Source organism: Ammospiza nelsoni, chromosome 12 (genome assembly GCF_027579445.1).
Source record: "Ammospiza nelsoni isolate bAmmNel1 chromosome 12, bAmmNel1.pri, whole genome shotgun sequence".
Classification (NCBI taxonomy): Eukaryota; Metazoa; Chordata; class Aves; order Passeriformes; family Passerellidae; genus Ammospiza; species Ammospiza nelsoni.
In genome coordinates, this window is record NC_080644.1 from 3,146,714 (window position 1) to 3,207,661 (window position 60,948).

At 39.4% G+C, this 60,948-nt stretch overlaps 1 protein-coding gene and 1 long non-coding RNA gene across 3 annotated transcripts; one reads left to right on the forward strand and one right to left on the reverse strand.

Moving 5' to 3' along the window:
- Nucleotides 1–23,217: 23,217 nt before the first annotated feature.
- On the reverse strand, nucleotides 23,218–50,029 carry LOC132078645 (uncharacterized). The gene is made up of 5 exons (XR_009419282.1): nucleotides 49,965–50,029; nucleotides 42,791–42,883; nucleotides 26,020–26,058; nucleotides 25,816–25,900; nucleotides 23,218–24,783 (listed from the first exon to the last, which is right to left on the reverse strand). It is a non-coding gene; the product is annotated as an uncharacterized LOC132078645 (long non-coding RNA).
- Nucleotides 50,030–54,226: 4,197 nt separating this feature from the next.
- CIMIP1 (ciliary microtubule inner protein 1) lies at nucleotides 54,227–59,635 on the forward strand. 2 transcript variants are annotated; one of them, XM_059480854.1, is made up of 4 exons: nucleotides 54,227–54,364; nucleotides 55,148–55,229; nucleotides 55,950–56,048; nucleotides 57,835–59,635. In XM_059480854.1, exons 1-4 carry the CDS (start codon nucleotides 54,306–54,308, stop codon nucleotides 57,964–57,966), a joined length of 372 nt encoding a protein of 123 aa, XP_059336837.1. In that variant the 5' UTR covers nucleotides 54,227–54,305; the 3' UTR covers nucleotides 57,967–59,635. The 2 variants fall into 2 exon arrangements, with proteins under 2 accessions (XP_059336837.1, XP_059336836.1); XM_059480853.1 differs by lacking the exon at nucleotides 54,227–54,364 and adding an exon at nucleotides 54,453–54,584.
- The last annotated feature ends 1,313 nt before the right edge of the window (nucleotides 59,636–60,948 follow it).

Genomic DNA, 60,948 nt, shown 5'->3' on the forward strand with positions numbered 1-60,948 from the left:
CAAAATTCAGACAAGAATTGGAGATGTGAGCTCCACAACTTTCTTTCCAATCTGCTTTGCTTGTGGTCTTGGGGACTAACCCACATAAATATGAATATAATTATATATTTAGAAATAGCAAAGAGAGTTCATTTGTTACAGAAATCTACAAAGAACAAGAAAGGGTTTTATAATCCAGTTTTGGATTTTAAATTGGATTCTTCATTGTCTGAAGTCTGTTAGTCATTATTCCCTGGGTGCAGTGCTTGAATTGACGTCTGCAAGGGTTTGTGTATGTATATGCCTCTAAGAAAACATTCTGAATTGTGAGATTCCCCAGGGAGTGCTGACACAAATAAAGGACACAACATATTTTATCTATTAGAAACACTTCAGGCTTTTAAGTAGTGCCAAAACCCACAATTAAATCAATATTAGACCCATAAGAAGAGATGATTCAGAAAAGTTCTTCCCAGTAATGCACAGGTGGGTATTTGCATTGTGGGAACAAGCTAAATGGAAATTATTTTAACTCTGAACATGCAGAATGTTTCCTGGGACTGACAACGTTCCAAAGCTATCTTATTCCAAAATTACAGCCCCGTTCCAGAAACTGTTAGGTGAAAGTAACTCTTTCCCAAAACAAAGATTTATAATAGAGAAAAATGCAGTGAAATCACGTTCTGATCATGTGTGTTCTAGGTGTTATTCAGAAGACAGATGTACAAGCACCTTAGCTCCAGAGAAATCAGGAATCTACAAAATGTGTAGATGTAGCTTGTTGAGAAATCCACCTTTCTTTTAACATAATGAATTATTTCTGCCTAATTTCCACATTTCACCTCTCAGCTTTTCACTTTGACTTGAGTCTTGATCACTTTTGCAACAATTTTCTTCTTCATTCTGGCCATGAAGGTGCTTAGAAGATGGGGTTTAGCATTGTAGGAAAAGCACCTGAGTGCTCTCTGTGCCCATGGTAAAACACCTTTGGGACAGCATTTGGCATTCTATGGAAAAATTATGCAATCTCAGTGATTTCTGAGAAAGGGAAAATGAAGAAATTATCAGGTCATTATTATCTGAAATGTAGCACCTACTTCATTAGCCAACACTGTCCCAACTCCCCTTCCCAGCCTGAGCTGTTGCAAATGTTATTCTGCAGCTCTGCAGCCAGGCTTGTCAGTGCTAAAAGGCAACTGTGCTCATTCTTTTGTTCAAAGAACAACAGATGCCACCAATAATCTCATATCTCTGCATCAGCTCCTGAAAGCAGGTGCATTTATTTTTTCCTGCACTTGCAATGATACATGCTAGCATGCAGGGACTGGAAAAAAGCATTTTGCAAATTTTATAGATTTAGAAAAACCCTGCTCCTTGAAAATTCCTGTTTCTAACCAGGACAAGGCACAGATCAGTCTTGGCTTTGTTCTGAGAACAATTTGCATCATTGCTTGCCCTGAAATCGCATGTATCCCTTGGTGCAAACATCTGCACAGTCCCTTATCTCTAACTTGTTCTTCCACTCATCTGACACAGAAATTTCCAACATGCTTGAAAACTTCTGCAGTGCCAACGAGCTCACTTCTGATCCACATTTTCCCATCTGCCTAGCTGCAACTTTGGCTTATCCATTTTCTCCCACTCATGGAAAAAACACCCAACTGTTTGTTTGTTTTGCAGTGGAAGTGCAGAGTCCCAGGTATGGCCTGCTGCTATAAAAGCACAGCCAGCAGAGACCACACCAGGCAAGGCAGAGCAGCTGACGTGAGGACAAGTCCCACTGTGGGCCTTGATCCTTCCCCTTCCACAGAACAGAGGAGACACACAAAAATTAAACAAGTCTTGTTTTGACCTCCGCAATGGTATTTAATGTGCCTGTTCACTGAATCTGTTTGTGTTTGGTCCTCAAACTGTTTTTAATCAGTATTTAGTTTGGAAATGTTTGCACAGAAGACATCTGTAAGAAGGAGAAGGGCCAGTCCAGGGGTCTGTGCATGTCACGGCACTTGTCTATGGATTGGTCTATCAAATAAAGTTGTGAAATGGTAGTTTATGTTCCATTTAAAAGAGATAATTAAAAGCAAAGCAACAGAAGAACAAACAGTGGAGACAGATGTTTTCCAGATTTCCTTGACAAATTAATGAAATATTAAAAGCCCTATAGTCTCCTTCACATCACTGGTTATTTGCAAATATTTCACAAAGACCAAGTTTCCTAGCATCCTGAGCAAACCTGGTTCTGTAAATATGAAAGCACTATTAGAGAGGGAGAAATATCTACAGACAACTCACAGGCAGCCCCAAGGAGACTGAGAGGAAGCAAAAAAAACCTACCAGAAACCCCATCTTTACTACATTTACTTTTCATCTTGTCCCAGCATTCCTTAAGCACCAAACTCCAAAATTAAACGGATATTATGGGCACACAAATATTTTGCCAACTTAAAAATAAATTTGAAAGCAATCCTTTCATTTCTGTATCCTTCAAATGTAAAACAGCTTCTTGTTTCTGTGCATCTGAATTATTAATAAGATTGGGGGTTAGACTCCATGGGTTTCATTAATTAAATCAACTTTAAATATACATATACAAATAATAACATTCTTGTCATCAGTTTGGCATCCTCAAAAGAGAGACAGACAAGATTGCCTTGGAAAATTTACCTTCACTCTTGCTTTAATTTAAAGTATTTCTTTGTATAGCAAATGGAGATTACAGTGGAAGAGAAGTTTGGAGGCTGCAGGTAGAAGTCTAAATTGCCAGATTTAGCTGAACAAGTTTATTTTAACATTCCTCTTCCTGTTCTGTATTTTCAGCTGGGTATGCTGGAAAATCTGGTGCTCAGACTCCTCTGGCATCCACATCCCACTTTGACTCAGTTGTGATCTTTACAATTCCTTCCTGTCTTGCTACAAATGTTTCTGAACAGTAATAAAAATGCAGACAGATTGCAGGACAAAAGGACTGCAAAGGATACTTGCACAGAAGAAAGTTCAGAAGGAAAGAGATGTCACCATAGTCTAAAATACCTCAGAATATGTAAAGGAATTTTGCCATCAGTCTTCATAACATTTGATTCCAATAGAGATGCAAAAGTGTGCCATGAAAACACAGCTTTGGGAATCACTCCCAGCCTTGGAACACAATACACAGCACAAAGCAGTTTCAAATTAAGGCATCAAATTAGGAAAATGTTCTTAATAAAAAAGAGAGAGAGAGAGAAAGACAGCAAAGACAGCAAATTCCCCAAGGGACAAGGCATCATCACTGCACAAACCAGAGAAGGGATAGACACAGAAATTATGTCAATAATCCATCAGTACAGGGTTCCAGACCAACCTGGTCCAGATCTACCAGCTGCCTTTCACTCCTGGATATTAAATTCTAATGTATAGGTACGTACATGAACCATAGCAAACAACCCATCCAAAATAGTTCTGGGGGATTTGTGTTAAAATGACAGAGATCTTTGAAAACCAAATTGAATCATACAGACATGTAAGGCCAAGCAGCAGTAAAGGCAAGCTGGGTGCCTCTCAAGAATCAGTGGTGTGGGACATGTGAAAAGTTGATGAAAGGCAGGATGAACAATTAAGGCTGATTTATAACATGTGACAACCATAAATGGCTCTGCATTGGGCTAATCTAAAGCAGCAATGAAAAGATGACACAGAAGACAGACAGGAATGTGAGCAGTGCATGAAAAGGCATGGATCACATGGAGTCTGGCCTGTGCTGGGATGAAGACTCATTTGAAATGCAGGGAAATAGGATACATAACCTAGAAATGCATTTGTGTTTTGTTTGGGGGTCCTGTTTATTTGTTTATTTGTTTTGCATTTGAGAACAAATTGGGCTGCAAAAAGAGATTATGTGACTGTGGTTTGGACCTCATTCTAAATACAAATCAGCCACAAAATGGGAATAAACAAAACCTGCACGTTCATGGATCAGATTCTAGGATGATTCGTTGTCAACAGCAGGAGGAGCTTTTATTTAATTGACCTTCTCCTTCTCAGCATCTCCTTCTCCTCCTCAGCATCTTGGGGCACCTTTTCTCTCCAACACTGCCAAAAAGCAGGGAACCCTGTATCACCAGATACAGGGAATCCTGGAGTCCCTCTAGGGAACCCTGCAGTGCTATTTTTCATTTGCAGGGCTTGCTGCCTCACAGTCCTACAAGATTTGCCAGGTCAAGTTCATTCACCATTCTGTCACATGAAAATCTAAACCACCTCATCAATGTATCACACAGGTAATGCTTCAGGAATGTGCTGCCACAAGGGCACTGTGAGTATCAAGGTACTGCATATATAATTTCCCATAAGTACCAATTTTGGAGTATGAAACAGCCTCTAAATATCCCTGTGTTGCAGGAGCACATGTGCACATACAGGTAGATGAGATGTTTATTAGCAAGGAGATTTCTGCACAAAGCCAGTGTATTTTCCCTGCATGTCATCCATGCTTGGCACTGCCAGCAGTGTCACTGGAAATTCTAGACAAAGACCAGACTCTGGTCTACTGTTTATAGGCACTAGAAAAGAAGGATTAATCTTCTGATTGTGACTGGCAGAGAAATTTTGCTTCATTCTTCGTTAGGCTTCTTTTGCACTTGGAAACGATCTGGAAAAGTGCAGTGGATTTAGCCAAGGGAATGCCTGTGTTTACATTTGTAGCTGTTCTTGGGCACATACAGCAATAAATTACTCTAATTTAAAGAGCGGCCTTCTGACAACTTCAGAGTTATGATTTAGCTCTACAAAGGAAACATATGAACATGATGCTTCCCATGGTAAATCAGCCAAAACTTCATCTCTTTTTGCATGAGGATCCTGCCTGACATAGCTATGCACAGATCCTTATATGGCTTGAGAATGAAGAGGAATTTCAGTCTCTATTTTTAGCTGCGCCATAGTTACACCTTTTAGCCTTTTATTTTAATTTTGAAGTCATGGCACCAGAGCTCAGCTCCTTGCAGTGACGACCTTTCCTCAAGGATCTCAAACATCATCTGACTAAATCTTCCAAAGAAGCATTTTTCTGGGAGAGAAGGGAAATATTAGACAAGGTCTACTGAAGAGTAAAGGAAGGTCATAGAGAACCAGTGCTCATGGACACACACAGCCTTTAGGTTTGTTTGGAGCCAGGGAGCATTTGTTCTAAACCCAGCATTAGTATAGGCTGAAACCCAGGACTTATATGTTCCCAAAAGACACACAGCTCATTTGCTAATACAAATAATTTTATAACTCTTCCTCATAATATTTTGAATTTACACTATGTACACTGATGAGGACAAAATTATCCAAGGAAAGGTGAAGAAGCAGCAGAAAATGCAGAGGAAAGAGGCATTTCTGTTGTGTCCTGTTTCCTTTTTTCAACCCTATTTAGTAACTTTAAAAATAACCCCAAACAGGCCACAAGCTATTGCAGCACCTTATTATACCACCTTAGAAACCAACACTAGAAACAAATTTCTGGAACAAAATCTACCTTGCAAGTAATTTCGTATTTTGGCATTAAAAGAAGGAAAAGATCTGTTAGATATTAAACCTTCAGGCATGGAATCATTCAAGAGGAAACAGAGAACCCTGTATTCCACCTCACCATAGATGCTTAATTCTTACTGGTGAATAGTCTGCCTTGGATGCTTTCTCACAGCTTTCTCACTACAATGAAAAACAGACGCTCATGAATTTACAGTGAGACCCAAGATGTCTCTATACTAATCAGTGAGAAATACTTCCAAATACACATTTGGTATAAGTTTAATAATACAAATATTGTTAGATTTTTTAAAAAAGCCTCCTATAAAAATACTGAATTACATTTTTAAGTGAGTCACAGTTTATATTTGAGTATACAGTCTGGGGTGACTCGAGGGTCCCTTCTTTTCACAAATGCTCAGCTTCAATTTTCTGAAAACCAGGCCTGGATGCGCTGTGGGAAAATGAGCATTCACAAATGGAGGCATCTCAAAGCAACAGAAACTTCTGAACATGCTGGGCACTACATATCCATAGAGTGACCTGGGCAGACTGATTGCTGGAACAGGGCTCCCAAAAGTTAAAGGAAAAACTAATGCTGCTCTTCAGAACATGTTGGGGTGCAAGCAGAGAGAGTTGAGAGTTCACAAGCAGAAGTTTTGTGTGTAAAGTAGTCCCTGGCCAAGTCATTTTGTTCCTTTTTCTACACTAGGAGACGGTGACTCTTCCAATGCTTTTCTCTTCCAATGCTGAGCTCCATTTCCCAACCAAGACCTTTCTGTGCCCCAGTCTTGGCCTTGTTTTCTTCATTTCTTGCCTGGACCCAGTGTCAGAGACCACCACTGAAACACACCCACCACTTGAAATCTGGTGTTCCATCAGACTGAATGGAAGTTATCCAGCAAATAACAGCAGCGTCTGTTAACCACAGAAAAGTGTGGCTTTCTGCACTATTCCTCCTTATTTCTGTTCCTCCTAATGTGGGATTGGTGGCTTATTCAGCCTTTTATGTAATCCAGCATTCAGTTTCTGTGTAGCCTCAGTTTTGTGTGCATTCAGCACAGCTCATTTTTCATCATTTCCTCACTGGAGATTAGGATGCTGAAGAATACATGTCAATCAAATGACCTACTTTTTTTTAAGATAGAAATTCCTAAGGGTGAAGTGCAAAACTCCAGTTTAATTAGCAGGCTTGCATGGCTCTGTGATGAGGCTTCAAGGGGATGAGGGGAAAGGCAGCCCTTGTTTCTTGCCTCTGTCTAGACAGTGGCATTGAATCTTTTCCAAAAGCCTGATCCTCAGCAGCCTCTTCACCAACACTTAGTTGAATGAGCAGTTTGCCATGGCCCTGTCAGTGTTTCCCCTGAGATATAAGAATTATAAAAAAAGGTGTTTGCTCAACATGCTGCACAAGGCATATGGCTGAGATACAGTTAAAGCTACAACAAACATAGAAAGCTGCTCCACAGATCTGAACTTTCTGTTCTGCAGTTCTACCTGCACATTTACTGCACCTAGACACACACACAGAGCCCCAAAACATGGAAGTAAACACCAGGTAACTTTAGCAAGATGTTCTTTCACCTTTAAATATTCATAAGGCCATTGGGAAACGCCAATTTCTTTCATATGCTTGTCTGAAAGACTCAGGCATTGCCAGTGCTTGTGTGAGATGCAGACAGCCATGGGACATCCAAACAGTCCCAGTGTGGAGCTGGGCTGAAGAATGCACTGCTGTTCTCTGCCATAATTAGCACAGCTGCAGCTCCTGTCACCCACATAGGTGTACCATCAGCTAATATGAAGCTAAAAAACCCTACTGAATAATAGAAGCAGCCAAGGATAGAAGACCCAAAGCTGTTCTTGCTGATAGCAGTGAGTTCAGAATTCCAGATTCAAACTCCTCACATCTTTGTCAGGCTTTAATTTGTATCACATAGTCACTCTTTGATTTGATATTCTCCTCATCTTTAAAGTCTTCATTCTCATAACTCATGCAGGCAAAATACTTATCAATACTAACTGAAGCTTCATTTGCACACAAAGAATGAGCTGGAGTTTGAAATACATGATCCCTCTAGCAGTAGTGTCAATGAATGGGTTAATTTAAATCAATCACATCATTTTATATGTTTATTAGTTCCTGTTACCTCCTGGCTGTTGCTGGGTAGTGGAGAGGATCAAACAGAGATGCTGAGCTAGGATTTAAGATTTCTTCATGTTGCATTTATATGAACTTCCCTCATGTCAGCTGAGGGTTTTAGCAGACTTCAGAGCCATACTCAAAATATGCTCCAAAGACTATAAATTAGGTAAAGAAAAATTGTAATGTTATTGTTATCTTTCTATTACAGTGATATCCAGGGATGTGGGCCTCACTTCAGGCACAAAGCCCTAAAATACTTGGGGAGATTTACTATGTGAAATATAATCAAGATGCGACATGAAAGAAAATTATCAGAGTTTTTCATTGATACAAGCATGCAACATTTAAATTGTGTAATTCAGTGGTTATTGTGTCTCTCAGGGTGGGCACCAGGTCTGACACTCAAGTGACAAAATTAGCCTTTTGTAAGTCCCTACAGGCCTGTCCTTTGAGAGAAAACATTTATAAGCCAAATCAGTTATTGCAGCGGCATTAGAAAATAGTTTTCCATCTTACTAATTACAAAAAGTATTGTATCCACACCAGAGCAAACAAAAACCTCATCTGAACAGGCTGAGAATACTTATGTTGGTGCCTGTTCAGTTCCAGTGCTCTCAGCAGATGTAAAGCAGCTGTGCTTTTCTGCCTGTGTGCCAGGAACGTGACTGGAATGGTTTAACCAGAGAAACCTTGCTTCCCTCCTCCATATTTTCTCTTCCTCTTGGCACCGCCTTCTCATTCTTCTGCTCAATTGTTCCTTTAATCCATGAAAGCAGTGCAATGATGAGGCTCTTTCATGTAGATCTCATTCACATTGGCAATGCCCTTCATCTCCTCGGTGCCTTCCTGAGGCACATCAGTTTGTGGCTTTTGCTCTTTCACTATTGATCTTCAGTGGCTCAGGCTGGTGGTGCAGGGTTCGTGTCCTGTGGTGTGGTACACACAAAAAAGGCAGTCTGAGGACTTTTCCAGGCTCATTGAGACTGAGGGAACCAAAGGGATGTACCCAGACTGCTGCCTTTCTGTAACCACAGCTGTAGGAAATCTGCTTGGGGGTGTTTATTGAGTAGAGCCTGAAGCTGCAAAGACGACTTTAACATGACCATGAATCTGTGACTGTGGTCACTCTGATCCATACCTGGCCTCTTCCTTGTAGAATAATTCACAGAATCATGGAATGGTTTGGGCTGCAAAAGGACCATAAACCTCATCTCATCCCACCCCCTGCCAAGGGCAGGAACACCTTCCACTTCAAGCCCCATCCAACCTGGCCTTGGGCACTTCCAGGGATGGGGCAGCCACAGCTTCTCTGGGCACCCTGTGCCAATGTCTCACCACCTTCTGAGTAAAGAATTTCATCCTAACATCTAATCTAAATCTCCCCTATTTTAGTTTAAAACAGTTATCTCCTGTCCTACCATCATCTGCCCATGTAAATTCAAGCTGAACTGCCCAGAGAGCAGTGTACTCAAGATCCTCCCAGACTCTGGGACTGTGTTCCACATGAATTTCTCTCCACAATTCTCAGCCTTCGTCTCCAGGTCTTCAGGGCAGAGAAGGGGGGAAGCAAGTAGGGGCATTTGTTTTAACCCTCTAAGAGGTAAAAGATGATCCTGACCTGCAATATTACTTAATGGAAAGACATATGGAGCTCAGATTTTCATTTAGGCATATCTGTGCTCTCCCTAGTCTTTCTGCCCTGAGAGTCCATTTCCTATCATCTGTCTCTGATGTCTCACGTCTTGTGCTTCCACTGTCTGCCTAAAACACAGCAAACAGGCCAGGTTCATTCAGCAGATCAAAGCCTCCTTCACAAAGACATTCTATGCACAGCCTGCACACTGCTAAGAGAGCTTAGGGAGCAGCTCCTGTGGTGTGGGGCAGCCAATATCAGTGCTCGTATCCACTGCTCCTACTATCCTCTGCTCTCCTCTTTCCTGTTCTCATTAATGTCATAACTTGCTTTGATTTTAGCAAATGTAAAATAATTAATTCTTTGAATCAGCATAATCAGCAGGGCTTTTGTACAATACTTTGATGCTAAGCCAGGCCATCAGTTCAGTGTCAGCTCTCTCCTCTCCCAGATAAAACTACGTGAGGGATGGACTGGGTCCCATGGAACAGGAGATGAGGATTTTATGACTGACCACACTGAAAACAGATATCTAAAATAATGTTTTTGATTCTGTGAGAGTATTTGCACATTTGCCATAATTATCCCCTCATTCTTCTCTTCACCAGCTACTGGTTTGATTCTATGTGTTTGTTCTTTGGACCACTGTGGGTATTGTACCTTGTGTACTGTTTTCAAAGCACAAGACACTCTAATGTACTATTAGCATATGCAAATGTTATGTTTCCATGTGCAAATGACAACAAATCCAAGAACTATGAGCATAAATGATAGTGCAAGAAAAGTGATTCTCCTGTTAATCAGAGGCTAGATTTGCTTCTTCATTGAAAACAAAGCTCTGTGATGTTTGCCAGAAATTTGCCATTTAATCTCCAGCACCACACTTGAAGACTTTTGGCAGCTTGAAGAAGAAAGTAACATGAGAATCAGAGGCAAATACAAATACAATTTGAAATGGGGGGGGAAGGAAAAAAAGAGGATAAAAAAGAAAAAAAGACCAAGCGTAATCACTTCTCTGCACTTTGAAGTTTTCCCTATGTTATGCTATAAGCAGTTGTAAAAAATCCACTATTTGCTTCCTTTTCTTGGTAGGGGCATTGGTAAAGGAAACTGAGAAATAAAAAGTATTTTGAAGACAAAGTCAAGATCTCAGCTATAATCCAGGAGATCCTTCTGTGAAAGATTAAGTTCATAACAAAGGGGCTTGACAAGTTCTGAATTTCAGAATTGTTGAAATCAAACCCACACTGAGGAAAAAACTGTGAATATAGCACATGTACCTGTAGTGAACTGAGGCAACAGTCAAGCCACTGTTTTGGTAAATCTGAAGTCAAGAGAAATCTTGATTCTGTTATGAATCAAATTCAGCTTTGTTACTGTTTTGTTATTATGTGAGAATTGCTGAACAGAAGAGGCCAAACCTTAAGTGTAAACAAAGTCAGTTCTACTGTTGCTCACCAGAGGAACAGCACTAAAGGATCTTGACCACTGTATTTAGAATAAACCTCTCGGTACAGAAACCTCCAAACACCATTTATTCTTCTTAATTAATATTGATGCAATCCTAATGAATGCTCTGATGTTACCTCATTTTTTCAGCTTTAGGCACTTTTTCCTTATAGGCCAAAGTAACAATAATTCTGATATTTGGATGCTGTGAAACACCTTATAAAAGGAGAGAGGTATTAAAAACAAATCTGTGCAGACCATGAAGTCCTTTTCCCAGGGTATTTACCCAGTTATGGTGTAGAACCATCTATTTGCAACACAAACATGCAAATGTTTTGAATATTGACAATCTCATTTTAAACTCTCCACCTGCACAAGTCAAGCATGATTAGGCTCTTCATAGTATAAACCAGCACTGGCTTTCCTTCAAAATGAACTTTTGCGCCCGAGTTTGTTTCTATCTGCTTAGAAGTGGCTCCATGGAAACACATAGAGCCTCTAAGCTTTAAAGGAAAGTAGGGGGAGTTTTAAAAGTAAAGCTGTTTGAGACTATTGATTTTACAAGTAAGTACTGTGAAAAAGAAGGTGGAAAATGTACTGGGAAAAATGTGGAATTTAAATGAATCCTATAAATAACTTTTACAGCATACACATCTGTACAAAGGCAGAAGGAACAGGGAAAAGTAGATCTTTCAAATTCACTCTAGTTATGGCATTAGTAAGTACAGACCTCATTCAAGTGCAGTGTAAAGGCTTAGATTTTTCTATTCCTATTTCCAAATTATTATAGATTTTCTAGATTACACAGAAGACCAGTGCAACCAAGTCCCTGTAAATTTAAATGAAACCTAAACCTTTTAAAGGGCTTTCTTCTCAGTTCTGCATTTCATGTAGTTTAGAAGCCCTGAAGAAATATCATTCAAGGTCCCTGCAGCAAAGGTATACATAGCCAAAAAACTTATTTACAACCAGATGAAAAGGATGACACAAGCTCTGCTGAGTGAAGACCACACAGATGAGAAAAGCAACTGGAACAAACATCCTAAAGAGGAAATGAACTGTAACAGACTAATCCACAGCATTAAACCCCAACCCACAGCTCCTGTCCCTGGAGCAGATTCCTCCATTTTTGCATATTCATTTTGTTGCCATCGCTTTTCATCTTCTTCCCTCTTTCACTGTGGCACAAAGGCAGAGCCCAACCACCCCTGCACACAAACAGAGTCCACATGGATGCAGTTGTTTACAAATGGGATGGCAAGCTCCAGACTTCCCAGTGGAGTTTCTCATCGGCAAATCTGCCTTTTGCTCCAGGATTTGATTTTTCCACACTCATTTGTTGTCATGTTGATGACAACAGTTTCAGAAGTACAGTATGTTTATCAGAAAGATGCATATTCAATTAATATTGCTTTAGGCAATCTTCACTAAAAAGCAAAGCTTACAAATCTCTCCACAATTCTCACAGATCAGCCCCCTCCAGAAGGATGTTTCAGCAGGATTCCCAAGATAATGCTACCCTACCCTGTAAGACCCTGCCTTGCTCATTTGGAACTTGACTAGAACTTTATTTACAGTCAATCTAAACTAGATACACCAGGAATGGAAACCTAAAATGCTGATCCTTTGATCTGTCATCACAGTTTCCCAGACATTCATTATCAAGCAGTTTGGTACCAATAACTGTTTGAGCCACCTTAAAATAGTCTGTCACTGCAAAAGCAGATATATATTTATAATTGATACATACACACAAGAGCAACACAGAGCTCCTGCAACAGAAATACAAACCCAAAGCATTTACAAGTTCAGCTTCTCTCCATTATGTCTCTTTACATTTTCAATTAGGAGAAGAGATGAGGATTTGGTTGTGGTTTTTTTTCATTAAAATCTTTCATTCTCTACATTTTTAATTTTAGTTCTAAAGAGCAACCTGATGGGTCATGCCAGGAAAGCAAATACAAGCAGATGTGTACTCATCTCTTCCCAGACCTTCACTAATATCTCATTTTTCTTGTCATTATGTAGCAGAATGGCTTTGCTGGAACCAAATGCCATTGGGTTAATTATGTGAAAACAAATGCCTTTATGGGGTGCCCTTTTATTGGAGGCATCCTATCTGTGGCTGATAATGTATCCAACTCACTACGTATCCAACAATTACCCTTTCAGAGGGGTGAACATTTCCAAATATTTATGTTGCAGTGCATAAGAATTCAAATGCATCAAAATTATTTTCATTGGTATTTCAAAAAAGTATAAATTTCTACTTAAATAATCTGGAGAAGAACCTCACCACAGACTTACAGTCATCATTAAATACAGATGGGGGAAATTAAATTTTATTTCATGTTTTATGAGTTTCTTTTCAAGGTATTAGACTGGAATTCTGCCATTTGTTCAATTCAGAATCAATTCATCTCTCTCTTTTGCTTCTGATTTTAAGAGAACGTGCCAGCACTCACACCTCAGACTGGATCAGTCCAAAACTACACCTGCCCTTACCACAACAGAAACATCTTAAAACCAAGTTTCCCTTCACCTGTTTTAAGTTATGCATTGTATTGTAGCCCTATTTCTTAATCTTTAAAATGGAGAATAAGTAAAAGTTACTATAAAGACTGATCTTGTACTATAGGTTAAATGCCAGTTTTGAACTAATGATCTACTGGGTTTGCCAAGGACGTGATTAAAATCCAGGACCTGAGGTGGCAGGTAGGGAACCAATCCCTCAAGGCAAACAGCAAACTGGTTTCATCAGTGCAGACATAGCCTGATAAGCATTCTTAATTTAATGGAGCTCCTGCAAATAAACAAGCTTAATGAAGATTACTCGCTTCCTGGAATTCATTGTGCTGCTCCAATTTAATGCCATCACTTCCATAAGAGGCTGTGACAAAGTCTCTGGAAAAAAATAAAATATGCAAATTCAGACACTTCAAAGGCTTTTATTTTAATTGTGCAGAAGGCAGAACAGAACAAGAGCAACTCTACTAAAAATGGAAAAAGCGTAAGAGAAGAAACTGATACATTTCCATCATTGCTTTCAGCTCTTTAAGAACTACTCTCAAGCACACAAGTTCTCTGAACTACCAGTTCCCCTGAACCAGTGCAGTTCTCAGGATGGGTCTGCTGAACTGCAAGAAATGTCCACAAAAAGAAATTAAGACCTCAGGATACTCTCTCAATTTTGGTTTTATTGCAACCACTGAGTTCTGCCTCAGTTTGCTGAAGTTTCTAAATACTATGATTCAATTTTGGATCATGTTCAACAGAATCTGTGACCAGTTTTTAGTCATTTTCAAACAAACCTGGGCTAAGCTGTGGCTTGGCACTACAGCCAGGGGAGTTTAGTGGTTTTGATAGAATTTTGCCCACAATTTGGGGGTTCTTTTGAATCAGAAATGAACTCAACATGAATAATTTAGATCTGGGCCAGGATTTGTGGGTATTTGGATCCACAGCTGTGGTTCTGGCCCAGTTCTAAACAGAGTCAAAACCACAACCCAAATCAAAACTGAAAAAAGTACATGCAAAGCCAGCCAAGTACAACAACCAAATTTTACACAATTCCCTTAGTTTAACAGTTTCACAGTGGATGTTTTAGGCCATTTTGCATGTACTCATTTCTCTCAGTCTGCCACAGGACTGTGCAATGACTTTGTATCAAGTGAAAATTCCTTTATGAGTACAAAATAAGTTTTTAGAACTTCACTTTATTTTTCCTGCACTACACTTGAATTGGGTGGGGATACTTCTTCTGAATGTGCTTTATTTAGCAAGTCATTTTATCTCTGCAAACAAGTTCAGTTTCAGAAACAGGACTAAGAATAAGCTCCTCAATAATGCTGAAATAGCCAGGTGAGGAACTGTAATGTTAGATTTAGGGGGGTTGATAAAATCTAGTGCAACAGCATTAAAGCCAAATAAACTATTCCTTAGTTTCTAACCTCAGTTTCCTGTATCACTTTGGACAAGTTATCTTGTCCAAAACTGACATTGAAATACCAGTTTGCTGTGTAATCCACTCCAGTTTCAGCTGGAGGCATAACTTCTGACTTTTGAAACTACTCCTCTTTGTCCTGGAATATCTGGCCCCTGCACCAAACACAATAAATCCCTGTAAAAGCAGGTACTGAAGGCACGTGTGTTGTTTGGGAAAATGTAGATTGGAATATAGCAGTAATTGTCACTGGATTATGAATTGGTCCCTTAATGGAGTCCCATCATTAAAAGGTATAAAACCAAATCAGACACAGTGATTTCTTCCTGACACAGGCCAGTTTCTAGGACAGCAGAGTTCCTCCCTCATCTTCAGATCCATTCCTTGATTTCTAAAGAGTACTTACAAATGTAAGGGGGTGTGGAGAAGGTATGTTTTTCTAAAAGTAAGACTTTTCTGGCAGCCAATTTTTAAGCAGAATTTTTCTAATATCCTTTTAGCACCAGGGCACCAGAAACTTCTGAAACACCTGAAGGGAGTCCAGGGGTGAAACTTTCCCTGCCTACAACATCTCAGAAATGCAGCTGTTCCACGGTGAATTTCTCAATGCACACTTTGTTTTTACTTAAGGCTGTAGTTTGCACTGAGTAACATCATGTCTAAGGAAAGGAAACTGATCTCCTTCCACTATTCAAAAATATTTTCTTTTTAGGTTCTTAACTCCCTCAGTGGTTAATACTTATAAAACAGCTCAGGAAAAAAAAAATCATCACAGAAAATGAGAGATTCTTTGCTGAAGGGCCTCAGACCCTGGTCTTTCTTGGTTTACAGTGCATGCTTGTATAAATATTTATCTAAAAGAAATCAAGTGCTGGTATTACTGAGCACCAAAAAAAAATAATTCTCAAACACATGTTTTCCCCAAACATTAGTTTGTAAGATGATGATACAGTTTTGTTTGGTGTGTAAATTCAGCCATTGGATGTAAGATAATGAAAAACAGCTCAAACTCCTTTGCTTTTAATTTATAGGTGCATTCATGAGGAAGAGGCCCCAGTTCTTCAAGCTATCCTGCACAGCTTGTCAGGCTGAATTAGAAACAAGAAGATGAAAGGCAATATCAGGATTCCTTAATTTTGTATAGTTAGTTCCTATATAGCATTTTTAAAACTCATTTAAAGAGAATCATTACAGAGTGGAAGAAATTTCAAGAAAAAAAATTAGGAGCAGGTATGAAAAGGATTCAGGAGAATCTATAATTAAAGCCACATGCAGAACTAGAGCACAGTGTTCTTGTGCTTCCTTTCAATAATACTTCATAACCCTAAGGATATTATCCCAGTCAGGGGTCTGCTGAGCAGGACAAAAGAACATCCACATCCCAAACCTCTTTAAAGTTTGTATTTGGCAGGATAAGACAAGGGAGTGATCTTCAACACTATTTTGTGTTCAGGGTGTGGGCTTATAAAGACATATGGAACTAAGAGCCAAGCCTTGTGCTTTCATGAAGGGAGGATTAAGATCTGAAAATAAGAACTCTGGAAAAAAAAAATTAAACCCCAACAGCCTACATCATAACATGAAGAATTTGAAGCACCTTTTAACCAATACAAAGTTCTAGGAAGCTTGGCTGTATTTCTGGTTTGTGGGTTTGCCTGAACAATACACCTGCAAACCATGTAAGATCCAGCTTATACCCATCAGCTTTTACTATGCCTGCCCTGTTTTTAAACTTCACATGAAATACTTTGATAAATTCTGTGGCACTACCTGTACATCCATTGAAATCAGCAAAACAAAGGGATACTCTCACCAGAGAGGATGGAAAAAACATATAGGAAGAAGGATGGGAGAGAGGAAGCTTTCTGGCTATGAGATTCTGAGTGCAAATAGGAGTTGCTGAGTGCAAAACAGGCACAAACACTGTGATTCTGCTGAAAGATGTTTGGTGAGCCAAAAGAGATGCAAAAAGGGGAAGAAAACAATCCTACGACTAGCAAATACGAGTAGACATAATAAAGAGACAGAGGGCTGAAAAAATAGATGAGGACTCAGGCTGCTTGGATATCAAAGATGGATATGTCTCAGGAAAGATTCGATATTTACAAAGCCTTTTGTAAACTGCCAGTTCACGGAGAGAGTTGAAGCCCTCAGAGCTGAGTCAAAGACCCCAAAGGCCGATGCAGCAGCTCTGACAGGGTAAGGGAGCTGCCATCCAGCCCAAATGTCCCTGCTCCAGGGACCCTCCCACACCACGGAGCTCCCTCCTGAGCTGGGATTTTGGGAACAGCACAGTGTGGGGCTCAGTGCCCCGGCATGGGCAGCAAGGGGTGGAGGGAGCAGATCCCTTCTCAAGGCTTCAAACAAAAATCAAACCTTGGTGTTATAGTATACATTTGATCAGTCACGTGGGCCAAAGGCTTTTCCTGAGGAATGTCTGTGTACACATCTTTCAAAAGGGATCAGTTCCCTTTCAGAGACCTGTGGGAGAGCCAAATTTCCAAAAATGCTTCATGTTATCTGATAAAGCCAGCATTTACTGACGTACTCTATTAAAAAACTGAACATTTATGTGGGTTCCTAAATGGAACACAAGTTCTTTATCTGAATTTTGGCCCTGGAAATTCCATATTTCCATGATTCAGATACAGTGGGAGCAGCACAGTTACTCACTTCTGCATTCTAATCCTTGCCTACAAGCAGTGTATGATTGAGATCTCAGATATGTATTAAAATCAATGGAATGTGACTGTCTTGAATTTCCTTTTGGAAGAGGATCATGTCACTGGAACTCCTAACACCATGTGCTTGTGTTAGCCCAGCCCTTTTTCTGTTATCAGCAGAGGGACATGTGGACATGGAGCAGCATTAGCTTTCTATGCCTGCTCTTTCTACACCTTATCAAGATATTTACTGGACAAGGACAAAAGATTCTTATTCACTAAACTGGCAAGCTCGAGAGTTTGAACTATAAATAAAGAGAAATACAGATCTGTACAAATGGAAAACTTCCCTGGCTTTCATTCCATTTCTGATACTCCTTTTGTCTCCTTATCTCTGCCCTTTTAGTGTCAGAAGTTTATGACCTATCAATCAATGAAGTATTAAGAGTAACTATTAAGGACATATTTATGTGAGAACCATGTGTAGCTCTTGGCATCGTGTATGGCCTCAGCCTCCTTTGAGCCCACTCATTTTTCTGGGAGCATTTTACTCTTGGAAGAATGGCCTACTGTCAAATTAGTCATTTAACCATTGACAGAATGCCTGCTTCTCCCATTTTCAATTTGCGATCTGTGTAGGAATAACTGTTTGATCCAGGCACTTCTGTGGGCAGACAGCTTTATCAAATGAATCATTAATGGAGAATGAAATTTAAGCACAAAAATCAGCAGAGACACACCAGAATTTGGTCTGGTATTTCTTCCTAAAATGAGGGATAGACCCTTTGGTTCTACAGTGGGTCTTGCCCATGAGATGAGGGGATCTTGCGGCTCATGGCTTCATTCAGTAACATTTTTCTCATAACTAAATTCTGAGAATACTGCTTTTCCCATAAAAAAAAAAAAGGCAGATTTAATTCCTGGAGCTAAGGCAAGTATGGCCATAAATTTCAAGGAGAATAAATTCTCAAGACTGTCATCAGATTATTTGATTCTTTAGCTCAGAAGAGAGCAGAAGCAGAGAAGGTTGACACAAAATCTGAGATGTAAATATGAGAGAAAAGGGGGATTGAGATACCAGATTGAGATTCAAAAGATCTAGATTCAGATTTCCTAGCTGATCTAAAGAATTAGAAATTATCTTCATAATCTCTAATCTCTCCATTTTACCTATTTTGTCTGTTTTACTTCTGAAGGTTGATTAAATCCAAAAGGCAAGAACTAGTTTTACCCCACAGGAGCACAGCACACCCATAGGCACTTCTTGCTGTAATACTAACAAAATAACAAAGATATAAAATCAGATCACACTGTCCTCACATGTTTGAATATTCTGAACTTTAGCACATTTTAATTTTGTATTTACATTTCAGAATTCCAACACTGATTTTAAATACTGAAAGTCTGGGGACAGCTTCAGGGTTGCAAAATTTTCTGAGAAGAGCAGACAAGAAACGCAACACTGACTGAAACAAATTATGCCAATCACAATGAAAGTAATTAATATTTAACTTTGCTTTCTTAGTCTTTTCTCCCTGTGTTTTACCTCCATAACATCCCTCCTATCTCATACTCTGCAATTAGCTCATGCTGGAGCAATCTGTTTAAAGGGCCTGAGGAGAGACAGGAGAGGAGGATATGGGGAACATGAAAGCAGCAACAAAGCCACAGCTCCTCCTGTGATTACAAGAGGCAGAAGATCAAATATGAACTTTAATAGTAGCAAACTCAGGACTAGAGTTAATAGTTGCAAATTGTTCCAAGTGCTCAGCACACCAATGTGCAGCAACACTCAGAAATTAATCTAAGGAAAAGCTCATAAAGGTGGGGGAACCCACCAGAGTGATAATGCATCATGGAGAGCTGTCACAAGAAATGAAAGTACAGCAGCAATTAGCAGACACAGTACTAAGCACTGTGCCATTTTCCCCATTTTAATTGCACTTCATCTTAGTCAGAAGCTAAACTCAAACTGAACTCTGTTGGAGATGGCAGAATTGACTCGTTTTGAAGAACACAATGGCCTAACAGTTAACTTCTACTTTTCTAACAAAATAAAGAGTAGGAGTTGGAGAAAAAAAATGCAGGAAGAACTGGGAGTAGCAATGGCTCAGAATGATTTGCTGAGAACAGTGCTCATGTTCTAAAGGAAGTCCTCAGAAAACTCTAATATACTTCCCATTGCTGTCTATTAAATTTTCTCTACATTTCTACCTTAAACACTGTCAAGAACCCAGCTGTTCCTGAGGAACAGGTACTTTTTATTTGGGTCCTTTCCTTGTTGGCTGGAGAGCCTCCATCCTCGTGTCCCTCCTGGAGAGTGAGGCCATGGCAACACCCCTGGGGCCAGACTGGCGAGTCCCTGAGTGCAAAGGGCACTTTGGGAAGGCAGCAGCACAAATAAATCCATTGGAGCTTGATGGGCAAAGCACTGGAGCTCCTACAGCAGGGGTGAGACTCAGCCCTCCCCCCTCTCTACCCTCATTGTACTTGGCCTAACTTCATAACTCAAAAGGGCTTTTTTTTTTTGGTGGTGAAACACACAGTTCTCTTTTTCCAGCCTGTTTTTCTCTTTGCAAATGTTGGGAGACAGAGGTGCTTCCTGCATGGCACCTGCCACTGGGTATCCCAGCATTTTGTTCTGCCTGTGGGTTTCTTTGGATGAGTGGATGTGAAGTGGAAACTACATGGGACAGCTTTGAGGAGCAAGATTGAGTTCCATATATTTACAGGAGTTCCTCTGCAAAGTGTTCTTCCCAACAGATATCATTTTGATGAAGAGATAGCTTTTCCTTTGCAACGTGACACTGATCTGCTGAAGTTTTTAAATCCAAGATTAACAATCATTCTTCTTGACACGACATTCTACTTTTTTTAGCTTTCAATGAGCTTTAATAACATGAGAAGAAAAGAGAAGAGAAAGAATTTTTGGCACACTCTGATTCCTCACACAAAACAATAACTGTTTTGGCATCCAGAGATGTCGGCTCCATACTGAAATATAATTTCACTTATTTTTACACATTGCTGGAGGAATTACCATTAGCTCTAACAAGCTCAATAAAAAATAGTGCCAATATGAGACCTACCACTGAGTAGAGGGAAGGTATGTAAATGATGTTCAATGTTGACATACACATCACCACATTGCTCAGGAACACATCAAACGAGTGACCAAGAATGACGAGTGAGACCCTGGCATGTCTGCTGTAACAATGAGCCTCCATCTACATATTAAACCCTCCTTGCTATGTTTTTCTTCTTATTTCTTTGTCATTAACAGACCTTAGGGTCTCCACATATTCTCTAGCAGAAGCATTAATAGCATGTAGCTTCTAAACCAAATCTGTTTTAGTCTAGTGATGTACTTCCAGGATTTATAAATCTGACCAGTTTGATCAAAGAGCCTTCTCTATGTGAAGTCCTGTGGATTTTAAATTTAACACCTTGCCACTCCTATAACCACACACACTGTAAGTTCATGAATTCCTAAATACAAACACTAAGCACACAAATAACAGAATTCATTATTGATGCCAAAACCTATTTAAAACATGTCTTGAAATTTGAATAATTTCTTCATTACGATTTCTGCTACCCAGAGAATGCAGAATAAGACAACATAGATCAGCCATCCCAAGTCCATCATTCTCTCAGTATTTAATAGCCCAGGACAGCACCACAAAGAAGTGCTAATTCTTCCTACTAACCATTCAGAACCTAATTTGTCCAACACAATGTTTCGACCCTGAATCGTATGATTTTTATCACCATTATTTTCATACAAGAACAGAATACCAGGTATCAGCAAAGCAAAGAAGGAACATTTCCAAGAACAGAATAAAGAATGATTCAGAGTAGAGGGTGTTTGAGACTGGCCCTGTTCAGAGCCTTGTGAGCAACCATTTAATGGCAATAACATGAAGAAGCAGTAAAGGTCAGACTGACCGTCAAATGTCAGTCCCAGTCATTCCACTGGACCAGCTCCCAAGGCTCCTGACTCATTTTTTTATTTAGGCAAAACCAAAGTCCTGTGAAGGGGGGAACTGTGTCTCCAGCATAAATATCAGAGTGAGACTGAAGTACTGGTTTCAACTCACTCCTCCCCAAAGAGAATTCCTTTCTTGTTTCAGGAGAATTACATGAGACAACAACTAGAATCAGGTCCTAATGATTATGAATGAAAAAAACCATTTGACTTGTGCCTTTACGGTCTTTAACTGAGGTCCATAAGCAACCTGACTGAAGTGTAAAAAACCCACAGCACTTTGAGCTTTTCAGTTAAATTCTTCAGTCAAGACTTAAGTCTGGACAGGATAAGAAATGTACACCAAAACCTGAGACATCACTACCTGCAGAAGAAAAGCACCCACTGTACAGTTAAGTAAACCAAAAATAGTCCCATCATTACTAACTGCCAGACAGCCTCCTTCAGTGAAATTATTGCTATTGTGTTTCCCATGGAGAATTCAAAGTAAGAACCAGATGTCTCTTACTTTTCTGTAAATTCAAACCTAAGTGAAGTGACAGCTGAATAACAGTAAAGGAGCTATTCTGAGATCTCCCATACAGAGTATGGAAACCACTTCCTTTGCCTGCAGGTGCTTGCATTGATTTCTCACATGGACTATGACCAGTAATTATGCCACAGTGAAAAGAAAGAACAAAAGCACACAACCCTCAGCCACCTCAAAGTACAATTTCAAAGCTAAGAGAAACTCTTTCTACAGATTTCTCCAATGAAATCCCTGGAATTTTGTCACTGTCACACCTATAAAGTCAGCACAGAACTACCACCAGTCCCTCCGGAACAGTAAATTTTTAGTAGGTGTCAACAGTAAGAAGATTAAATATGACCATGGTATGCTGCAGTAGCAAGTCTCCAAATTTCATCCAACATGGATTTTTTTGTTGTTTTTTTCTTATATTTGAGCTCCAACTATAAGGTGTAAACATGTTCCATGTCAGGCAGCAGGAAGACTGAATCATGGATATCACGGACAAGTTGCTGAGCCCAAAGTGAATTAGTCAGCCAAGGAAAAGATGGGTGGGGTTGGCCACCTTATCAAACTCATTAAGAAAATTAGCAAGAGAAAGGAGAATCAATGAAGTAAAAAATTCTATATCCTTTTAGAACTTTCTCCCTCATCAGAGTGCGGCTTTTGAAGAGAAATATACAACCAGAGGGTCAAACACCATGGTGCTTTTATAGAGATAAGTGCATATGATAAAGAGTTTGTTGTCCCCAAAATCCTTGTTTATGTAGCAGATAAAAAGCATCCAGATGTCACCAAAAATAAATGCCCTGCTCCGTACGCTGCACTGTACGTCACTCTCACATGCTGCCGAGTTTGACATGGATTCAACAACCAGCAACAGATGGTTCAGCTCTCTGCTTCCAGGGTGTGAGTTTAATGCTTTTTTTAGGAGGTATTGGGGCAATTCTTCTCTGCCTTTTATTTAGGCTAGAAATTAAATTAATTCACTGCAGAAATACTTAAGATACAGAGGATATCAGAGATTGGTAATGAGATTTTTTTTTAATTTATTTTTTAATTCTGAGAATTTATTAGAGTTTTTCTTCTTTTAATTTAAACCTAGCAGCCAGAATTCATTGTGGCACTACCCTTCCAGGGACTAGAATTTATTTCTGGAGTGTAAAACAACCTGTAAATTTATGGGCGCTATATAAATAAATAATCCAGTATTATTTTTGTAACTCCAAAGCATGTTGGCTTTTTCAAGTTCACATGATGTATCTGGAGTTGGGCCCAGGATTTTTGGAACAACAACTTACATATTGTTACATTAGTGCAAGATAATTCTGCGGGTGCAAAGATATTGAAAACTTTAAAAATCCTTGAGAATGGTGGTGGCTGGGACATTTGGTATGGAAGGAAATACCCTTCCCTAAACAATGTGTTCTGGAGTTTAGGCTCTAGGAGGTTTTTTCCCCTCTGAGTTTCTTTTTATTTAATTACAATTGGTAAAGGGTTTTAGGACATCATAAGGTCACTGCTTATGGTAAATCATCCCTCTCTGCATAAGAGCTATAACTTAGACACCTGGATTTAATTTTTTTGCTGTTGTTTATTTGTTGTTTTCTGGTTGGGGGTTTTTGTTGTTGTTTTTTGGTGGGTTTTTTTTTTTTTAATACAGAGATAATTTACATTGTCTCCTTCATTAATTTCCGCAACAAAATGGCAAACCTTTCTTCACAGATATCATGGGGCTACATAAATTGATAGCAGTGCCAACTTCCCCCAGCAAATCCTGAGAACTTGATTCTTTCATAATCCATAACAGTATAAAACAGATAAAGACAAGAGTTTCAGTGATGTAAAAGTAATCTTGGTACATTAAAAAACACTATTACCTATGCAATGAGATGTGAAAAAATAAATCTGAGAATTACCAGCACTGTAAGAGACCTTCCGAATCCCTTTCCTTTTGTTGTAAATACAAAATGCTGAGTTTATTTTATTTATTTGAATATTTCCCTTCCAGAGTGCACAGCTGAGGGACCAAGAATGCTTTCTGCTGAGCTATGAATATCTCAAATTAATATTCCCCTTAGCAACATTCACTGACCAAATTAGAAGACTTGCCAAGTTTTCTCTGGCAGGTGATGTTGTAAGTGCTATATTTCTTTACAAGGTTACTATCATAGCATGCTTTTCTAAAGTGTTTGTCAGTACCTTGCTAAAAGTGTCCAGTTCCTTTAAGGAAAAAGACATATCAACATTTTTGTAAGAGTAAGAATTCAGACTCAACAGAGAAATTCAGGACTTAATCCTAGAGATTCCACTCACATTAATATTCTTACTGGCTTATTGGATTTTCTCTGTGACTGAAATACAGCTACACAAAGTACTGTGGTCTTTTGACAGGGAGTAAGGGAATTTCTCTAAACTAGTCCCATCTAAACGTCAGCACCCACTGTGCAGATTTCTCCTGCAGGAATAAGAACATCTGGAGAAAGTCAGCACAGATAAGGTATCTCTGACACTAATCCCAAGATACTTTAAAATATCCCTGCACCCAGGTCTCTGTACTTGACCTTAAGAAACCACTCTGAAAGTAAGGACACCACCTCATCCTCCCCTGCTCAGCATCAGCTCCCAGGTTTGAGGTTCCCCATTCATTATGTCAAGATATTATAAGGCACATAAATCAAAGAACAATTCTGAACTGGTTGACATTACAAGCAAAATAATTTTCTACCTCTTTACAACACAAGGTGGATCTAAAACATTTTAAGGAAGCCAACACAACACATCAACTGGAGAACTGTAGGTAAACAACCATTTCCAAATCATTTCACTTTCCAGACAATGCATTTCACCACCTACAGTAACTCTTGGGCTGCATTCATCTGTTTCAGAAATTCTTGCACTCACTTGAAGTTTAAAGCTGAAACACCATTTTTTCTGTAGTCAGTGTTGCCTCTGGCTCCATGTCATACTGTCTTACTCAAAAGCTGAATCAGATGTGAAAAACAACTCGGTAATTAACTAGCAATTTGTATACAAGATAAAATATCTTCCTAGTAGTGGTATAATGGAATCATTATTGAAAGCTGTCTAAAAGCACTATGTGAAAATAGAGAGAAAGATGTTTGACCTCAGCTATACCAATTTCACAAATAAAGCCTTAATAATAGGCTGCAATCACACTTGGCTGGGCATTATTTCCCAGACACGCAAGGTCTGCATTACAGGGCCAGAAGCAATGACTCACTGCCAGCTGCCGTGATGGCACAGGGCAGCTTGCTATTCTGTCATAAGTTGTTTTGTGCACATTGTGAAAGCTTCTAGACATCTGATCCCTCAAGAAAACAGTCCCTTGTCTATAAGCAAGAAGGTAGGGAGCTTTCTCCATTTCTGAGGCTTCATTTAAAGTTCATTTTTTGAAGGTGAGTGAGAGAATCAAATAATCCTTTGCTCAAAGATGCCTCAAAAGGTACCTTTTTAAAGACACAACTAATAAAGGAGGGTTGAATGCTTTCCACCCAAAGGCCACACAAACACATGTGTTTGACGTTCTGTGGCCATTCACACCCTGAGCACCGCAGGCTGCGATCACCGGGCAGGGCTGCACTGCAGAACAAACCCACAGTGCTAAAAGGCTGCACAGCTTTTCTGCCCCAGTCCTTCTAGATCCTCAGCTGTCCAAATTCCCACCAGCTGCAAGGAAGAATGGGAAAGCCAGCCGAGTCTAGCAGTTCTAAGACAGCTGATGATCCATGGCAGTAAAAGCCATTATGATCACTGCCATCCTTTAGAGACTTTCTTGTGTTTATGTCTTTTTGCCCATGGAGTATCTGCTATTTCCTTTTGTCTTTCAGGCATGACAGTGGGTTACACCTTCGGCAAAAGGCACAGGTTTATGTGACTCTCCAAAAGTTTGGAAATGAATAATCGGAATTCAGCAACTGACTAAAAGCTTACACAACTTGTCTGAACATCTTCATTTTTGCCAGTGTATCTAAGGTTCTTAGAGATTGGCTTACCTCATGAGATTTCTAGGATTCCTCATTTCTGAACTTCCTGGAGATAATCCTGTCTCTTACCATGCTGACACTGCTGAGTCTGCTCCTGGAGAGTGCCCAGACTTTTAGAGGAGCAGCCAACATTGGACATATTTTGCAATAGCTTCTTAAACATTCAGAAGGAAATCAGCAATATTTCTTGCTGTAAAGTGATGAGGGTCTTACTTTTTCTGACACGTATCATCTGGTTCTCCAGTCTGCTCTCTGCAATAAGCAAGTAAGACAGGAGTCAAACTTCAAACACACACTGCTGTTTTCAGTAGTTTTTACCATTTCTCATTTCCCACTGACACTCTCTGCAGATCACATACGGTGTTCACACCTCTTCAATACCTTAGAAAAACCGAGGGAGCGAGATCAAGTTGAAAAGCTGGTACATAAATTTTTCTACAGAGGGAAAAATCACAGACAAAAATTTCCTGCTTGAGGGTATAAGGTAGCCTCTACATGCCTGAGGTTAGGACAGATGGGCCCTTTTGAGCATATAATAATTCCAGGATTGTCTGCTGTAGGGCCTCCTTGCAACCTTTTCATGTGGGACTGGCCACTGCCAGAGATAAGTAATGCACTAGATGGCCACAGCCATGACAATATAACAGTACACTTGTCTTAGCATTATAAACAATTGTTAGTTTTATCTGATATGCTGTCCCCTCACATTATGATAAACTTCAAACTTTTAGCTGCTACAAGAGAAGTTTGTCTCTTCAGTCAGCAACAGTATTTGTCCAGTAAATAAAGTTGGGCATCATTTAACATCAGTTTCTCTACTACCACAGAATACAATTACAAAATGGCTGAGTCATAGCTGGGGTTTGAAGACTGAATTTCTGCTTAAATTCTTCAGAACTAGGGAACCTGAAGCAATAGTTTTGCAAATTTCTGGAAAAGTACTATGAATGTTCCAGCCTGAAATTCTAGCTACATAAAGGAATCCTGCTTTACTTTTAGTGCATCTTTCATAGTGTTCAGACTGAAGATGCAGAGGAAGCAAGTTGAGGAGGAATGGTTGTCACAAGAAAGGACAATTGTATCACTGCAAAATTGCGTGTGACCCAGTTCAGAGCACAAAGCACCAGGAAAGGCAAAGACAGCTGAGACAGCAAATTCTCAGTCTGAACGCTGCAGAGATTTTCCTGTAGGTAAAAGAAAGAATAAGACACAATGAAGGAGAAAAAGATAAAGAATAAAATTACATAAATTGTTTGTTTGAATCCTAATAATGAAGGACTGAGACAGATGTTCACTTAAACAAGGAACTCATGCTGGAGAATCCCATGTTAACTGTTCACAGAAGCTGAGTACCCCAAACTGTAAGTACAACTAAGTTTATGTAATAACATTTATCTCACATTATTTAGTCAGTCAGATATCCCAGTCTCATTCTGGGATGATACAGAATAGTACAAATCACATTTCATTACAAACACAGCTAGAATGTGGAAATCCAGTTACAACTACGTAAGTATAAATAAATATTGTGAATGGAACAATTAGAAGAGCAACAATCCCTGAGCTTCTCCACAGCAAAAATATAGTCAGCATCTGTTTGTATTTGAACACACACTGAAAGCAGCTCCTTAAATCCACAGATTTCACAAGTATCTGCATTACTAGCTCTATAAACTTTCAGACTGTGATGTTTGCTGTGTTTAATCCTGGTACTGATGCACCTAGAAACAATAATGAGAAATCTGGGGCCCATACTGACTGCTCACCTCCTTCTGACCTCAGGGGGAGCTCGGCTGGAGGACGGTGAAGCATTTCAAGGTATGAGCCAGTCTGAGTCTGAAGGTGCCTTCATGTCACATAGACACTCAGATAAGGTTCTTAAAGATTGTTACAGAATTTTAAAAGGCTTTGTGGAGTGAATCCATTGCCTACCTGATAGATATGACAGATGATTGCACACCATCTTAACATTTACTGCCTTTGAAGTGATGTGCAGAGCCTAAGATAATAAAGTGATCTCCAATAATGCTCTAGAATCAGAGCACAAAAGAGTCTGCCAGAGGCTCAATTCCCCTGCAACGCAGGGAGACACAGTCCAAGCAACATCAAACAGGAGAACAAGAGAGAAACTATTCCTTACTTCCCTTGGTTTCTTAATAACCAAATCAGCCTAAGCAGAAGTAAATGGTGTTTGCTGAAAAGCATCAGTAGAAAAGATATAGGAATGATAAGTTTTAGTTAGAGTTGTGCTAATTCTTCAATGAATATGTTAAAAGAATGATCACGACTTAATCTGCCTTTAAAAAAACTTCAGCCAATCATTGCAGTTATACATCCCTCATAGCTGGAAAAACACTGGAATGCAAAACATATATTGATCAGTAACATTTTGGTTTTCAGAAACATTAACAGTAGTTTCAGCTTTAGAAGAAAGGGCTGTAGCCCACAGTGAATGTAAAATATTCTAGTATACATGAACTAGCAATGGCAAAGATGTGCTATGTTTACCATTAGATGAATTTTTCTTCTCATCCCTATGTCCCATTAACTTGCTCTCCCATTCCCTGTGGAATGCTGTGGGCTTACACCACAAAGAAGATCTTCCCCTATAATGGCCAGAGCTGTGTTTGTTTCTCCAAACTGCCCCATCAAAATATGAAGTATCTCTTAGGCAAGAGTACAAACTCATCAGAATTTTGTGTTCAGACAGTTGACAGCTCTTGTTTCAGACAGGGGTAGGTAGCACCTCACTGCTAGAAATCACATTCTGATTCCTGATAAAACCCTTCTGAGGTTGCTTTGCCGCTTCCAGCACTGTCAGCTTTTTCTTCTTTTGTTTTGTCTCTCAAATGTGCTGTCCTTTGCCACAGTCATCATTGTTTCATAATTTTAAGATTAATTCATGAAACTTAAAGTGATTCATAAGATCCCCTCAAGGTCAGAGCTAAAAGGAATCATGAACAGAGTATGATCCTTCAGGACAGACATGGCAGTGGGTGTCTCAGTGCTGTGAGAGGCAGGGAGTAATGGGAATTTTTATACTTCACAACAATACTGAAGGTTACTTCACAAGCTCCAAATTCAGATTTTCCAGCAAAAAGACTGCCAAGCATAAAAAAAAATATTTCTGCTTAGGCCTGGTATCTGGTGTGGTAAGTCAGTGTGAATGGTCCATTAGCCCCTGAGAAGTCCAGTGGAACGTGGTGGAACAAATCCGGAGGGCAGCACACAGATGAGTAATGGTGTTACACTGATCAGGGTTACATGAGGAGAAGTGAACAATGGCAACTGTATTTCCAAAGCCTGGAATCTCTCTCCATGATTTTTTCTCTTCTAGCAACAGGACTTTCTCAGTTTCCACTTTTCTTTGGAAAAAACACCATATTTATCATGCCAGAGACCAGACTGATCACAACCCAGATAACCACATTAAATCAGTACAGATTTTACCGTGACAAAGATGTATCCAAATTACCTTGTGCATGTTTATCTATTTTGAATAAAGCAAAAACAAACTAGGTAGCTGAAAATGAGGAAGATGTGGTGGTTTCAGTTCGAAAACTGAAAAACCAAACAAAACTGAAGACTGAAAAACCAAACTGAAAAACCATAACATTAAACATTATGATGAACGGATTTTCTGCATCATTTATGTAATGAATAAGTAGTAAATATTATTCTCTACTACTTTGAGAGGAAATGATAGTGGAAAGTAGAGAAGGAAAAAGGAATTTAAAACTCCAAAATAAAAATAAATTCTAATTCAACACACACTACAGCTAAATTTGATCAAGTGCCGAAGACTTCATAACAGAAGCAGCATCTTTATCCTGAAGATTATCCTCCTCTTCTTACATATAGTTCTCTTCAAGGCACCTTTTTTCCCCCACAAAAATGCCTTGATTGATAATGAAATTCAGTGACAAACCTGTGGGTTCTTCAAAGACAGTTTGCAACTTTTGGAGAATTATTGTGTCTCTTAAAATGTGAACACAGACTGTTTTGCTCAACAATTCCAAGAGATGTCAGGAACATGGTAGGTTATGCATACTGTTTTATTTTGCATAACACAGACTTCTGTAACATATAGGAGATCTCTCATCCTAAAATTCATTTTTAATTAATTTTTCCACAATTCAGCACCATGTTCCAAGTAATATAAAAAAAAAAAAAAAAAACAAGGCACTGAGATCCCACAAGGAACTCCAATAACATCCTATGATACCTTGTAATTTATGAGATTCATATGAGACTCTGCACTGTGGAAACAATTTCACCAGGATTGCATACAAAGTGTGATCCTTCAGTGTGACAGTGTTCTAGTGTTCTCTGTCAGAAAGCAATGTTTGTTTGGGGATTTTTCCTCAGCACTAAAATAAAATTGACAGAATACAGTGATGCAAAGAATCAACAATTCATCCTTTTACCTTCAAAGAATCTTCAATCTAACCCCTAAGTCTAAACTTCTGACAAGGAAAGGGAAAAGGCAGAACATATCCTGGTGGTGAGAATGAAAGGAAATGGATTTTTAATATGAAATAGGTCACCTTTATGACCAGGTGTCAGCTGTGAGTGAGTGATGGATGCTTCAGAGAGATGTTTCAACCTACAGATGTATGAGTGACACATGAAAATTTTCAAGCAAAAGCTGCTTGCATAAAATACAGAGAAATATAAAGAAGTGTTATCTGACCTTTAGAGGGGAGAAAAATGGAGAGGGATTGTGCAGCTGACTGATACTTCTGCAAAAACAAAAGTTAAAGTTCAAGCTGTACTGCAGTCATACTGGGGCTTGTTCTTTCTCTTGTACAAATTACTACTCTCCCCATGACCTGGAAGATAACATTACCTGAAGCGGGACAGAAAGAGGTACAGTATTTCCCTAGGGCTCTGCAAGTATAAACATTTAATTATTCTTCATTTTTTCATGAGTGGGTTCATCACATGCTGTTTCTATAAGCAACAGACAAAGGTAATTGTGGTTCCTTCTTACACGTTGGTTATCGTACCTAATTACATCCTGTGCTTTTTCTGACATGGATTTCTCCCTAAATTTCATACACAGTGCATTCACAACAGTTCTCTCCCACAGGGTGCTGAAGGGTGGTGGATAGTGTCTGAAACTGGGAGATGCTCAAGGAAGGAAAGGCAGGGAGCACTTAGGGCAAGTTCCTCTCAACCAAGCTCTTCACTGCTCTCAGATTTAAGGATGGTCCTTTCTCCTCAGAACTTAATTTATACAATTTGTCAAGAACAAAGAATGTACAGATTAGTAGCTCAGTATTAATCAGCTGAAATCAGCCCCTGTCATTCTACTCCCACAAAATTGAAAGCCCTTTCAAAGAATCAGTGCCTTGGAGCTCTGGATAATCATCATTTAATATTTGAAACCACCACTCAGGAGGTACCTATCTATCAATAAGTCACTTCACACACTAACAAAACAATTCTTCTTCCATTGTACCTGAGCTTAAGAATCTCAAGGTGTTTTGGAAGCAGTAGGCCTGAAAAGTCTTATGGAAATCTTGTGATTCCCAATGAAAAGGTTGAATTGGGACACCTCAGTGGTTGTTGGATTTCTGGGAAGAACTCAGTTCAGACCAATGAAAATTAAATCTCTTTAAAACCATGTTTAGCTTAATGCTTAAAACTTGAAACACCAAAATGGCTGTTCACCTTTAATTTAAGCCAGAGTCTGTCAGTAGTTCCTAATGCTGCTGGATCCCCTATTAGATCAGAGCCATCATAGAACACAAAATCTATCACATGCAAACAGAATTTGTAAAATGTTTTATGCCTCTTGATCATAACCTCAGAAAAGTATGGATTAAATTTAAGGTATAAAGAAAAAATGCTAATGACAGATAGCAAGGCTGCTGACACATCAACATTTAAAAGCACTTGGCTGAGTTATTTCTTTTTATCGATCAAGAATGACTTTTGCATATATTTATATTCTAAAAATACAGAATTAACTGCATCTGTTAGATCAATAGCATAAAGTATCAATGCTGTCATCCATAAACACCCAGTCAGTTTTATGAACCAGATTATTAGTAGTTAAATATTGAAAGCTGCTTGCCCTTTGGATCTCGCTTTGATGCCTGTAGCCAGAACATACTATCTTCCAACACCACATCCAGGCTGCACAGTGTGGGAGGAAGATTTTGAACCAGACCAAGAGCAAAATTAATTTTCCATCCTTCCAGACATGAAAAGAAAACCAAGAATGGGTTCAAAACAATACTGCACATTTTGGCTCATTAGAGATTGTCTTCAAGGAACGATACAGAATGATCCATATGAGAAAAGGCACAACACATTTCAAGGGGCAGAGTTAGGAATAAAGGTTTGGTTATTGCTGTGAGTCCTGCCACACACAAAGCAATAGCCCAGCAAAGGGTGAATCATCCAGCCACGCTTGCTTTGTCTCCTTTTGTTTCATGACTTTCTCTTTCCTCTGCAGTGTTTGTCACCCTCAGTCCTCCTCTGTTCAAGTCCATCTCATTCCCCATAATTTGCTCCCTCGTCCCTTGCCTTGTTTGGTTTGAAAGCTTAAAAAATAAATATATGCCAGAGACCATCTATTACAAATAACACATTGAAACAATATTTGAATTAAATCAAAATAACTAGATGTCCAAAAACTGGGAGGGCACAGGCAGCAGCAGAATTGGGGCTGTTTTTATCAAGAGTATTCCAGGAGCTGATTCAACAATGCCTGGCATGTCTATGGGGGAGAGGCAGTGAGGGGTGGGCAGGGAAATGGCAATGCTGTGACATGGTCCTTTCATCCAAAACAGGGTCAAGGCAGCAGCAACCACAGCACAACACATTTAACCTGGGAACGAGATTGTCTCGCTGGAACTGCGCCCATTTCCCCAGGGTACTCGTCAGGCTGTGCACTGAAATATAACAGTTGGTTTCAAACAAACCCACAGTTATATGACACTGAAATTTTAAGACTGAAATCCTGCTGGTTTCCTTTCATGGTAACCAAGGAACAAACTTAGAGCTACAGAGTAAAAATCAAAGGAATCCAACAAAAAAATATAGCATTTTGCTAATTCTTGGTGTCCAGTTGTATCTAAAATGATTCCTGTTTTGTCTTTTTCAGTTCTTCCAACTGCTTATTCTCTTTGTGGGCTGACCAAGATGCTCTGAGCTGTCTGTGGCAGGTGGGACAAAACTCACATTCTATGGACACAAACAGGGTTAAACCTCAAAGGAGCCCTTCAGCATCCAAGGCAAGGGGAGTAGGCACTGAGGTGTGGAAAGGATGCTCCCAGAAATAAGCTTACAGTGAAATTTAGGACACCTCTGCTAGACAACATCTGTGTACAAGCAACAAGAAAGTGTAATGTGTGATTAGCCCAGATATGCTGAATTGTCTCTTGACTCTGTAGGAGATGCTCTGCTGGGACCTGACAGAGATGGGACTGATGGAATTCAGAGAGTGAGAAAAGCACAAACATTAATTACAACCAGATCAAGGCTGACTCCCAGAGTCACCAAGCACAGACCTGAATTCCAAAAACCAGGGATATCTTTATCTAGCACACTGTCCCCACACGATTCCTACTTAGCTGCATCACACGGGAAGCAATTCAATGTGTTCAGAAATTTGTATGAACTGTACGGGTAAATGAAATAATAAATGTCTTCCTCATGGATTCCCATTGATTTAGAAAATACCCTGAATTGTTTTAAATTAAAAAGTGGATGTTTACAGATTTCATAGTCAAAAAGGTAGTGTGGCACAGCCACTTTGCTTGCTACTGCTAATAAGTCTGTCATCATAACAAATTAGCATATCTGTGTAAAAATATACATGTATTTGCATATATTCATCTGCAGACATTTCTGTTCCTGTTTTAAAAGTACTTCACAATGTCATCTCAAACCCTGTAGTCAGTATTAGTATTTATATGAAGTCAGTTCAAGTTAAAATGCCAAAATAGTGCTTTTGTTTCCAGGAGACCTCTCTGTCAATTTATTTCAATTTAAATATAGCATATTAGTTTTCTCTAAAAAAGAGGGAAGAAAAAGAACTGAGCTTTTTGTCACTTGGAATCACATTATCTCCTAAGTATAATTCACATAAAACAAATTATGAGACTGATCAAATGCTCTGTTAACATAATTCTTTAATAATAATATCACTTAGATCTTAAACTGCTTAATTAGATTTCAGTCATTGCAATCAACAGCCTCATTGAAACTGTTCATCTATAATTTATACTCTTTGCATTTTACTGTTCATTTTAAAAACAGCATTAACAATAAGAGCCAGTAGTAAGTAGGAAAAAATAGTAAAAATTAAAACCCTCTACGTTTTGGGGTGAACTTAATTCCTGATTCACTGACAATCAGTGAAGATATTTCAACTGGTTTGAAAAGATTCATGATTTCCCCTTAGAAAAAATACATTTGGACTTCAACCACACATCTAGATACAGATTTTGCATCTGACCACAAATCTGAACTGAATAAATAAGTTGTGCTTTTATTGGAAAGCTGATAAATTAAATAGAACTTTCAGACACTTGAGGCCTAAACACATTCAATTTAACTTCCAGTCATTAAGCAGATTTTTCTAGATAATGAAGGTGTAAAGAACAGGCCTAGACAATGCAACATTTGCTGAAGTCACATTCTTTAAAGAAAACATGTTTACTGAGAACAATGCAGAAGGGTTCTGTAAGGAAGTATTTGTGCATTTCTGAACATTAGAAAAGAGCCATGTCCAAAATAACTTTTTTTTTTTGAGTGCAGATGGAAATAGGTCATCCAGGAGCAGATGACTTACTGTCTTGGAATAAATTACAATTATACCTTCAATGGTGAAGTACAACCCTTGGGTCTGCCCTGTAGGAAACAGAACTCCCCATCTGATACCAGCCCCCTACACAGCACAGGTGGGATATTACAGCTCCAGGAATTTGGATAAGATTTGAGGATTGTGGTTCCTCTTTGAACAGAGAATATCTTCATGTTAACAAGTAAGGAGTTTTGCTTTTATCCCTATTATTTTAATACCCAGATGTTTCTCTGTTGTTATTGCAAGATGGTATATTTATATACTTCCAGATTTATAAATATACTCCCTTTAAACACACAGTGATTGGTTAACACCTTGGTGTTTCTTCCATAACTATTTTAGCTGCTTAAACTGAACACATTTCAGTAGCTCCTTCCTAGCAGTGCCCACAACAGACCCCAGCAGGATTTTAACACCCATCCCTCTAGAGCATTCTGCTGATATGCTCAAAATATAAGTGTAAACTAGCAGGCATCTGCTAAGCTACTAGGGAAGTATCCAGTAAGTAAATAAATGCATCTGGGTTGCAGCCACTGAGATTTATAGCACTTTTCCCCGATTTCCTTTTTCACACTACAGTAAATACAGTAATGGTGCTGGCTAATAAACAGCCATAAATCTGCCTTCCTGTGTTTATGATGTTTGCTGATTGAAAAGTAATGCTGTGAAACTGATGAAGTCAGGGACTATGAATGCAGGAAGGCTTTGGGTGCTGGGGGGAACATGTTTTTAGTACATTTGAAACAGTCCATTTTGCAAGAGGTCTCCACTCCCACATCAATAAGTTGGGGTTTTCTCATAACCTTCACCCCCTCTATTTTCCACATGTTGTAAACTAGATTTTTATTCCTAATAAATTCAACAGATCCAGTGCAGATGTAGAACAGAAGAGGAGGTCTGGAGTTTTGTGAACATGGCTTCTCATCAGCAACTCAATTCAGTTCCCATGAAGTCGTCGGAAAAATTCCTGGAGACTTCCATGAGAGCTGAATTGGGCTTCTGTTCCTCCCTTCCTTCCACACTGTTTCTTTTATCCCCCTCTTCCATCCTTGAGGGCAGTTTGGGAACAGTGGTACAGAACACAAAGCTGTTCCTCCAACTCAGTTAATGGAGCCCTGCACCAAACTTCTCAAAGTGCAGCAAAGGTTGGCTGCGGGATCTCTGCAGGCAGAGAGCATCCCAGGTGTATCCATACGGATTCTCTCAGCATCTCACATTCTGCTGACCCTGATGGGGCTTGTCCATAAAAGTCAGACATTTCTTTTCCAGTAATGACACTAATGAGAAAAGTGACAGTGGGGGGGTTTTCTCAGACATTTGTAGGTGTTAGTTTGAGAACTAAATCAGAAGCAAACAGAAAAGGTGACTTAATTAGATGATTTTATCTTTAGAAACTCTGGAAACAACTTATTTTATCAACTGAAGACTTGGCACTTCTGTATGTTGGAAGTGCTATACACTTGTGAAAGGTAGCTCAAATATTAATTAAATCAGTTTGCAGATGTCAAATCTGTGAGATGTCAAGTGATAGCTACAGGGAATTAACTGTGGTTATATTTTAAAAGAGAGGAAATATTTTCCTTTCTACCAATGAGAAGACAGACACTGTTGGCATTGAACAACAGAAGTGGTAACTTCTTTGCAATCCATCTCCTCTTGGCCATGTATCCCCTTCCCTCCTGGCAGATGTGCTAATTTCAGCGAAGTTTAAAGTGAATTCCTTCAAAGAAAACAGTTAAGACAGGCCTAGCTATGCTGACCTGTAAAAGGTCTCTCAAGAGGAAGCATAATTTCATTTTAACAACCTTTATCCCCTCCAGCAGTTACAGCTACCAACGCTGCAGACTGATATAAAATCCCCAGGGCTACAGGAACCTCAATACAAGGGAGGAGGTGAGACTTTATGATTGACTGAACAAGAAATCCCATTATTTTCCTTCCACAAGAGCCCATGCAAGAGTCTTCCTCATCCCCTCACAGTGAGACCTGCACTACTGCCAAAGGGGGAAACTCTCAAATTCTCCCTTGCCACACAGGGAGAATTCCCTCAGGAACTGCAATGGACACTCTCCTTCCCAGCTATTATTGACTCCTCAGAACTGCATAAGCCAGGACAGGTGAACTGTCAGGAACTCAAAGTTCACAGATTGGGGGTAACATCCATTTTTACTCCTGTTTTTTATACACACAAAATGCACAGAGCAAGCAGATTTAGGATTGACACAGGTGGGGAAAAAACCTTTTTGAACAGGAGAATATTTTACTTTCTGTAACCAAACTATATTTTGCTCAATAACATTTGAAATGGGAGTTAAACTGTACACCAGGACTAGAATCATTTTAATAGATATTTTGCAGTAGAAGAATTGAAAGCTCTAAATTTCAAATGCAAAAGTAAAAAAACAAACTCTGTGCAGCTCTAACACTGAAAGGTCACTGCTTATCTTGCTTTATCCCTGCCATGCCCAGTTTATAAGTTTATCATTTTTTTGCCATATATGAATCTCCGGACCCATTTTTATTAGTGCTAAAATAGACTGTTCTCCCACTGTCACACCATCTGTCTTTTCCTCCTGCCTGCCAGTATACAGAACATCTAGGAGTTGTTCTGAAAGGAGAAAAATGGGAAAGAAAGAAAACTGTATTGTTTTGGTCACACACTCTGCTGGTGACAGCCTGTTTCCAGCAGCGACTGTCTCCACAGAGGGACACATTCAGCCTTCGCCAGCCTGTGACACACACTGAGTTTAAAAAAAAACCAACAAAAACGCAAAACAAAACCCTCACTGGTCTGAAATGAGAAGAAATGAGATTTGCTTTCTGCTCTCCCACTGTGCAATTCCAGAGAAGGGCAACTCCTCCCAGTATCAGCACTGCCCTGTTGACATTTCAGGTTCTGTCTCGGAAATTTGTCCTGACAAATTTCTGATTCAGACTGAGCCTGAATCAGCACCAACAAGACCTGTTCACAGCACACACCAGGAATGGGATTTTCAGGAAGTGACAGCAAACACAATATGGACTGTTGCTGCCTTTTAAGAATTGACTTTGACTTCAAATGTAAAAACTTTTGGGGGGACTTTTTGATAGAGGTATCAAATTCCTTTTTTCCCCACATAACAGCTCTTTGTGTGACTGGCAATCCAGGAGACTGCAAGCTCCACTTATACTCAAGACAAGCCAGAAATGAAAAAGTACTGAGTGGCACAAGTGGGGCAAGAGGCTGTTATTACAAGGAGTGGCCTCACAGATAATTTTGCACCTGCCTGACACAGCAGTCACATCTCATGAAACAAGCTGGATCACTCACGTTGTGCTATGTGTTAGAAATAGCTGCAGACATTTTTCCAAGAGGAGCACATGGAATCAATGATCTGTCAGCAGAAAAAGAAAAAGGTAGAGTGAGAATGCATCATTCAGAACAGATTATCAGGCTGACCATCACACAAGTCCTGTGAGGTTGTACCAGGAGAGTGAGAAGGACTGAGAAGCACAAGATTCCTGTCAATGTTCAGTCTCTGTCTACTGCATTTAATACATTAAACTCGTACCTCAAGAGAACAGTCAGACTTGTTTAGCTCCTGGGTTGGGGAGTGAACAGTCACCTCCCTGTTTTCACCATAGGATATTTCAAAAGCAATAAAAGAGTGGGTCATGACAAAGAATGAGGGATAATGTAGATTCAGAAATACAAAAGCCCAGAAAGTTCTGGAAGCCATATTTTCCACTTGCTTGCATGCATGAGCAATTAATTAATAACAAAACTTAGTTTCACAGAAATAAATCCCAGCACTGTATGAGCCTATTCCAGTATGTGACAGCACTTCAGAGCTCAGATTGAGAGGCTGGTTAGACAAAATAGAGAGGGACAGCTTTGGAACTGGGGAGCTTCCATTTCCTTTCCATCCACTACCACAGCAACACAGCTTCATAGTCTAACGGTTCTTGCAGCATCCTGGCTTTTTCCTTTGGGCTAAAAATGAATTGGCATTGAAGCCATTTGATTTTTCAAGCTTTTAAGATTTTTCATGGGAAAATAGCACCATCTGTAGGAAAAAATGGACCAAATTTGATTAAAATGTGTGTCTATTTTCAAGCCATGAAGCAAAAGTTAGGACTTTCTAAGAATAAATACATTCTTTAACAAAATTGGACCACATTTTATCTTCAGTGGAAGCCAAATGGACTTTTGCTGGTCTTGTGAAGGAAGGACAATGCCATTCTCATCCCATGATAAGAAAAAAGGTGCTATGACAAAAAATTTTCTACTTTAATCCCCTCTAACACTGTTTAGAAGGACAAACATCAATAAGCAAACATAACAGCCTACAAATCCCAAGTTCTTCCCCAAATACCACCATGACAGCAAACTCATATCAGGCTATTGTTAGAACTGTTTTGTAGTTATTGACAGGGAAAAAAGAATCAGCCTTTTCAGTAAAGTTCCCTGACTGTTGGCCAATTCTCTTTCTAACATATGCATCTTTTATCCTAAAGCACACATATGTACTAGAGAATTTGGCTGCCTGGTGTGAACGAGTAAAACATTCAACAAGAGAAGGAGCTCCATAAAGATATAACAGACTTCTGCTTGCATGTTCTTATTTAATGAGAAGATGAACATTATCTCGATTGACATGACACTAGTAGTGGTAGTAACTATCCTGTGAGCCATTTCCTCTCTAAAGAAAATGAAAAAGCTCCCATTGCTAAACACTCCCTTGAAGGAAAAATTATTTCTCTGGACTGAGTCCTACTTCTACCCTCACCTTTCTGGGAAACACTGTGAAATAATTTTAAAACTTAGTTTAAAATACAAGGAAAGTCTACTGGCTTTGGAAACATTCACAGTTTATCTCATGGTGCTTGAAATGTTTGTACAGACTGTATCTTATTTCCTAGCATGAATGTCATTGGATTCTTTGAAAGCCTTTAAGATGTATCATGACATTTGTTGCTTTTAAAGGTAGCATTTCAATTAGCCTAACGATGGTTTCCTAGGAGAATTGAAGATCCACTTAAAAACACTGCACAGATCAGAAAAGCAAATGTGTGCAAGTAGACATGCTTATGTCTGTCTTCATCAGATAGTCAGAACAGTGCTTTTACTTGCCTGTGGACCTTTCTCTTCTTAATTTAACCTTCACATTTCACTCCAGTTTCTATAGTGACCTTTATTTCTTAGTGACAGTTGAACTATGCCTGAATGCAAAATTTAAGAGCCATCCTTGTCCACATTGCCTACGAAAATCCTCAGGGATCTTTCATAATAGCTGCACCACAGCTGCACAAACTGATAATTCAAGAGATATTCCACTTGGCATGGAACTGATAGTTGCATCAGATAACATTACTAATGCCATTTTATTTCCCCAGCCTTGAGGTGAGATGTGGAAGAGCAGAATGTTAACAAAACCCCAGCAGCAGCTTATTCCAGAGCACAGCTGTTGCACAGGATAACAGAAAAGCATGGCCCTGCTGATCCCAGCCCAGCCCAGGATGGGCAAGGGGCTCACAGGAACAAAGCCCAGTTCTTTCCAGAACTACATCAACATCTCCCTGGGAGGTCTCAGGGCATTTAAAATCAATCTCTCACCACTGCTGGTTTTAAAGCTACAGAACAAGATGTGAGGAGTCAAAGAGAAACCTCTAAGTTCAGCTCCTCCCAAGAGCCAGCTGAGGGCTCATCACACATGAAATGCCATCCTACTCCTTCGGGGAACATTGCTTTCTGCAGTTCATAAGAAAAGTTTATATGATCAGTTGAGGAGGGGGCACTCAAAAAGCACCAGCAGCTGCAAAATCAAGTCTTGAATGAACTGAAGAAAAGCTTCAAGACAGCACTGATGCCAGGTGGCATTAGCCTGCAGTGAGATCTGGGCATAAAAATAAGATACATGCTGTTCTCATCAATGAAGCACACCGAGCTTGTATTTAGTAAAAATTGCAAATTTGTTTGAACAGCCCAGGAGAGATTAATCAAAGACTGATTTGTTGCAATCTGCCATTCCCTCACTTGTCTTACATATCTGGCTTTGAAGCTGGAGAGTGACTTTGAGTCTCTGAAGTTATTTTCCATTTTCTGACATAACAGCACCAGCTGTTTCTGCCTTCTGGGATGAGCCAGCCCAGGTAAATTCACCCATATGGAGAGAGCTGGCTAAAGGGAGCCTCCCCTGCAGTTACACACTCATTCATGTGCACACAGACACATTCTGCAGGGTATTCTACTCCAGGCTAAATTTCATTTAAGCTCTTTGTGAATCTGAAAACCTTAAACAAAACAGTGAGATTTTCTTAAGGTCTTCAATGTATGCAGAAGTCATGATGCTTAACATGCTCAGGTTAAAATGTTTCAATAAAGCAACATTTGTTTATTTTACTCAATATGGATTTAGGACCCGATTTGAATTTGCAAATTGAATTCGCTCCATCACCACAAAGCAAATTTCATCAAAGTGAGAAGTTTGCTCTTACTGTTTTCTATTCTTCTCATGCTTATTATTTGCAGCACCCTGAGATCTGAACAAATTGTGCTTCATCAGAAAATTTCCACTTTGCAGAGCAGCTTTTCTGCCCCCCTCAGGGAAAACTCATGTGAAAATGTGTTTTCCTCCAACTTTTTCCTGTGCAGGAAAGTCAGATTTGAGCCTCCACACCAAAATGTGATGAGTAGGAATGGAATAAATGGGTCAGGTTTCAAGAGATGTCTAGCTGCAGTGATATTTGAGGCTCAGGAATGTAACCTGGCAGACAAGCTGTCATGGGAAAAACGTAGAAGATCTCAGCATATTAAGTAAAAGTCTCACCACAACTCTTTCTGCAGCCTTCCCTTGCCTCACCTGCAGCTAACGAAACAGTGAATTCTAATAACCTCAGCAGTTTCATGAGTGTAATTAAACCTCCAAATTATGTGACAAACCCAGAGTAAAAAGACTTCTAAATTCTGCAGAGCTTTGTGCAGGTATGTGACATAAGCAAATTTCAAGGCCTTAAGGGTTTGTGCTGAGTCTGGAATTCATGCACGCAAGCCTTTCGTGCAGAATCAGATGAACACTTCACTCCTCCCCTTGCACTTCACTCTGAGCCTGCGTCCACTAGAAGCTACAAAAACAAATGATAGCAAAATTTGGGGGTGGGAAGTGATACAAAAGGAATGAATTTACATAACACAGGAACTGAAGGCAACATTTGCACGAGCCCCTGCAAAGCCCAAATGCCAAACAGTCAGCATGTGCTGAGAAACACAAAATATTAATGACACTATGACAAAGCTCATCCATTACAGCTCAGGAACAGGACTCCTACTGCTCATGTTGTATTTGATTTTTAAAAAGTAAGAGCATGCACCACAGATGTTGGGACTTCTGCAGCTTTGATTTGACTTGGAAAGCCATGACACAAACTGATAAGTGAATTCCCCAAGAGTGACTGTCCCACAGAGACTTTTTCATCTTTCAAGACCTATCACACTTCATGGGATTACGCTGTGTAATGTAACAACATGATGTGCCTGAATACAAATCACTGTCTTCCTGCTGAACATGTAAAGAAATAAAAACAGACCTTGCCTTCCTTTTTCTTTGGTACGTATTCTGAGAGAAAATTTTAAGACAGTGTCTGAAGTCAAAGGAGTGACAAAACTTCTCTGCCAGCATCCAAATCACCAAGGATACAAATGTTTCATTTGTCTCTCTGTTCAAACAAGGTGGGCTGTTTTCATTTATTAATGCAAGCAGAGATCTCTTTCCCTGCAACACTCTCATATGGCTGATCAGATGCATGCTCTACTTCAAAAACTCTCTTCTGATGTTTAACACTGATGTCTCTGCAGACAGCTCTCATTGCATCAATTAGGAAAGGAACAACAAAGCATCTCTCAAATTACAGTATAAGGAGTCTTAATGTATATTAAAGGTAGCCTTGTGTAATGAGCCAGTGTAAATGTAAACTGAGTCCCTGGAATAGCAGGAAACAGCAGAGCAAAAGGAGAGTGCACAGAAGTGCAGACAATTACAGGAATCAGCAGCATGGTCCCATGCCAGTGGGGAAGCAGAGTTGGGAGGCTGTGCAATCAACGTGCTCTCAGCACTACAACCTCCAGTACTTCCAGCAGCACAAAAAAAGAGCTCAATCATCTCTGAAAACTGAATGCCATCTTACCTCAGATCTGTTACTCTTGAACACTTAATTCGTGGTTTACATCTTGCCCTTGATTACCATCTTCTTGACAGCAGTGGACAACTCCCTGCTCGCCTATTAAAAAAAAAACAAAAACAAAAAACTGAAAAACAACCATGTTTCACTGAATAAACCTTCCTCCAACTTCTATAGCTGCAGATGAGAGGACAAGCTTATTGGAGTCCAGATCATCTTCCAAACTAAAAATATTAACAAAATTTCAATATATCATATTCTTCCTTCAGTCCACAATACCCTTGCAAGCAATCACTTATTCCCTATAGATTACACCAAGCAACTCTACGTGGATATGAAGCCAAACCTCTCATCTCTGCTCTCCTTCCAAGCCTCTCTTTGAAAGGTCATCAGCCCAAAATTTATTATATGGCTTCATCCCAGCCTCTTATGAAAACTTAATCTCTTAACTGAGCTGCTTGGCTTTTCCCCCTCTACTCAGTATTCCTGTTTCAAACAAGAACAAGAAAATAACTTGATTTATGCCCACAAAAAGTCACCCAAGAGGCTTCTTATTGTCATTATAGGGATAAGCAACCAGTGTGTAGGGTCTAGATGTAACTGGGCTGCAGTTCCTGACTGCTTCACAAGAAAATACAACAAAGACTACCTCTTCAAAAAGCAATGTACAGTCAAACTGACTTTATTTGCTCTGGCCCAGTTTCTAAAGGCCACAACCAGCCTTTAGGAACACCAGTAATTATGCCAGTGATTTATTTTACACAGTGGGAACAGGATTAAAGGCATTCAAACAAAATTGCAAAAACAACTGCCACAGAGAAAGTCTTTAAATTCTGATTTTTTACACCAACCACTGCTTTAAAAAACCACCACTTCACCATCTGATACCACATAGAACATTGAGATTCTGTTACTATTACCGTGCTGAAGTATTTTCTTCCAAGGAAAAAGATACTGGTTGCAGAGACAATTTTTGGAAAAACCCCAAATCAGGAGGAGCAGAACATGCCACTTTCATGATCATCTATGATATTTTTCCAGCCCTATAACCTTCATTAAAAAATTTCCTACCCAGCCAAGTGATTAAAGTGATGAAAGGTCATTTAGCACTTTCTAGTCCTTAAAGGCATTCAGTCACACTTTGTGCAGCAGAGTGTTTGTCTCCTCTCAGTGTTTGCCACCACGGAGATGGCAACCAGCAGTGTCATGATGATGTTCATTTCTCTTACATCAGTTCCACTTTAGTACTAAAAGCTTCTATTGGCTGACTCTACATGATCACAGTGAAAGAGAAATCTCAATCAATAACTCAGGAAAGGCTTCATGGATTGGGGCAGTCTGACACTCTTATCTTCTTTCTGGCATCATGTCTCAGCTGCCTTCGGGCACTTCCATCACAGTACCTGTGCTTTGATATATTTTTTACAAATATTGATGCAAAACTAATTTTATCTTGCATTGATGTGAATTTATCAACAATAGTTTATTACTATAACTACCACGCTATTTAAAAGAAAACCTCATTTCTTATCACAAAAAAAAAAAAAATCACAAGTGTTTTCCAAATCACCTGGTTCACTCTGCCAAATTGGACAGCAAAACTGTAAATAAATAATCTTAGAACCAGAGTAAGCTGCTGAGCTTACCTGGCTGCTGGAATAAGGAATTGCCAACTGCCAACATTGAGAGGGCTGGAAGGTTTATTTGTTATTGATTATTACTATTTTACATTAACATCCAAATGTCCCCTCTGTCCCCTCACAATTCCTCAAGTTTTAGATTTTAAAAAACAGAGATCAACACAGAATTCCTCTCCTGAATACCTAAGAAGGTACCAGGAAAATGACAGAAGTAAAGAAATATTGCTATACCCTCTCTCTAGAACAGAAATGAAACCTTAAATGATTTAACCAGAATAACACAGCAATTATTCTAAGCTCCAAGGAGATCTCAGCTTCCCTGAATTTCATCCACAGGATCCAGACCCACAATCTAGGTGCAAGACAACTTTTCCACTCAAAACACAAATTAGTAATTATTTCCAGGTAAACTTAGATGGCAAACAGAACACTCTTCTCTCTGGACATGTCCTTCCCAGATTACAAAGAACTGCAGTTTTAGACACTAAATAAAACCTAATTCTATCATGAATTTGAAACTGGGGGCAGGAAGAAAATTGATCTAGAATGCTTTTTTCCTTGATCTTTCATCTTTTAGGAATTTTACTACTTTTTATATTTTAATTGTTGACTCACAGATTACTTTAAAGCTTATGTAACTATTTTTTTTTTAAATCCTGTCACTGTAGACTATATGTGGGGCATAAACTTATTCACTTTAAACTTGGCTTGGTCAAGCCATCATTCTAATGGTTTGTGAAAAAAAAAAAATTAGGTTTATAAGATCATGGAAGCTGGTAGTTACATGGGCATACTGGTAGTTACATCTTTTTCCACACAAACTGTTCTATTCCTTGGGGGAAAAAAATTAATCAACAGATTACTGGGAAAAAAAAAAATTCTAAATCCATGCTTGAGTACAAACAGTTTCCTAACAACAACCGCCACCAACATATGCGCACGTACTCTGATACAAAATTGTGATCTCCCAAAAGTTTCTTAAAATTGGCAACACTGCTGCCTCTCCTTATCCAGGACACACTTATCAATTCCAAATCAGATAACTTAGGGCTCAGAGGCAGCACCTGTGTTCCAAGCAGTTTTAAATTTCATCTTTCTTAGACCAGACACTAAATTTATATGATCTATACTCAGCTTGCATGATGTGTTCAGTGATTTTATATAAAAACATCCTTCAATAATGGTAAAATTCTTTTCTCTGAAAGATGGAATTCATCTCAGTTACACAGTAAAAAGCTACAGCTGAATGAATCAAGTACCCTACCTATCAGTGTCCAAAATAACACAAGGAATTAAAAGCTAATAAAAACTCCTGAACTGGCAACAGCCTTGCAATTTGGTATTTGCTGGAGAGGCAAAATGTACCTGACATTCCAAAGATTCCTAAAATAATCACCCATGACTAACAGTGCTGTGACAAGCACACAAGGAACAAACAGCCAGTAGGACACAAACAGCACCATGTCCATTCATAACAGGGTTCAATGTGTGGAGAGAAGGTTTGGGCTTGAAATGAAGGCTCATGGATGTACTCTCACATACAGCAAAGCATGTACAAAAACCTCTGGAATTATCCAGTTTCTTAACTGGCTTGAATCCTGAAGAATGTAAGTAATTTCCACTGCTGCATTTAAAGGCAATTTCCCTTAACACAGACTTCACCTTATAGTTTTCTAGAAAACTATCTTAAAATAAAATGCAGAATTTTTAAAGAAAAACAGCTACCAGAAAATTTGAAAGGAAGGAAAGAACTCATACCAAGTAGGGCATTTTCATATTTTCAGATATTTCCATCCTTTTCTATTTGTTAGCTGATTTGAGCTGCGACATTAAACACTTTGGCAGAAGAGAACAGAGAAAACCACCTCTCTCATTATTGCTGCCACCCCATGGACCTCACCTCACAGGCATGAAGAATCTCACCCAGATGAAGTTCTGTCACCATAACCAATGACAAAGAAGCCACATCGCTCTCACAAATTAAATTTGGCTGGAAGAGTAGCAAAGAAGAAGAGAGTGCCAAGCATATTTTTGTTTTGCTAAATGAAAGGACGTTCTATCATTTCAGCTAGAACCCATATGTCACTCATAGCAAGGGATATCAGTAACACATTTCCTTCTGAAGAAAGAACACAATGAACCAATTAATCAAACCTTAAAATGAGGATGAAAATTATTACAGTCATTTGTTAAAATACAAAAGGGCATTAAGAAAATAAACAGCAATATCTGCTATGGTTAATGGAGGGATATTTTCAGTATCCCAAGCTTGCAGAAAATTGGCACCTCCTTTCTGGGACTTGAGTGCTTCTGAATGCAGGGGTTTCTTAGCACTCTTTCTGATTCACTAAAAATCAAGAGATAAATTTTGTCTCTATTTAACGTGAATCAGGGATAAGACTATTGAAATAAATGTGTCTGATCCTGCACTGACTGAAGTCTTTTTCTAGAACTTGAGGGCATTTTGAAACCCTCCTATTTATGTGCTTAGATGACAGGCAGCAGGAGCCCACCTAACTACAAGCTGAAGCTATGAATTTATTTGAAGCTGGCAGCCTAAACTCTCATCAGGTGAAAGAGGCATCTCCAAGGGGTTGTGAAACCTATGATGGTTGGTAGCCCAGAGCAGGTGTCTCATTAGACACATAAAACAGGCAATGTAAGCTATACAAAATGGCAGGAAATGGAGAAGCAGTCTGTATTAATAAGTTTACCTAGTGTGTTTCACTAATTTAAGAGTCTCAAAGAGGTCCATGACATCAAGACTGGAGTACTACAGAGATGGAAGGAGATGGAAGAGAGAAGACAACACAGCTGTAGAACCACAGCTCCACCTCCTTCCCCATTTCACCAGGAAGTGCAGGTGGGGCATCTGTGAGGACTTTCAATAGATTTTCCTGAAAACCCCTAATGTGATAACATTGGCCCAGCAAATTTCACAGACAGAGATACATCCCTCATTTGAGCAGTGAGTAAATCCTAGTGTGCGACATATGGACTCAACAATAGATACACAAATAAGTGAAGCACATCACTGCAGTCATTTCTGATGTACAGCTCTATCACTAGATCTTTTTCTCCAGCAGAAACTAAAACTGAAACTCTGGAGCACTTCGAAAAGTTTTTCTGCCCTTCTCTCTGTCATTTAAATTTTTTTCAATGACAGACTGAAAAGCTATGCTAGTTTCATTAACAATGAAATATGTTTCTCTTGAAATCTTTTTCCTCAGCAGTAGTAAAGTAAAACTGGGGTGAACCACAAAGCATGGTGCTGTTCAAGCAAGTCCTGGACAGTTCACAGCCCGGAGCAGATAATTTCATTTTATCACAACACTTTTGTTGACAAACAGAGTGAGAATGAATGACCCTTCCACAAGCAAGAGCACTGATCCCCAGCGTTAGTGCCAGCAGCTGGGCAGCTCACAGGAGTACTGGCCCTTGGACAAGGCTTTCCTCAGAAGGGAACTTTCTCACAGACACCCTTTAGTTCTGTGAACTGGTGAGGCATTTCTGACTCACTGAATGGGTCAGGCTAGAAAGGACCACACTGGGTCATCTGCTCCTGCTTCTGTTGTCCCAGAGTTCAGTGCAAATTACCAAGAGACTTCAGGATTTTAGCACAGAAAGGTGTTCCATTGCTTTCAGCAGAAAATCCAGGTGAGTGCTAAGGATTCCAGTCCAAAAGAAATTCAAATTAAAGCCCTCATTCCAAACAGTTAAGCATCTGCACTGCCTGCTTGAATGAACAGCACAAGTGACTCAATGAGATTGCTAAATCTAAAGTTATACATGAGCAGAACCTTTGCAAGAACTAATCCACATCAAACTAAAATTATCAAATTGGAAAAGCAACACTCAATTTCAATTACTCAGAACAAAGCACTGGTGGCTATTGGTCTCCTTATTTAAATGGTGTTTATTTAAAGCAATTAATTAATAGAAGCCTGAGATCTCACATAACGTTGCCTGGGTAGAATTTCTGTTTCCACACCATATACACATTAAATTCAAAGTGAAAGGCTTAAAAGCTTAATGCAGTAAAGACAGAAAATATGAAACTTTTCAAATCCTCATTTCTGTGGCCTTTTGCTCACCCCAGTCTCCTACCACTTTTTTTTTTTCCTTAAAAGACACTATGTGTTAGGAGAGCAAAGCAGCCTGGGGAGGTGATATTTTACCATTGTCTGTGCCATTAATGCAGTTAAAAAATCCTCAGACTGGAAAAATCAGACAGATGCATCTTCCAGGTTCACATGTGCCAACTCCATCTGTTAAATCATTAAAACACAGGCTTGGCAGATTCTGGAGAAAAACACATTTGTTTTCACTATAAAGAGGAAGAGTAAACTTTCTTTCTGTTCTTACCACTCCCCTCTCCCCAATAATTACTTTAATGTGAAAGTCTGCATGAGTGGGTACTATTTAAGATGCCACTGAAAGAGGTTTTGATTGAATTAGGATGTGTATGTGTCAAATTATATGTCATAATCCAGGTTAGTCAAAGCACTATTAAACCAAGGTCTATAGATACATTAAGGTGCTTAATCATTTACCATTTATTGCATATATCATGTTACACCACCTATTTAAACACTGATTTTCCTTACAGCAATGAACCTGTTCAGGTTAGTTTTAAAGGTGCAGTTTACATAAGGAGCAGCAAATCTGATCAAAGAAAGCTACCAAGCCTTGAATGAAGAAATCATTAACAATAAACCTTTTTTTCCAAATCTATGATGAAAAAAATATTTTCTACCTTCAGTAAAAAGAAAAGCAACAAGATCCTGAACTAAATTTAGTACTAACAGCCTGTATTTTTCCAATATCAATACTACTGATACTGGGAAAAGAGATTTATGCTGTTTTCTACTACAGCACTGTAAAACCATTTTCACTATGGCAACATTACCTATAGCGCATACATCACAAAACTGAGCATTTTGAGTGCAACTAAGTATAAAATAGGATGAACCTAGACACGAGTATGACAGTGTGAATAATTTAAACCCCAAGACTTCTCATAGCTGCTATTAAAACAACAGATTGCTGCTGAATGCATTTCTTCCTCTTTGTATTCTACAACAGAATGGAATTTCATTCTCCATGCTTGTTACTTTAAGTAAAAGGTATCCCAATTAAAGCAAATGCTTGGAATTTTTGTCTTTTTTGTGTTTGCTTACAGTTTTGCAGCTATTTTCAACCATCATCTAAACAGAGATTCTCTCTGTGCTGTTCTTAATAGCAGAGCACAGAAATTAGAAGCTATCAGAGCTACCTTTGCAAAATAAATACATTTTCATAAAGGATATTCCATTGCAGTACCCTGAAGTTTCACTGAGTCATCATCCCTGCCATTCTGTGCTGTAGGACTCATAAAATAGCCTGGAAACTGAGATCCCACTTGGTGTTATGTAATTGCAACCTTCCCTTCTGCCAAAGTACCCACCAAGGGGCTCTAGGAGCTGCTTCTTTCCCAAGAAGAGGTTGAAGCATTTCTTTGACTGGAAATTTGTTGTAATCTTATTGCAAAGCTCCCATACCTTCTCAGTGATTTCTTGTGGGCATCTCCTTGCAGCACTGACTTCTTTTTCTGCACAGCCAACAAACTCCATCTCTCTTCACAACAGCTAACCCACTCTTTTGTAGCACTCCCCTTCTAATTGGACACAGCTGTGGCCCATTAAGGGCAGGCCTGTTCCTAATCTTTGGTGATTGGTGCAGCTGCAACTCCTCCGGTGTGAGACCCTTCTGCACTGCCTTTATTGTCTTACATTCAGTCCCCCCACAGAAATTCTCCTGCTTTTGGTCCTCACATTTCACCCTCCTCCTCTTCCAAACAACTTCTGAAAAACCTGACAGGACTTATCCTAACCAGCTCCCTCTGCACAGAACTGATGGTGCCCTCTGTACTCCACTCCCAACTATTATGCAGTCCTGGAAGTGTTGTCAGAACCTGGGAGAATTGCAGAACCATTGCTTTGAGTCATCCAACACTTCCCCAGATGTCCTCTTTCACATTACCTACGCAGCACTCCCATGTGGCTGGGGTCTCTCCAGGGACCTGGCTACAGCTTCTCCATGGAAGATCAACTTCAGATTTAGTGGAACAGAAAATTTTTCCTCCAATACTGAGCAACGTAATATTTACAATCTTATCATTTTTATAGCGCCAGCATAATTTCAGAGCTGTTCTCAGGCAAGACCAAGCAAGCAGAGTACAACATGAGAGCACCAAAGAGAAGAAAGAAAACACAGGGATATCACAGAACACAAAACAGAAAGGGTGCTTAAAGTGCTTTCCAACAAAAAACTGTTATTACAAGTATGCACTTTCTTTCTAGCAAGTATTTTAATTTATATGCTCAGAGAATGAAGAGGAAAATGTATCCAAAAGAGACAATAACTTCATCATGTGATGGGTACAAATGGAGAAATTTAAACTTATAACAAATACACTCTTAAATTAGAACACAATTAGATGCTGATATCCCTCCACTGCCTGCAATCACCCTCAAGGGAAGCAAAATTGCATGAGACTAACAGAACACTCACTTGTTTTAAAATTTGCAGGCAGCTCAAGAAAGTTTCACATGCATTTTACCTCAGAAACAATGTGCTACTTATTCTTCCTAGCGATGATTTTTTACATAGCATTCTGGGATCAAAATGTAATTTTCAACAATAACATATTTTCTGACATTCTCTAAGGAAAAATTACTGGTTTCTTCCCTCTAAAAGGATTTTGAAGGAATAACATCTGTGTTGAGATTATTGTGAATATGTTAAACTGACAGCAAGTCTCTAAGGGGCACTGCTCATTAATGTTCTGTGCATAAAATTAAAACTTGAAATATATTTTCCAATCTTTTTTGAATCATTTAAGCAATTCTCATGCAAAGAAACTATTGTGCAGCAATCATATATTTGCAGAGTAGGCTATGAAAGCTATTAAAATGTCCCAGACCCCCTGCCTTTCAGGCAAAAGGAAAAAAGGAGACGCTTTCTGATTTCAAACATGAGCTGTATTGAAACAAAAAATACTTTCAAAGACCATGAAGAGTTTGATTTCAGTTTACACAATGCAACAAAATTTAAAATTGTGTCTTTCTCCTTCATCTTTAATTCATATGGTGCCTAGGTAGCTCTCATACCAGCAGGAGAGTTTTGTTAAGTGTTGCCCATTGGCATTTACAAGGAATTTCTCCAGTGGCTACAAGTGGTGGCTGTATTATTTAAAACTGCAGCAGGGCAGCATTCTGCAAACTCCCTGCAACCACAAGTGGGGAGCTGGGCTCTGAGACAATGCCTGGGACTCGGGGATTTCAATGCAAACTCCTTCTCCAGTTTGAAGGTGACAAAGGTCTCCATGTCCACAGAACAAATCATTTTGTTTGGAGGGCATGTACACTTCTTCCACCCAGTACTACAGAAATATAAGTGTGTCTATCAGGTTTACTGTAATGCAGTCTCTCATGAAAATCTTTAGTTTGAATAAAAAAGGAATGTCTCTGCTCAAAATCAAATAAAAGTCAAGGAATTATTTAATTTTTCAAGCACAGAAATTAGCATAAAGCTGTAGCTGTAAGTGCCATTTTATGGATTAAAAAAAGGAACATATCATTGGAAAAACAAACATGCCCTCACTGTTTCAGAAGCCACTGGATAATTACAGCCACAATAAGATGAGAGTTCTAAATTTTGCCACAATATATAATGATTCTAACCAGGCTGTTGGATTACGTTCATAAATGGAAATTCAGGAACTTCAATTAACATGTTCTTGATGTGATAGACTTTAGCAGGGCTTTTTTAAATGAAACCAGTCTGTGTCAATGGGACTTCATTACTTAAATCACAGTAATCATAAAAAGGCAGTCTCAGGCTGCCTACATCTGAAATATTATGTAAAAACATTACAAAAAGACACTGAAGTTATGCTCAAATACTCCTTTTTTAGATTTCCTCACCTCACATTGCAAACTGTGCATCAGCAAACACAACACTGCCAGTACTACCTAATATTTTTTGGTAAACATTTTCAATGGCAAAACCTAAGCACAGCTACACATGGATCCGTAAATTAAAATATAAACACCTCAGCAGAGAGCGTCACTTTCAGAGGTTCTGACGCCTGATTAGAGCAGCTGAAAGAAAATAACAAAGCTGCTCCTCAAATTTTAGATGTGAAGAAGGCACCTTGTGGAACACAGGGAACACAGACTGGTGCACCCCACTGCAGGTTTCCTTAGGGACACCTTCATTCCCCCTTCTTCACTGCTATGTCCCATCAATGGAGGGCTTTTATTGCCCTTTTCCACCCCAAAAGCCCAGGCAGAGCCCTGCCAGATGCCTGTAAAGAGCTGCCAGACAGAAGCACGTGGATCTACCCAGGCAAAGCACCCCAGGAATGTTTGGGACTCTGCTCACACACGGCACTGGAACATCATCACAAAGTTCTGTTTCCACAGTGTCAATGTAAGAAGTTTCATCTCTCGTTTCTTCTTGACAAATGCTGGCGCACTTTAAGCCCTGACACAGTAAACTACAGATTTGATGGTTTCATTAACAAATTATCTTTCTCAAGGAAAGCATCAAAGCAATAAGAAAACTCCTGAGATAAATGTGACAAAGCAGCAGGAGTTAATTAAGTAGGACAATGAGTAAGCATTTATGGGTGTGATAGGAGACCCAGCTGATTTAATTGCGAGCCTAATTATCAATTAGAGAATCAAGAAATGGAGTGTAAGTGAAATATTCCATTTGTTGATACTTTAATGATTTTCAGAGACCCAGAAGAGCAGTAATAATTGCTATTTTAGAACTACAGAAGGCATTTTTATTCTCCTCTTACTCAGACATTCTTAGTACTTCTAAAATAACTAAGAAATGTATATAGCCTTGTACTCAAATATTTAAGTACTTTAGGTACCTTGGGTTTTTTAAAAGAAGTCTAGTAATTAAACATTCAAACACACTGCCTCTAAACCACTCAGCTGAAGACAAAACCTTTCTGCATTTATTTTCTAATAAGGATAATAAGTGCCCAGTAGTGTCAAGAGTCCCATTAAGTATTTCCAGGGTGTTTACACAAGGCAATTTCCAGACAACACGAAAGAGATCAGGGGAGCCATTTAAACCTATGAGGGCAAAGAGCGACCTGGCTCCACTCATCATAGGAATGTTTTATCCAGCAAATGCAAGAAAATAAAATTACAAAAAAATTAATATATTGGAACACAATGAACCCTTTGCAAGCTCTAAATATATTCTGGGTTCTCACATACAAGCCATAAAGTATGTTAAGATCTTTCTCAGAACTTCTGGCATGTAGCTTGTAAAGGAAATTTACGAGAAAAAGAGATCCAATAGACACCGTGTAACAGGACTGGTGTTGTTTCCCAATGAAATTATCAAAAAACAATTTTGGTGTGTAGCAAGAGGAACCCAGAACAGGACAGCAGATTAAAAAGAAGCTTTCAACCACCTTCACCCAAATGTGTTTTCCCTTCATTTAAAGACGCACAAAAAAAATTAGCGAGCACTCGCCCTGGCCTCCTGAGGGGCCTCAAGAAAGCAGGGAGTGGGAATTTTTTACTTGTTTTTCCCCTGAGAAATGGCTGTGGTGCCACTAAGAGCTTCCAAAAGACAAAAGAAGATAATTCATCCCCTCAATGACTATATATGCACTTCCCGACATTAATTTATTACGCGTTATGACACGCCCCCTCATTACCTTATGCCCGCCTCTCCGCCATCTTGTGCCGCCCACACGAGTCCCCGCCCCTTCCGCCCACCGCTGCTCCCCCGCCGCCATCTTGTGCCCGCCTGAGGGGCTCGAGAAAGCAGCGAGCGGGAATTATTTAACTTTTTTTCCCTGCGACATGGCTGCGGTGCCACCGAAGAAATCCCAAAAGACGATAGAAAGGGATCCTTTCCCTCGGTGGGTGTGTGGGCACTTCCCCACATTCCATGGAGCACATTCCCGCCCCTCCCGCCATCTTGTCCCCGCCCACACGAGTTGCCGCCGTTGCCCCGCAACGCCCGGGCGGCCGCGGCGGAGCTGGGGGCGGCCCCGGCCCCGGCCCCGGTCCCATGGAGGCCCCTGACCACAGAGCCGAGAACAAAGAGTACATCAACTACGTAGCCCAGGACAAGAGCTGGTAACAGCCCGCCCCGGCAGTACCGCTGCTCTGGTGCCGCTGCCGTCCAGCTTCCCCTCCCGGCCCGCAGCTCCACGCTGGAAGAGTTCTCTTGTGTATTTAAAGAGCGTGTGCGCTGGGTGAAGCGTGCCTGTGTAAAGTCATTTAGATGTAGAGGTGGCTCCAGTGCACCCCTCATGCCCCGCCGGCTGTGGGGTGAGGGCACCTCATCAGCCAACACAGTAAATGAAAGTATATTTCAAAGCATCATTGGTGCTTACTTTCCAGCCTCCTCCGCTTCTTAACATAATCTAAAAGCAGTGCAGTGTTCCCGTGCAGTGTTCGCTGTTTGACATGCAGTGTTCGCTGTTTCACATACAGCGTTTCAAACCTCTGGGAAGTATTTTCCCATTTGCTCCGAGTCAGATAATGATATTCGTACATAAACGCGCTGTTTTGAGATGGAAGTTTAAAGATTCCAGCTGAAGTGCTGCGCTTTGTGACGTCGGTAGCTGGGGTTGGCGTGTTGGGGTTTTTTAATGAAAGTTTTCAAAGTAATTTTAAATGTTTTTTGTTGGTTTCAGGAAAATCCGCATTGAAACTGAAAGAGATGCTGCAAAAAGATGGGCTGAGAAATGGGGATTTTTGAAAACACCTCTTGAAGAGGTAAAGTTGAATGTCATGTAATATGGCTTATAAGCAACACATGAGCACACATTTATCTGGACACAAAATTATGAGAGCACAGAAGTGCTCATGTGCAGATCAGAAGTGTACTGAGTATGCTTTATTACACTGACCTCCAAGGTACCAATTGCACTACTTTTGAAATGGTTCAAATATTCCATTTTCTTCTGAATAAAACATGTCAAGTGGTAATTTATATGCTGTGCATATTCTGATATATTTCTCCTGAGAAGCATGACTCCTAATAGTGCTAACAAGTACTAGATACACACTGACAGGAAAATATTTCCCCTTTGTCTCTCCATATGGTATTTTAAAAATCTAGGGGAAAAGGTTCCAGCTAATTAAATTGTCAGTGGGGGAATCTACAACAAATGAAAATATTTGGAGTGATGTCTCTTCTCAGTGATGTTTAGATATTAGAATACAGTAGCACATGATGTTACATTTGCAATCACAGTATTTCATTGCTAAAGAACAGGATTGATGTAGCCCCTGTATAGTTACAAATGAAGTTTGCATGTCTTCTGAAACAAAAAAAGTCCAATAATTTCCAAAGCACAGAAATAAATAATCCTGCTTGAGGTGGAAAGAACAGGAAGTTCATCTGCAACAATGAGGGGAATGGTGTAGATTTCACATATTATAGTATATTTCCAAAGATAAATAATTCAATTTTTAAATATGTTTTGGTTTTAGTTGCTTGGACCTGAAAAGAAAGAAGCTGCAAAGCCCAAGCTACAGCTTCCAGATCACCTGCAGGTTCGACCTGTGACACCTGTGGAAAAATACATAAAGGTTAGAAAATTAGATTTGAAAATTGCAATACAGCAACATCTGTTTTAAGAAACCACACAAGCTCTGAAAACCAGTTGTCTTAATAGAGGGGGGTCTTTAACTAAAGGTCAAAGTAAACTGCATTTGCAAGCCAAACTATGCTTTAAAAGCATTTGTTTAAGACAAGGAATTGCCCTTTGGTTATGGTTGTAATTTTTCTGTCTTTATTTAAGAGTCTGCTTTTTGTCAGAGACAATACCACTGTCCTCTTCAGCACCACAAATTAATAAGAAACCAGTTCTAATAAGCCAAGTCATAATTATTTTGTTTTGTATGATTTATATGTATATTCAGGGTCTTAAAGCTGTCAAATAGCTGGAGAGTGGAATGTGAGTGATGGTTTAATTTATAAATACAGTGTGTCAGGATCACCAGTGAATAGGGGGAGTCCACGGGCAGCTAAAGCAGTGACATTGGGAGAGGAACTTACAAAAGGGGAAGAAGAATATGCTAATGAAAAGGAAGGTTAGTCCACTTAGAGAAGATTAGGGAAATAAAGGAGATTGGAAGTTCTTACTTGCTGAACTAGCTTTCTTTCAAAGGATTCCAAGGGTGGGGAGATAAGGTATGGAAGTAGTGAAAGCTTTTATTGAGATTAAATTTAAATAAGAATTAAGAGCTAGTGCTGAGTGTGGTAAAGCAATGAAATGGCTTCATTTGTGCCAGTCCTGCTCCTCGTTCCTCAGCTTTGTCCCACAGCTCCAGTGTCAGTCCAGCTGCAGTTCCAGTGGAGTCCCAGCCCCGCGGGGCTTTGGTGCATTAACAAACCCTGCAGGCCTCAGCTGCTCCCCAAGCCTGCAGAGCCTGGTGGAACTGAGTTTCCATTTCACCTCAGAACTGGGAGGAAGAGAAGGGCTGGCTGTGATTTAGGTCACCTTTTACATATTCAGAGTGAAGTTTCATACATCCTTTTCAGAAGTGTCTTTCTGCACATTTACCTTGTGGTAACAGTCAAATCTGTTCTCTCTAGGTTAGACTAATAAAAGCTCTGCAGTCCCCTCCCCCAGACCAAAAGTGGGACATGATTTCCTTCATTATCCTGCTCAGTGGGTGGCACTTTTGGCCATAAAAATTATCTTTTCTGAGGAACTGCTCCACCTAAATATCATAAACATTTTCTAATCTTGGCCAAAGAACAAAGTGAAGCAACTCTGGCAAGAGAACTGAAACATTGTTCTCTTGCTGTGTATTTCTCTGCTAAGTCCCCAGATGCTGAAATGATAGAACATGCCCAATTGAGATGATTCAGCCAAAGTAAGCACAGCAGTCACTGAACAGAGTCTGTTGGCTTTTGTTTTGTTTCCTTTTTAGCTAGATTAGTTGCAGATTAACTTGCTGCTCACCCATCTTTTGGAGTAGAAGGAAGGTAGAATGAATAAGTAGTTCTTGATGTAAAAGCCAGCTTGGTCAGTAATATCTTTGGCATTTGGATTTAAAATTATTATTCCATAGCTGCATTGTTACCAAAAGTATTATAGCAAGGAGAAAACACTATTTCTCTGTTTACTGAAGTTAATTAAAGATGATGATGATGATCTTCTGCTTGAGCTTTTCCCATACATAATAATAATAATACAAAAATTCTAATAATGTTAAGCAATTAAAGCCCTTAGTATTGAACCAAACTTGGAAAAAAACAATTTCTTGATTGTTGATTTTAGAACACTACTGTACAAAAGGCAATGTTGCAGAAACTTCAACCAAAAACCTTTTCATAATTCAGTTTTGCATGTTACTTTGATTTTAGGTGCTTCCATCTCCTCCAATACCTAAAACAACCCAGGGATTAATTGGCTGGAGATCAAGTGTTCCAGCACTGGCTCTTGAGCACGATTATCAAGTCCAAAGCTCCAAAGGATCTGTCATTAGAATGAAGTGACCATGTGAGTCTTCTAAGTGACATTATGAAATAAAGAGGCACAAAGATTCATTCCTAAGGAAATATCCTGGAGTGGGCTGTTGGACTGTTGTGCATTTCTTGTCTTTGTAAAAACCCACAATCATTTTGGTAAAGTGTGAACATTTTCATTTTACTTCATTGAATCTATGGCATCCAGGCTAACTCTGCTTCAGAGCTCCTGCTTGTAACTTAGAAATAACAATGAATAGACTCAGGTAAAGATCACAGAGCACATACTATTTTTATTATCACTAATAAGACTATAATTTAAAAATATTCATTGGAAATTGGAGTGACAGTGCAAATTTTGACAATTGCTTCTCCATGAGAACCTCTACTCAGAAAATGCTCATAAAATACACTGGGTTTGTGTTGGGTGTGCTTTGCAGGTATTTTGTGCAGTTACACACATAAGTGAGTGAGTAGTTCCTAGTACAGAAATAAAGTATACAAGGGCCACAGTGACCAAGAGTCACTTTGAAAGATCAGTTTTGGTATCAAATCAGGGCTTTTCTATTAGCTGATCAGTATGCAAATGGGTTACAAAGGATTTTTATGGCTTCAGTTGTGTGTACAGCAATATTTGCTCCAGCCAGGGAAGGATGCTCAGAGGCAGCAGGTGATTGCTCTGGAGTCATGGGGCAGCTCCCTCAGTGCCCTGGGTTCACTCCTGCTCTTCACTGTGCACCTGAAGGTTTGCCAGGATTTCTGGAGACTCAGGAGGACTCACTGAGCTGCAGCAAATGTTTGCACAATGCAATTCTAACTGGCCAAGGTGTTCACACAGAAGGTTGTTTAAGCAAAAAGAGCCTCCAGGAAATCAACCCAGGCAGCTCCCTCTAACTCCTTATCACTTAGAGGGGAAAGGTTTCCTCTTTAACCCTGCTGCAGGATCTCCTTTGTGTTCTGCAGCCATCAATAGCTACTGCTTGAGTCAGCACTAAGTCCTTGGCTTTCACAGCAGTAAGGCAGCAGCCAGTGTTTGTTCTTCCCTTCTTCCCAAGAAATGACTCACAATGATCAACATCCCACCTTTTTTTTTTTTACATCCATTTCCAAATGCCCACAAAATAATAATATTTTACTTTTTTCCATACTCTTTACAAATAATGGAGAAGTGAGTCATATCCTTTGGAAAGATTACCCAAGAAGGAGAACACATAGCAGAAGTAACTTCAGACACTTTATTTAAAAACCAGAATAAAGAATAACTTGGAATCAGACTCTGGAAATTGAAGTTAAATTGTAGCTTAGCTACTAACCATAACCTGTGTACACTGATCTTTGGACAACCAAGATAATTGTAAGAACAATATTTAAATTCAGTGTGCTTTCTTGTCATTGCCAGGTTTGTATCTCTTGCTTATTTTAATCATGTGGTATGTGGTTCTTCAGTTTATTCTAAGGCCAAAAGATCTCATTCTTGTCTGATTTATGTAAACAGGTATAATAATGATTGATATGGCATTTAGCAGCAATTAAATTACATTAATTCAGGCCAAATAAAAGGGGAATTCCACTGGCTTTTAAAGAGTTATATTAATAAATCAAAGCACCACATACCCATTGGATGTTTGCATGAAGTGAAATCCAAATCCAGATGAGCATGGTTTGATTTTGAAAACCAAAATAAATTCTTTGTCCAGCATCTGCAGTTGGACATTCCTGACTCTTATTCCAATGTCTGAATATTAACTCTGGCCTGACATTAAGGGTTTTGTGTTGTACATTCTATCATTTAAGAACTTCAGGAGATACTTTGATAGACACTAATTTGGGATGTGCAAAGAATATAATCTAAAATTTGAAGTAATTTCTTTATCATAAATCTGTCAGTTGTTATTTGTCCCATGTATTCAGGGTTTTGGTGTTATGTGAAAATACAAATCTGACTATTTTTTTCCCGACACTTCTAACATTTACATGAAAAAAATTTGTAGAAGTTGCAGCTGATAAAGTATTGCCCAGTCATCTGGCCCAGTTGTGAATCCTAAAGATCATTACAGAATTATTGTATCACATTGTTATGTTTGAAACCTGGCCTTTAATTTGTGGAAATTAACCTATTTATTGGAGCCAGGCTGGGTACATAAATGCCACTGCACACTGTAAAATATCACAGCTCTCCAAGGTCAGGACAGTGTCAGTAAACTCTGCATGCAGAAAATGCTTCAAAACAAAATTAAATCACTTCAAAAGTGCAACAAAAGTCTAAATAATTTTAATTCTGTATAAAAGTGTTAGACCTGTGTTTCTGTACACGTCAGAGCAGAACCAAAATATGGGAACAAGATGGAAGTGTATTTAGATGTCTTTGATACTCCAACCAAAATTTGATTTGGGCTTTGCAAAGCTTCTGGGGAGCACAGGGAGCTGCTGAGCAACTCATTGCTTGACAAAACTCTCAGAAAGCTGAAGCCATCTGGCCTTTAGTGTTGTTTTCAGTTAAACTTTGCTAACAGACTCATTTTACTGAGCTGTAGATGGCTCTTCAGAACTGCACACACAGAAATGTTACTGGATCTGCTACCCAGGCACCAGAGCCAGAAACAGGTCAGCCCCACATGTGCCACCAGGGATGTGTCCCTGCAGGTGCTCTCCTGGGTGTGATGAAATAACAGCAAAGGCTTCAATGGCAGCTGTTTTTAAGTTGAAGAACAATGAAATCAAAATTATCTTTTTCACAAGCACTCACTTAACAAACAACAAAATTGGGGGACAAAAACCTGGTGTTTTGCTTCACAATGTGTTCTTTTCCATGCTGTTAGAACTGGCACAGAACTGGCACTTGCTATTTATAATTTCATTAATAAAAGATACTTTACCAGGAGCTCAGAGTCAAAAGATCGCTATTTATTTAAAAATGCATTTTACAGAGAAAAAGTTTTTTTATTAGATCATAGTTGCTGGTGATTCTGAGTAAGTAGCACTGCTTTGGTTGCAATCACCATACAAGGGTTG

Bases quoted from the DNA above. Each gene is read 5' to 3' on its own strand.
- CIMIP1 (XM_059480853.1), top strand. From the start codon at position 54,517: ATGGAGGCCCCTGACCACAGAGCCGAGAACAAAGAGTACATCAACTAC. The intron at 54,585-55,147 runs GTAACAGCCCGC...TGTTGGTTTCAG, and splicing joins GTAGCCCAGGACAAGAGCTG to GAAAATCCGCATTGAAACTG. The intron at 55,230-55,949 runs GTAAAGTTGAAT...TTTTGGTTTTAG, and splicing joins TGAAAACACCTCTTGAAGAG to TTGCTTGGACCTGAAAAGAA.